We start from the raw sequence: 72,089 nt of genomic DNA on the forward strand, positions 1-72,089 counted from the left end.
ATACTGGATGCACTCTATTTTACATTCATTAACAGTGTACAAAACTTTCAATTTCTCACATCCTTGCCAACACTTGTTATCTTTTTTTTATATATATATAATAACCATCCCAATAGGTGTGAGGTGATATCTTATTGTGGTTTTGATTTCTATTTCCCTGATGATTAGTTATCTTTAACATCTTGTCATATATCTGTTGGCCATTTGTGTATATTCTTTGGAGAAATGTCTGCTCAAGTCCTTTACTCACTTTTAATGAATATTTATTAAACCATTTATTTATTTATATGTTGAATTTAGGTATTCCTTGTATATTCTGAATACTAACCCCTTATCAGATATTGCATTTGCTAATATTTCCTTTCATTCTATAGATTCCTTTTTTACTCCATTGTTTCCTGCTGTGCTGATATTTTTAATTAAATGTAATCTCACTTGTCTATTTTTGCTTTTGTTGCCTCTACTTTTGGTGTCATATCTCAAAATTTGCTACCAAGACCTATAACATGAAGCTCTTTCTTTATGTTTTCATCTAGGATCTTTATAGTTTCCAGTCTTTATTTAAATCTTTAATTCTTTTTTGAGTTAATTTTTTTGTATGCTCTGAGACAAGGATCCAGTTTCATTTTGTGCATGTGGATATCCAGTTTTCCATCACCATTTGTTGAAGAGATTACCCTTTCCCTACTGTGTAATCTTGGGATCTTTGTCAAAGATTAGTTGGCTGTATTTGCTTGGCTTATTTCTAGGATTTCTGTTCTGTTTCATTGGTCTATTTGTCTATCTTTAAGCCAATGCCACACTGTTATAATTACTGAAGACGTGTAATAAAATGTAAAATCAGAAGTGTTGTACTTCCAGCTTTGTACTTCTTTCTTGAGACTACACTGGCTACTCAGGATCTTTCGTACTTCTATATGATTTATTTTTTATTTCTGTGAAAACTATAATTGGGATTTTAATAAAGGATTGAATCAATAGATCACTTTGGGTGGTGTAGACATTTTAACAATACTCTCAGTTGATGAGTACATAATATCTTTCTACTTATTTGTGTCTTCTTTAATTTATCAATGTTTTGTACTTTTCAGTATATAAGCCTTTCACCTCCTTGGTTTAAGTTCTTTTTAATTCCTAAATGTTTTGTTCTTTTTGATGCTATGGGATTGTTTCATTAATTTCCTCTTCAGATCATTTGTTCTTAGTACAGAGAAATTATTTTTGCAGGTTTATTTCCCATCCAGCAATTTTACTGAATTCATTTATTAGGTCTAATAATTTTTGTTTGTAAAGTTTTTAGGGTTTTATACCTCTGAGATCATATCATCTTCAAGCAAAGATTATTTCACTTCTTCCTTTCCCATTTAGATGAGTTTTTTTTTTTTCTTGCCAAATTGCTCTAGCCAGGACTTCTAGTATTATGGTTGCTTTTTTTTTTAAAGTGGTGACAGTGGACACACTTGCCTTATTCCTGATCTTAGAGGAAAAGGTTTCAGCTTTTCATCATTGAGTATGATGTTATTAATGGCAGTGGACTATTCATATGTGGCCATTATTATATTGAGATAAATTCCTTCCACATCTAACTTATTGAAAGTTTTTGTCATAAAAGGGTATTGAATTGAAAGCCCCCCTTGCTAAATTTTCAGTTGATGAAATTAGGACTCAGAAAGCTTTTAATTAGGATGCCACTGCATATACGGTACCTTTGTATGAATTAAGGAAAGACGAGCCTTCCTCTGTGGGGAAAAACAGCTGGGATGCTGATCTGTTGAGTTGAGTGCCCATTCCATCTCAACTAGGTAACCTTATGCAGAGTACACTTTCTAAAATTGTACCAGATACTTTACTTGCATGAACTTTCCCATTGCCTGTTGATACATCGAAGTGAAAGCAAAGACTTAGTGCTCTTTGCCCTACCTGCACTGGTTGGATCAGGGTATACTCACTTGAGTCTTTAAGGAGAAGGAAAGAGAGCAAATTTTCTGATCTATAACCAGAGATAAATAAAAAGCAAAGTAAATAGAGGGAAAACAAGTTTGCATAGTGTATATTTTTGCAACCAGAATACTATAAAGGAAGATGTACCACCCAGTCACTCTATCTTGAAAGTGATTGTGATAGATTACAAAAATACCCACCATACTTTGTAGTTCTTCAATCAAGCAATGAAGTGTATTTCCCCACCCCTTGAATGTGGGCTGGCCTTATGACTTATCATGATTGATAGAATGCGGAGGAAGTTACAACCTAATAGTTTTGCACCTGAGCCTTCACAAACCTAACAGCTTTCAGATTGCTAGATGGTGAGAGGTCTGTGATCAAATCACCTCATTTTTCTCACTAATAGTGAGACAACCACCAGATAGTTAAGTGAGGTCATTTTCACTCACACAGTTCCTAGCCAAGTCACCAGGGGAAAACAGATATTAATGAGCTTAGCTACTCACCTGTCTGCCTCAAATCTGCTGCTGCTGCTGCTAAGTCACTTCAGTCGTGTCTGACTCTGTGTGACCCCACAGACAGCAGCAGAAGCACCCAAATGACTTGTCACTCATGAGTAACAATAAATGGTTGTTGTTTTGAGCCACTAGATTTTAGATGGTTTGTCTATAGCCAAAGCTAAGTGATACAATGAGCAAGCCTAGAAGCAAACGAATTGGACAGATCATGAAGCTAAAGTTCCATTTGCAAATAGCAACAGCTGTTGCAATTAGCAGCAAAACTAAAAAACAAAAAGATTCTGCATGGCATAGAGATTGCCTATCATGTCAGCTTTCCATGTGATAGTCTCAGAGTTGGTAGTTGCCATTAGCGGTATATTTTTAAAAAATAAGATAATGTACATAATAAATTGTATGCATAGTGGCTTGTTTTTGAAAGCCTTAATAGAAAGATCACAAATAGCTACAGAGGCATCAACCACTTGATTTATTGATAACAAAATCCTTGTGATTCACTACCTCTTCCAATGCATTCTTCATAGAGAGCTAAGCTGGTAATGAGAATAATTGAGGCAGTTCGTCCTGTGATGGCTGGATTCAGCTCTTTCAAGTTTGAATATAGCCCTTTACTTATATTCATTTCCCCTTACAATGGAACCTCAAAGTTTTCATAACATGAAATAAGAACTATGCTTTGAAGTCCAAGAGGAAAACACAAAAAATAAAGAAAAAAGGAAGAAAATGTTCTTTCAATGCTCATTCAATATTGAAGACTGGCTTGCTGGAGCATGTGTCTTCCAACCTTTCTTCCAAACCTCAAATCATTTCAAATTCTCTTGCTAAAGGGAGGACAAAAAAATAGGGAAATACATAAAGGACAGAACCCATATCCATACTACATCCCACAATGACTGTTTTAGAAAATAATAATATAATCTGAACATTTCATAAAGAAAGTTACCCAAATTAAATTTGAACACAGATCACTTGTAATACCTAGAAATATCCTGAACCAATGGTTTTTCTGGTAGTCATGTACAGATGTGAGAGTTGGACCATAATGAAGGCTGAGTGCCAAAGAATTGAAGCTTTTGAATTGTCGTCTGGAGAAGACTCTTGAGAGTCCATTGAACTGCAAGGAGATCAAACTAGTCAATCCTAAAGGAAATCAAGCCTATTCAATGGAAGGACTGATGCCGAAGCTCCAATACTTTGGCTAGGTGATGCACAGAGCCAACTCATGGAAAAGAACCTGATGCTGGGAAAAATTGAGGGCAGAAGGGGTGACAGAGGATGAGATGATTGAGTGGCATCACCACTCAATGAACATGAACTTAAGCAAACTCCAAGAGATAGTGATGGGCAGGAAAACCTGGCATGCTGCTGTCCATGGGGTCAGACATGACTAAGTCAGACATCACTAAGTCAGACATGACTTAGTGACCGAACAACAACAACTCCTTGAACAAATCTTGTCCCTCTGGGGGTACGCTGGAGTCCATGGGTTATTTAAGACCAAAGAAACACATCTTCCACTTCCTGTGCTAACAGTTCCATTAAGCCCCTGAAATACACACAAACTCCTAAGCCTGAAACTCAAGATCTTCCACTATCTAGCTCTTGTGTACCTTTCCTATTATCTCTGCAAATGTGCAATACCTTTCCCCCAAACATAGGCAATACACTCCTGCTTCCATACTAGTTGTTCTGCTAAGAACATCTTCCCTACTCTTCTCTACTCATTACAAACAGCACTTAACCTTTGACGTCCATCTCAAATGCCATTTCTTTATTGAGGCATGACTACTTTTCTACAATCTGGGATATTCTCATGTCCTGAGTCTCATCATTAGAGATCACATACCCAGATTCCTTTATAGTTAGGGAGAAGCCATATGACTGAGTCTAACCAATCAAGAATACACACTTGTTGCATTGATTCAAAAAAGAGCAACAGGAGAGGAGACTGTGCTCAGAGGAAGAAATCTTCAGGCAAATGTAGTAGAAGAAGCATGTGGTTCTTCAGCGACAGTGCAATCTGACTGTCCAGTAACCATCTTTCATTGTGTGTTTAGTGTTATCCACTAAAAATGGATCATTATTTCACATGCTTCTAAAGCAATTTTTAATACTACCAATAAAGCTGGGATACAATGTGTTCTTATAACTTACGGCTTTTATTTTATATTTATTTTAAAATGTGTTAGACATGAAGATATATAGATATAGATTTTCATAAAATACATTAGTTAAGCTATTGGAATGTCAGTAACTGAACCAATATATTTTAAGAATGACTTCCTGAATAACTTTCAGACTCACAGTCAACCATGTCCACGTCTTGGCACACAATGTCATCCCTTCTGCCATCTGGACTGTTCGTGATGTAACATTTCTTAAGTGAGTGCTCCACTATTGTCTCTAGGAATTTCTTCTCATTCACTAGAGCCAACTGTAAGGGTGTTGATGTGTGTGAACAGGCAATGACAGGCTGCATCATGACTAACACTTGGTTAACAGCAATTGTGAAATTCAGTATAATTTCAGAGATATAAGTATGCTAGGGGAGAAACATTGTCTTAGAAAAAGTGAAGCATGTTCAGGCTCCACCGGTGATTCCAAGGTTATTTGTCAGTGTCCATTGCTATGCTATGTTATAGTCCATCAAATAAAAAACTGGTTAGTAGTACAAAAAAAAACCCTAAAATAAAGCAAATGCCTCTATCCCTGGCCACCTGTTCTACAGTTTCCACCAGCCTAACACATAAGACTATGACACACATTCAAATTAATTTACTGAGAGGTTGAAATAAGTAGTCTCAGAGAGAGGAAAAAAGATGTAATTTTAGCTGATTTGGACTTTCAAACAAAAAGTATGAAACTGAGGACTTTCTTTCCTAGTGATGCACTAAGGAAGGCACCTTGAAACTTAGATTTTCATATCTCTCATGCCTCTCAAGTTTCCCAGACCAAAAAACTCCTTCAGGAAAGTATCAATATTTCCATAGGATAAAATCTGATATTCGGTTGCTTTCTGAGGTCTCCATGTCAAGGCGTGTACTGGGCTTCCAACTAGATGAACTCTGCTCAGTCTCATGGGTTTCGAGTGTGGACAACGATGAAAATAATTCTTCCAAACTATATTTCTCTCAAACTACTTAGTGAAAGCTCTGATTCCTTTAAATGCTAACTATATTTGTTAGAAATTTCTCAGTTATTTTAACATATATTATCTCTCCTACACAAAGCTCTCCTACACAAAGAAGTCTAGGTGTCATATAAATGATCTTGACTATGCTTCTCAAAGACCCTCCTGGGTCTGTCTTCCTAAGTGAGTTAGCTTCATCCTCAGACTGAAAGTAAAAGGACTGACACAGATCTAGGTACATATCCAGGTGCAACTGTGTCTATAGAAGGTAGAGGCGACTCTCCCTGTTTCTCTTAGAAGCAAAGAAACTTTCCCCAGAATTTCCCAATGTTTTTCTACTCTAGTCTTTATTAAACAGAACTGGATCTCATGCTTATAACTGAACAATTACTGGCAAAGGAATAGACCCACTATGACTGGTTTAGACCCTGCAGGACGTATCCTTAGGGCCCACCCACTCTAAAGAATGTGGTCACACAGAGAGGGTAAAAAGCCTGAACAAAACCAGGGCCCTAATAGGAAAGAGGAAGGGTGTGTGAAAAAAGACATTAGGTAGCCAATGGTATCTACAGAATCACTATTCTCTCCAAGATATTAATTTTTCTTAGAAATGTGGCACTCAGTTCAGTTCAGTTCAGTTCAGTTGCTCAGTCATGTCTGACTCTTTGCGACCCCATGAATCGCAGCACGCCAGGCCTCCCTGTCATCACCAACTCCTGGAGTTCACTCAGACTCACGTCCATTGAGTCAGTGATGCCATCCAGCCATCTCATCCTCGATCGTCCCCTTCTCCTCCTGCCCCCAATCCCTCCCAGCATCAGAGTCTTTTCCAATGAGTCAACTCTTCGCATGAGGTGGCCAAAGTACTGGAGTTTCAGCTTTAGCATCATTCCTTCCAAAGAAATCCCAGGGCTGACCTCCTTCAGAATGGACTGGTTGGATCTCCTTGCAGTCCAAGGGACTCTCAAGAGTCTTCTCCAACACCACAGTTCAAAAGCATCAATTCTTTGGCGCTCAGCCTTCTTCACAGTCCAACTCTCACATCCATACATGACCACTGGAAAAACCATAGCCTTGTCTAGACGGACCTTAGTCGGCAAAGTAATGTCTCTGCTTTTGAATATGCTATCTAGGTTGGTCATAACTTTTCTTCCAAGGAGACCTGCCAGTGCAAGAGACATAAGGGACATGAGTTTGATCCTTGGGTTGGGAAGATCCCTGGAGGAGGGCATGACAATCCACTCCAGTATTCTTGCTTGGACAATCCCATGGACAGAGGAGCCCGGTGGGCTGCAGTCCAGAAGGTCATAAAGAATCTGAGATGACTGAAGTGACTTAGCACATTAGTGTAATCATTATTGATAAAAGAAGACTTGTAATGACAGGATTCTGTGCTCCTTTTAAGCTTTATTGTGTTATAGTACACTGGGCTTTTTTTCTGGTCCATCAGAAGCCTGGCACCCTCAAAAGGAGGTGGAGGTTTCTGTATGTCCTTTCTTTCTTACTGGAGAAATGACACTGCATATGATTGAATTGTTTTTATTCAAGTTATCCCTCTGATAGAAAAGAAGTAAAAATGGAGGGCTTAATGATTTCATGTAGGCCTAATCCCTACAGATACAAGTCTGTAAACTCTCCAGTGGAATAGATGGTGTCTTTTTTAATATTTATATCTCCAATGGAGTTAGCCTTATATAGTAGAAACTCAATTCAGTAAATAAATGATGAATTGAATTGTTAATCTCATTAATTCTTTCCAGGATTAACATAAACCTTTATGAGAGCTTAGAGTTAAGGCTCTAAGATAGGTGTGGTCCACATCCATCCTGTGTGCATTAGCAGAGATAATTTGGCTTTAAGATGCTTTCTTCCCCATGACCACAAATATGACCCAGAAGCAGGGACTTTCAAGCTGGAATTCTAATGCTCTTCATGATTATGGAATGGGCTTAGGTGGGGAAAAAATTTATAGATCCTAAATCAAGCAAAGAACTATCTGGAGAAATTCAGACTTTGATCAGATATTTCCAATTCATTTCCTTTCAGCTTTGTCCATCAGCTAGATCTTCCTTACTAAAACTAGTGGGTTGAAAATCCCTGAGGAGGGAATATCAAAACTTCAACAAATTCAGACAGATTTAAGTTCAAATGAAATTCTCTACACCATTTGAGATTTTTCCCTTTTTCTCCTTACCATCCTGTTCCCTCGTTTAGTCTCCCCAGTTAAAAGGTTTGGGTTTTTCCTCTTTTTCTTGTTCAGTTCAGTTCAGTCACTCAGTCGTATCTGACTCTTTGTGACCCCAGGGACTGCAGCACACCAGGCTTCCTTGTCCATCACCAACTCCCAGAGCCTACTTAAACTCATGTCCATTGAGTTGGTGATGCCATCCAACCATCTCATCCTCTGTCATCCCCTTCTCCTCCCACCTTCAATCTTTCCCAGCATCAGGGTCTTTTCAAATGAGTCAGCTCTTCGCATCAGGTGGCCAAAGTGTTGGGAATTTCAGCTTCAGCATCAGTCCTTCCAATGAATATTCAGGACTGATTTCCTTTAGGATGGACTGGTAGGATCTTCTTGCAGTCCAAGACACTCTCAAGAGTCTTCTCCAACTCCACAGTTCAAAAGCATCAATTCTTTGGAGCTCAGTTTTTTTTTATAGTCCAACTCTCATATCCATACATGACTACTGGAAAAACCATAGCTTTGACTTGGTGACTTTTGTTGGTGCAGTCTTTTTCTTGTAGAACAGTGTATTTGCTGAATATACTGATTTCTGCCCTTTGATTTCTATTCCTTGACTTCCAATTCTTATCTCTCTATTCTGACCCCAACCTCAAGGTTTGTTGTTATGTCTGAGCAGTCTTTAGATACCATGGTTACCCAAAGTGTCCAACTGACTCCCTGAAACTGAACATTGCTGATTCATGGGATGCCATGGGGATTACGCTGCAGCTGAAATAGCTGTCCTAACAAAGATCCTCAGATAACAGCAACTATTGAAAAAGACCAGCTCCTGTTACAAATCAATTAGCTACCCTTTATTTAAAAGATATTCAGTATGGTATTCATGCTGGGAATCAAGGAGAGTGGTATTTCCTGAACTGATTTACACAATGCTAATATTTATCAGGTAAAGAAAGGAAAATATTGAAAGAGTAAAAAGCCAAACAAAAATTCTCAATCTTAAAGTCATTTTCACTGCCTAATTGTCCCAATGTATTATCAAATACTCATCTGAATGCCTGAGGAGGGAATAATTTAGATGAAGATTTATGTATTTCTATGTAGAATAATGGTCAAATGTAATATATGTATTTAATTAAATATCTCAATGAGGATTTAACTTTACCTGCATTATTTCATTTAATCATTATGACAGTTTTATGAAGTATGTGCCAAGGCTATCCACATTTCAGAGGTGAATAAACTAACTCTGAGAGATTCTGTGCCTTTTTTAAGTTTACAAAACTAGCTGGTGAAAGGAAGAGCCAGGGCTAAATTCTAAGGCTTTGAGTCACTTTTTCCACTGCCTACACTGCCAATATACAATCATGACAAAATATATATGAATATAGCCCTCATTGCCTAAACACAAGTAGCAAAAACTGAAAGCCAACAGATTGCAGTTGAGGAGCTCCTTCCTTTAAGCGGAGCCTGTGGCTTTGCCTTCCTGTCTGTTTCCCTTAGATTTAATGTTAGATAGCAATGACATTTCTTTGAGGAGCATTTAGGAGAACCTAATGAATGAGCAATATTCTCAGGGAGACTTGGAAAGTACAACATGCTGAAGGCTGGCTGTGACACCAAGGAACTTTTGCCCCCTGAAATTGCTATAGCACTCAACTTTCCCCCTGACTTTCAAATATTTATATTTCAATGATGTTCAGATTATTTGAGCTTGATCCTTTAAATCAAGAATAGGACACCTTACTAAACATAGGGTGGTCTGATGTCTCTTAAAAGCAACACTTAAGGTCATGCTGCTCTATAATCTCCAGTTGGTAATATGAAAAATAGTTTCCACTACCCTTGGTCCTCTGCCGAAAATGTTGCCAACTGTTACTCTTTCTACAGCTTCTATTAGAGCTTGAGATAGGCCCCATTCAAACACTGCCCCTGCCAAGAACTCTAGCCCAAGACCTATGAAGACTGAGCCAGACAGCAACTATGGTTTTCAAGTCCTAGCCAATGAGGTGTTTTTAACAGGCAACGTTGCTTGCATTTTAGGTTTTAACCTATCGGATTATGCAATAGCCTTTCTTGATGGGGCTGAAAAAGAACTCAACAATAAGGTTTCAGGCATTTACAGATGTCTGAAACTCCAGTGAGAGGTAGGGTTATACAAGATAGGATTTGTAGATATGATTTATTTTAGCTTTTTAACATAATTTTTCATTCTACTGAATTGAAGTAGTAAATATATTAAGCTCAAAACTCCATGGCAAAGTGGAAGGCTATTGCTCAGAGCTATTGTAAGGAAAATGTAGCACTTAAACCATAGCCACAACAGGTTATTCGAGGAGAAAATGTGGTTTTTTAAAACAACTGAAAAATGCATTCATAGACATTATGATACAGTTGGATGCGGCGGCCCTTGAAAGAAGGTATGAAAGGAACTGACTCAGGTATGATTCTATTCTGCCCGGCTCAGCTGCCATGACAATAAAATGTATTTACTTGCTGTAGGAAAAAAAGACAAATTCAACATCCTTAAGGCTTTGGTTGGTTAATGATTCAGCTATGATGGAAGCACCTAAAGGGGAGTAGCCAGTCTTTTCCCATTAGCAGGAATCCTTACTGGGGTGTGGTGAAATAACATTCTCCACTTTGGCTGCATGATCTGATAATAGACTATTCTAATTGTATTATCGTTTGGAGGGTAAAATGAATGTACACAGGAATGAAAATAGGACCACCATTGGTGATAAAACTAATTCATTTCTGGGCAAGTCTAACTTATTATTACACAGGATATTTTAAAAGATGATTGTGTTTAAACTGACATTACTACCATTTATCAGTAATCCTTTAGTTTATTGATGTAAGGTACTAAGAAGTGTGTGGCAATTGTGAAGAAAATTTCCAACTCAGGGTAGAAATCTGTCCTATCAGAGAAATTTGCCTACATGTTGTGTACCAGGATGTGTATTTAAAGGAAAAGTATTTTTACCATTTAATCTCCATTTATCCTTTCATTCTTTGACATATTTATTGACTTCCTACCATGTGCAAGCCCTGGTCTAAGTTCTGGAGGTACAACAGAAACAGACAAAGATCCTGGATTTCACAGAGTTTCAGTTTATTCCAGCGGAAGCAGACAGACAATAAACAATGGGAGTAAAACATTTCCTATGTCAAAATTCAAAGATTTATACTAAAAATATTAAATGTTTAGCAAACAAGAAGTAAGAGATTCACACTTCTGATGAGGTTGCAAATTCCATGTCATCAGTGTAACCCCAGCACCTACAGGTGCCTGACCTAGTAGACATTGAAGAAATATTTGTTGAATGGCTGAATGAACAAGTGAACAGACTTCATGTTCTCTGAAAATAGCCCTGACACTACATCTCAACCTTGTACAGATTACTAGATTTTGTTTTCTACCTACTTTTCCAAAAAAATATATTTAAAGTAACTTTCAACAAAAAGGGAGAATATTTAAGCAATTTTAGCAATAAAGGAAGAAATGTAGTCATAGTGTGTGCCTTCCAAAAAAAATACACAGCTCAGACATAATCAGCGATAAAAAGCTTAAATTAAAGTATATTTGATAGCAATTTCCAAAAAAATACGTACATATTTTTCACATGACTTTAAAATATATGTTTATTATGTCCCTCAACAGAAGTTGAAATGGATAGGTCCCAATATGAGGCTAAAAGAAAAGGGAAAGAAATTATCTTGAATAATGCACTTCTATGGACATCAGAGCAACAATGGTGTGCATGTGGCTTTCTTTAACATTCTAAGAATAGAACTTAGCATAAAGCAGAACCTCAATATATGTTGATATGAGAGCATCAGATAAGACTGATTCTTGAGCTATTTCTATAGTGTATAATAAGATCATGTAATCAGGGGAGAAAGAATGCTCATCTTTTCATTTTGGCCTGTTGAGTTAGAGCATCCTAAAGTTTGCTTTCAAGTGAAGATGCTTAGAGTCTCAAAGCCCTTGCTAGAAAAATGGTCCTTCTCAACCTCTTTAATTAAGTGCATAGCTTTCAGGAACCCACATAAATGGGTGAGAGAAGGTAATAGTTGCCTTAGTCAGTCACATCAGCCAAATCAACCTTTACAGATCAGGGGATATAAGACATGTAAGTCAGATCCAGTGTCATACTAGAGAGGCCCATAGTGTCAGACAAAACCAAATTCAAATCTCAGTTCTAATCATTACTTACCCCAGTCAGGAAAGACAATGCAGCAGCCCGTGGCGAATGAAATGGCGCTGTTTGAAGTCTTCACGGTCCTAGGGTATAGGAGTTCAACAATACTTGTGATTACTGTTATTGAACGTAGATAGCATCTAGAATATTTTGGAGACCTATGTTCTGAGATATCAACAGGAAAGAAACTTAGGATAATCATAGGGTGCGGTGAAAAGAATAGGCTTCATTAAACTTTGGAATATAAACTAGACAAGATTTTTAGATAAAGCAGCCATCTCAAGAAGGAGGTGCTTGTTACTTACACAGAGGAGAAACACTGGGAAGTTTTCGATGGTGAAAAAAGATATTGGATAGGATAGCTTATAAACTGAAGTCAAAGTAGTCTACCCAAGTCCAGATCAGCAGGGAATAAAGTTCCTATGGTATCTTGCTATTCCCGCCCTAAGAGTGTCCAAGAGATTGGACACACTAAGGAGTCCAAGAGATTGTTTTTAACCAGCACACAGTACAGCTCATTCTTTTCTTTGAAAAAGGTCTGAAAGTTAACATGGAAAGAAAGACAAAGGCATTACCATATCTTATGGGCAATGGGAATTTAATGGGCTGGGCATGGGTGTTCTTATTGACAAAGAAGCCTTTCCTTTCCTTTCCTTTCCTTTCCTAACTTCATTCTTTCTCCCCTTTCCTTCCATCTTCTCTTTTCCTTCCTTCTATTTTCTCTTTTCTTTCCTACCTGATTCTGCAAGGATCTAAAAGGGAATGATTTCCTCATTGTTATTTGCCACTGGATTCAGGATAAGTCAGGTGTTAAAAGATGCTGTCCAGATTTTAGTTTGCCTAAATTAGACCTGATACATTTTTCATTCTTCTTTTCCATGTTTCCTAATATAAAGAAGTGTAGCATTCAGATGAAAAATAGATGGGTCATCAAGACAAGTTCTCCCATTGGAGAACAGGAAACTAAACCCGTGATGACTGTGAATGAACTCTCTGAGAACCAAATGAAACTCACAGAAATAGAAACCAGATGTAAGCAATCATGAATCCAGGGCACTACACTGCCTCTAGTTTATTTTTAGCTGAAATGTTATTAAAGTATTTTTCAGTATCATAATTAATTTTCAAGTATTGCCATTAATTAACCTCATAGTACAAACTGAAGCAAGAAAATTTTTGCATATAAGGCTTAGTGGAATATGTTGATTTTTAAAGTAGCTTGCTGTGTGTTTGGCAGTGCTGGTGGGTTGTTCTATGGTTTTTAGTTTTCCCAGTTTGACCTAGCAATAATGAATCTCTAACCAGAATGTAATTCATCTTTAGATAATAGTGACAGTTTATATATTTAGGATATGTCAACCTCCTCAAGGCTAGGAAGTATCATAGCCTAATATAATATTTGGCTTTCGAGTTCTGGGTGTGTAACAAGAGGACCAACAGTCTTGTTAGCTAAAATCAACCCAAAATATTAGAGTCTGGACATGAACTTGGCCTGCTCATGCCAGAGGGAATACAAGTACCTTCTTTCAGGCTCTGAATGAAATCATTAATTATGTCAGCAGCTCCAGCGATAGACCTGGAGACACTTTGCCCTACTTAGCAAACAAGCTACCTTCTCAACTGTTTAAAAGTCTGGGGAAGATCTTAAAGATTCGTACTCACTATACTTACACAGCCCTTTCCCCACAAATCCTCAGAGTATCCTTGATCTGGAATCTCTTTGGTTTCACCACACCGGGGTTGGAATGAGATGAGGAAACTCTGTGGTCGTGATGCCCAGACTGTGTATTATAGACCTAAAAGCACATCCTGGTGTACCTCGACAATGAATCCCTTTTAACATGAAGGTTTTTGGGAATCATATCAACCACACTTGAGTTGCTGCTTCATTTAAGGACATGCTAGGCCTTTTAAAGGGCAATTTTAGCTGCTAAAGACATGTGCATTTTTGCCATTTAAAATACAGCTTTACAAAGAATGTGACCTTTGTTTACAGGACAAAAGAAGAAAAAAATTATCCTTGCCACAAGAACAGCTTCCTTTTTTTAACCATTAAAAGTGCCTTGGCAGTTCTATGTACAATTAACGGCTTAGCAGAATTAGCAGAATAAGAAGTAAAGGAGCAAAATGCAACAAAATTCTGCTAAGGTCAGTAAATTTTCTTAACAAGTACTTCCACACAGTAATTGATCTCAATGTATTTTGGTGCATCATGAATCCACATTTTCCCCCTCATTTACCAGTCTTTGGGAAGTGAAGCACAAATGAAATGAAGAGAAAAATATCTTCAGGAAAGCGATACCATGCACCAAGCATTAAGGAAAGACAGACTTTTAAGACTGACCAACAGACAGGATGGGCTTCCCTGATGGCTCAAACTACAAAGAATTCACCTGTAATGCGGGAGACCTGGGTTCGATCCTTGGGTTGGGAAGATCCCCTGGAGAAGGGCATGGCAACCTACTCTAGTATTCTTGCCTGGAGAATCCCATAGACATGAGAGCCTGGCAGGCTGCAGTCCGTAAGGTTACAAAGAGTTGGACATGACTGGGTGACTAAGCACAGCACAACAGATAGGATGCCCTCATCCCTGATCCACTATGAATTTTAAAAGAATATGCCTTACATAAGGTTTGCAGCTGCTGAGAAATGAGCTTCATATATGAATTTGAGGAAGTAGATCTAAAATAATTAAAAACATACTTTCATTTCTCAAAAGTGCAGGTAGAGAGAAATGCAATCCAATTCAATTCCACAGATACCTTCTGAAGACCTTCTCTGGGCTCACAGCAGTGCTAAGCACATTGGGAAGATAAGCAGAACACAAAAAAGATATTGATAGACTTTATTTTTCTTTTTTAGCTGATAGACAATTATACTAATTAAATGCTTTCCTCTTGGGAGCAGAAAAAATGTCTGGCAGTTTTAACAGAGCTGCTGATGGAAAGGATTTATACCCTCTCTAATAAACAGATAAAAGAATGAGATCTTTAAAATCTAATAAGCTGTTGGAGAAAGCTAATTTTTAAAAAATTAAGGAAACTGAAGGAAATTGGCTGAACTTTAAAGGGGAAACTCTCCATTGGTATCAACACTGGACAAAGGAAAATGCTAAGTTACCAGTGTGTGCTGGGGGCGAGGGGGGGGGGGGGCGCCGCAGGGACTTCCTACATTATAAGAGCAGATAAAGAATAGAATGAAGTCTATTTATATCTATCAATTTTTTTCTCCTTTCATAGAAAGGAGAGTAAAGAGATATATGGAAGAAGACTAGCTAGCGAAGGATTCATAGAACAAAACTGAACTTCTAAATTGCAAAACAACAATAATAAAATATTATTAGGCCAATTTATTTCACACTTTTCAAAGAATAGCATACACATTCAAGCCTTATTTTGTTAATTTTTATAAATAGAAAAAAAGTAAAATGTTAATATCAATTTTATTGATATGTGGAAATATTCCATTTTCCTTCACTAATTATAATATAAATGCAGAAACTGAGAGAAGAAAAGCTATGAAAAATTATTGACTCATAATACTTTCTGTTTTACACAAGGCATTCTCAGATTTATTAATAAGTACACACATTCTTTTTTTTTTTTTAAGCATCACACTACAGTAAGTAAGAAGGGTAAAAGCAGCAAGCAATGATGTGTTCCTACCTGATGTCTTGTTCAGAAACATAAAAGATTCTGTTACATTCTGGTTGTTAGTTAAATGTCCTCTTAAATAAAGGCACAACTCTCAAGTAAGAGTTATAAATGTTTACAATAATATTTTTAGTTTCTTTGGTAGCATTTAAAGAAGTTTGTTACTCAATGGAGATGAGATCGCTAATAGAGATAAATAGTGGGGAAATTGCCAAGAGAAATTAAAAGACAAAAAGGTAAAATGTGGTGATAATTAAAAAGGCAAAACATGCTCTGTCTTAACATGTATAAGAGTTTAATTAACTTCATAAACATTTCTTCTTAAGATCATGTCATAAGAACCAGGCAGAATTGTACTTCACAGAGAAGAGACCTACAATATGGCAAAAAAATTTCTGTTTCCTCCTTCCCTACGAGTGGCCATCAGACGCTGCTCGGCACTGATAAATAATAAAGAAGTCGCTCCTCTGAGCAGCAGTATTTTGCAAAGGACCCCAACCACCCCTCGGAAAGGACCAAAATATCTGAGACGCCTGACAACCCCAGAACTTTCCGTACTCAATAGAAGCGTCGTGCGTCACCCTAGAGATACCACACGGATCCAAAAGCGATGGCCAGTTCCTAGATTTTTTTAACAAATACGAGAAGTATCATTAAGACCGGTGGCTTTACTTCTCGCTCTTTTGAGAATAGAACCTTAGTGTAGGGAAGGGAGGTAAACTGCTGGCTAGACCGACATTTCTTTAAGCCCAGGAAGTGTCGGCTGACGGGGAAAGACATCTTCAGGAAGGAGCTAAAAGGAAACCCACAATTTGGACTCGAGAGTTTATTTTCCGCCTATCTCTGGAATTCTGCCCCGTTTGCTTCCCAGAGCGATGCAAACGAACACGTGCAGCCGGTGCCCGGCTCACACCGGCTGGGTGGCCCGCAGGCTGGGGCCGGAGAAGTGGAGGCCCCCGGCGCGGGGGTCTGCGCCTCGCCGGGACCGCCCAGGACGCACGTCAAGGCGCCTTAACCACCATGGACAGCTCACTGGCTTCCCTCGGCCTGAGCGGAGCCGCTCGCGAACTCCGCGGGAGCCACTGGAGAGGTTGATTTCTACACGCTGGAGAGATGCCATGTGTTTCACGGTCTACACTCCCCGCGATCGCCAACTGCGACCACTGATCAACTATATATATACAGAGTGGGCTTCAAGAATCAATAACCTGTCCCTTTGCCCTCATATCAGGCCTTTTAAGGTGCCACCGGATTCTAAGAATCCGACGGAGAGACTTGGCAGAGAACTTTGTTCCACGTCCCTTCGTTTCCTCCCCGGGGCCCGCGCCGTCCCTCTCCCAGCCTTGGCTTTGCAGATCGTGTTAAATGAAATAAAGCAGACGGGCTCCCGGGTTCCGGACGAGCGGAGCCGGACGGACGCTCGGGAGGCGGGCCCGGGGACAGCGAGTCGCGGGGGCTCCAGAAGGAGGGGTCGAGCCTGCACACCCCTCTGGGGACCGGCCCTGGACGCGGACGGGTCGGGGGTGGGGTACAGCTGCCCCACCCTCTGTCCCCCACCCCCAGTGGGAACTTACTGCCACTGTCCGCCAGGGTCTGATGTCAAGTTTGAGTCATCGATTGCCCAGGAGGGAGGAGGGAGGGGGCCCTGCCAGGGGGCGTTTCGCTGGTGCCTCCGACCCTGTGCTCGGGACACACTGTTCCCGACGCTTTCTCCCCCCCGCCCCGCCCCTCCCCGCAGCGGGAAGCAGGGCCCTTCTGGGAGGAGGGAGCGTCTCTATAACGCGTGCGAGGCCACGCAGTCAACCCAGAGGGATAGGAGCGCGAAGGCCTGGGTGCTACCGCCGCGAACAGAAGGATTCTGTGCGGCCATCGGAGTCCAGATGCTGAGGGAGAGACGCCTGAGAACCCAGCGAACGTAGCTACACCCACCGGGGGGCTCCCAGGCCTCTAAACTTTCCATCAGGTCTACCGTCCCGGGGTACCGTATGTATACGCAAGGGTGACCTAAATCTGCAGTGGCAGGTGAGGGCTGATAGAAATCGTCCTGTCGTGTCACGCTTTTTCCAAGACCCGGGACTCCAACCACAAGGCGACATAGGCTTCCCCTTCCTGCACCCAGAGCACAACAATCAGGCCCGAAGACCCGGGAGAGGGATCGCGCAGGTTTCAAATCTGCTCTCTGACAGGAATCCCAGTAAGAGGAGAGAGTGTCCAAAGACGTAATCACAAGCTCAAGCGAAATAGGCACAGCACCCCCTCGAAGAGTGGGAGGCTAGATACCATTAATGCCCGTGCGGATGGGCTCCCGTTCGGTGCTGCCTTGGGGAGAGCCTGAGAGCTGGCTCAGTATGCAGGGGTGGGGGGTGGCATTAGGAATGTGAACTGCTTGCAAACTGCGGGTGACTCCAAACAACAGGGCTCAGATGGTAAGAAAAGATGACTTTGCTCACAAAGGAGCTGGGTCCGGGCCAGGAAGGCTGTGTGGCAGGCCCAGATCAGTTTCAGATGGAGAGGGTGTCACCTGAGCCAGGTAGGACTCGGAACTCTCCTTGTGCTGTCCAAGTCCAGAGCTGCCTGCTTCTGGGAGCCGGAGCTGGGCCCAGCCAGGGGCATTCAGCGACCATCAGTCCAGGAGAGCAGGACTCTCACACTACACAACCATTTTCTCTCTCCCCATCTCTCTCTGTTTCTCTCTCCCACACCTCTCTCTGTTTCTCTCTCCCACACAGTCTCCATCCCTAGCTGGAAGACTCTTTCTCATTCATGTTTTGATGGTCATGGGTTTGGGAGGTTGCACCAGTACTTGGCCTTGGAGAACTTGTCAGAGAATGCCGTTTTTACAGACCTGCTCATCTCACATTGGCTTGCGCCCTCTGGGTAAACTGCCTTACCCATGAGCTTTCTGGTCCTGTCTGGGGAAAGCTGAACATTGCCCAAAAAGTAGGGAAAGACCAGGAGGGTGTGAGACTCACTTTGCCAATAAAAGAAACCCATCAGCTTGTTGGTGTCTAGACACTTCTCTCTGAGGCAGCCCTCTCCCTGCCAGCAGCCAGTCCTGTTCTTATAAAGACAGCCTAGTTTGAGTCCTATCCTCATCTATAAAGAAATTTAGTAATAAAACACACGCTTTCCTGCCCCTTTTGGGGATTTACAGGCATTACTTTAAACTTTCCTCTAGGTTTTTGCTACCTAGAGGTCAGATCTCAAATCCTAATCCAGGCCATGGTTCAAAGGGATTTGAACCATGTTCCAGTGTAATCAAATGATAATTTTACTTGAGCTAATTATGCAAACTTCTTTATGCAGACAAAGAAAGAGAGAAAAGAAAGGATGCATTGTGTTGTTCAGTTTCATAGGATTTGAGAGATATAACTTGGAAATTGGCAAATGTTAAATTTGCATGTTTATTGGTAATAAGAAGGGAATTTCTGAGCCCAGGTGCACTTTTACAGAGTTTGCTAAGTCGCATCAGTCGTGTCCAACTCTGTGCGACCCCATAGACAGCAGCCCACCAGGCTCCCCGTCCCTGGGATCCTCCAGGCAAGAACACTGGAGTGGGTTGCCATTGCCTTTTCCAATGCCTGAAAGTGAAGTCACTCAGTCATGTCCTACTCTAAGCAACCCCATGGACTGCAGCCTACCAGGCTCCTCCATCATGGGATTTTCCAGGCAAAAGTACTGGAGTGGGGTGCCATTGCCTTCTCCCTTAAAGAGTTTAAGTTACCTTTTTTTCATTTGAATGTTTATTTGTTTGCTTGTTTGAACCTGAGAGGAAAAATGGAAGAAAGATAAGGAAGCTAAACATAAATGCTAGAGGTTTTCCCCCCTGAATTGCAAGAGAAGATATCTCTAGAGATAGACATCAACTGGTTATGTAAACATGAATTTAAGAGTAAACGTGCACTTAGAAATTTAGAACATCTCTTTTTAAAACTGGGATATAATGTTGCCATTGGAGATGGGAAGATGGAAGTCTGGGGCTTGCTCATGGGCTAGGCATTCATGTAGGTGTAGGTCTCACAAGCTAAACTGTCTTCACATGGCAAGGCTTCAGATTAAAGTCTGGCCTTCAAATCCTCCTTTGCTAAGGTGCATTTATATGATAGCAAGGCCTAAGCAAACATTCAGGCTCTGTTGGCACTTCTTCTATTCCTAAGCCTTAAAAAAAAAAAAAAAAAAAAGCCAGTAGTGTGGAGTCATCTCATTTGCAGTCATGTGTCCTCAACATTATCATAAAGGTTATTCAATCATATTTGGAACTAGATTATGATGTCAGAAAAATATTCTTCTCAGAAAGGTATATATTGAGGGTATATTTGAAGAGAATCTCAACTGAGAGTAATACACAAGGCAGCTTTAGAAGACAGACCTGCTTTCTAATAGTTGCCTTGAGTGAGAACAGAAGTCTCCTTACAGGAAATTTTTAATTCATTTAAGACTTAATTTTACTTTTTTGAAGAACAAAACAAAAAAAATTATTTCTGGAAGAGACTGCTGCAAAGATCTCCCTCCTTTGGCCAGAGAAGCAGAGAAGACTGTAAATCAAGGAAAAGGTGAAGTAATAAATTATGAGGAAAGCTTTGGTATTCCAAGTATATAAAGACTATTTATTTTTCCTGTGTCTATATTTTCTTTTTTTGTAGAGGAGAGGAAATTCTAAAAATATTTGATAGATGTTTTGCCATTAACACCAGAAAAGTGTTGGGGGTGGGGGGAGAGGGTGGGAGGTCAATTTTGTTTAATTAGTAGAAAAAGCAACATAAATCAAAGCAGTCTATTGAGGCCAGTCTTTAATTTATAATGTTATGAAAATATAATGAATTTATTTACAGCATAAGTGATTTAATATTTTCAATCTGATTTTTGTTTTAACCTTTTATTGGGAGAGGGTTGACTTTTTAAAGCCTGGATGGTTTGAAACTTGGCTAAGCACCTCTGAGTTTTTTATTGTGGAAGCAAATATTATCATTTTAATGTTAAACAACTTGCAAGTATTAAATAGCTCATTTGTGATTTACTTTTTTACAGATTTCTCCCCCTTCAGATCTAACGATTACATTAAGGCTTCTGCATCCTTTTGGAAAGAATTTATTATAAATCAGAAAGTGTTAGATGTTCAAAGATTAACATTTCTGAGTGCTGATACTTCATCTTTTCATGCCTTGCAAACAGGTCTAACATTTAGAAATTCTTAAACGTTCGAGGGAAGTTGTGGAAATTCCCAGTTTTTTTTTTTTTTAAGCTGGAGGAAGCCAAGTGTTTTGTTTGTTTTTTTTAAGTGTGAAGTTTAAAGCAATCAAATGAAGGAGATAGCAGCTTCTGAGAAGGGGTGACACCCACCCAACTTAAGTAGCAAATGTTTGATAAAGCTAGTTAGCTGGCAGCTGATGGGGAAACGGATCAGAGATGAAAGAGGGTAAGTGAGAGGGCGCTATTTCACCCAACCTTGGTGAAATTTGTGGAGCATCAGCCAGAAAGCCAGGCTTGATAAAGGTCAGGCTCAAATCATCTCACATCTCTAAGACACACTAGCCTTCTACAGAGTATTGAAACCTACCAGTGGGATTGTCTGTCTCGAAGACAAACATCTCTTGAATGGTTCCCAACCACTCGGGTTCATTTCCGAAAGATAGAACTGAGTCCGTTGGGCGGGCGTTCACATCCGCTGCAAGCCCTCCCTAGACGATACTGCCCGGTAATTCAGAGCAGTCCTTCTTCCCCGCCCAACAGTTTGAGGAAGAACCCCCTGCTTTCCCTTCGCTTCTCCGAGGCATAGCGGCTTCGAGCAACAGTCCCGCTGCTTCTGCGGGCTGAAGCGACACGGATAGACATCCTAGAATATGTAACAGGGGACGCGGGAGGGGGGTGAGGGGAACAGTAGGTTATCGGCGGGGAAAGGGTGGGTTCGACTCCTGACGGTCGTGTGCGCTCCGCAGAAGTGTCGGTCCCCCCTCGCAACTCAAAACGGGGTCGGCATCCTGTGAGCGGGCTTTCTTGGACGGGCTCCAGAAGTCCTCAGCTGTACTGAGACACTTAGAAATGCCATCTCGACCTGAAGTCTGGAACCATTTTTACCATTCTAAGCGAAGGATTCCCCCATCCTTAGCCAAGGCTCCCCACTCAGCTTGTTCCAGGAAAGGGCCGGGGAGGAGGGTTCCCACCGCGCTTCCCGAGCCCTCCAGGCGGGCTTAGGGCTCCTGTAAGGCACTGGCCCAAGGCCCGCGACCTCCCCGCCGAGGATGCCGGGCGCCCGGGCTCTCCGCCCCGGCTCCTCGGCCTCTTCCTTGCCGACCGCCCCCGGCGGCCTGGGCGCCCGCGCGTCCCGCGGGACTCGGCTGCAGCTGCGCGCCGGGGGTCGTGGCTGCCCCCGGGCGGTCCGCACGCCCTCAGGACTTGGGCTGGCTGATCCGCCGAGGAGTCCCGGGCCGGAGGGACCCGGCGGGAACGTGCGGGTCCGCCCCCGGTCCCGGGACGGCGCGGCGGGGCCAGCGCTCCGGGGTGGGGCTCGGCCGAGCTCGGGGCAGCGCCGGGGGCGGCGGGGCTGGGGTGGGAGAGGGGCGCCCGGCCGCCGGCGGGACGTTCCCAGCTCTGGGCTCCCCTCGGCTCGCTCGGGCCCAGCTGGGCCCGCTCGGGTCGCCGCCCCCGCCCCCCGCGCGCCCGCGCCCTCTCTCGGCCCGCGCGCGTTCCTAGGGCGCCACCTCTTTGCGACTCGCTCACTTCTCCGGCAGGTTTCCCTGAGAGCGTGTGAACATTGCCCAGCTCGGCTTTCAACTCGCTTCCAACCTGCACCGCCCGGCCAGCATGCCTCCCCGGCCGTGAAGCGGGGCCGCCGCCGCCCCTCCGCGCCGCTGGTAACCCGCCCTCGCCGCCACCTGGCCCTCCTGATCGACGACACACGCACTTAAAACTTGTTCTCAGGGTGTGTGGAGTCAACTTTCCGGAAGCAACCAGCCCACCAGAGGAGGTAGACAGACAGCTAGGTATATATATGCGGGTCTCGCTACAAGTGGCTCTGGAACAAGCCGGCCTAGCTCGCAAAGAAGCTGACTTCGGAGCGGGAAACTTCCTCGTTTTTTAGGAAGGAGTTAGCCCTGCTCCCCGAACCCCGGGTACTGCCGGCCAGATTAATTAGACATTGCTATGGGAGACGTGTAAACACGTTGCTCATCATTGATACGTATATAAAACCATTTCATTTCGGTTATTATTTCTGAGGAGGCGCATCTGATTTTTTCTTTTCTTCCCCTTTTTTCGGTCCCTTTTTTTGCCTGTGTGGTTCGGGAAAAAAAAACACAGTTGGAGTAGCTGATTCCTAAATAAGTAAGTGCCGGGAGACTCCAGTGAAAGTTTTTTGTTTTTTTGCAACTTGGGAGATGCCCTTGAAGTTGAAGAAGCTCTTTGAGAGCAGGCTGAAGGGGGGCAGCGGGGTTGTGCTGGGAGATGGAGGTGCCAGACTGACACTTTGGGCCCCTTTCCTCTCCGTTGCAGGTCCCCAGAGCGAGAGGATACGATGCTGTGGAAGCTAGTTCAGCAATGGAGCGTCGCGGTGTTCCTGCTGAGCTACTCGGTGCCCTCCTGCGGGCGCTCCGTGGAGGAGCTCGGCCGCCGACTGTAAGTGCCCGATCCTCCCCAGGGCGCCGGGTGAGGGCTGGGGAGGCCAAGGGGAGAGGTCACCAGGCTGGGGCGCTGCCGAGGGCCCTCCGCGGTCATGGATGCTCTTCTCCCGGGTTATTATAGAGCGGCGAGATCCGCTACCTGCCCGGAGCTGAGCCCGGGTCCTCAAAGCCGGCGGGAGAACTGGGTAAACCTCAGCGGGAGACAGGCAAGAAACAACTTTCATGGGTTTCCATGAGAGGGAGCGATTTACTGATTCTCCTCTAGCAAAATCTCTTCTACTGAGAGAAAAGGGTTATTTTCAGAACCTGGGAAGATTCTGAAACCCTGAGGATTGTAAAAAGCTTAAGATAACTCGCAGGAAGCTGAGGTATCCAGGCGGCATACGTCTGTGTGTGTGCACTTGTATACGTACCTACTGAATGTGGGTGGCAGGTTTTGTGTGAAAAGCAAAACTTTACATCTAATTTTATTATGAATGACATAATTTTAAGCATATAAAATGAACCACATTACATAATGTAGGCATATTATATAATGAAGTAGTAACAACTTTGCAATGGCACAGCTCCAACATCGGTATTGATACAGTTTAAGAACGCTAGAGTGCTCGATTCCAAAATGAGTATTAGGTGTGGAAACTTCCCCCCCTCCCTTGGAATTATTGCTAACAGCTCTTTAATCTGCAGTCAGATATTTGCACTGTAGACTGAAAATCTGTTATCTTGGCATTTTCATTTGGTGATTCTTTAAGGATAATTTTGACTTTAATCATACATCAAAGCACACCAGAGAAATAGCACCATGTTGTGTGACTGAAAAGTTGGAAAAGTGGGAAAGTAACACTAGCTTCATCATCCGTTGGACCCAGCACTTTACGAATGTATGTAATACCATCTTTGGGTGATCTTTAAGCTGCACTCTCAGTGTCCAGGATGGGAAAACCAGAAAGTGTGAGAACTGAAACGGATTTGCCTCTGGTGAAGGAATTAAGGGGAACTTTTACAATAACAATAAAAATAGCAATATCTAATATTTACAGTCAGGTTCCTGGTGCTTCCTTGTAAATTCCCGAGGGTGTACCAAAAGGCAACTTTTTAATATGTGCCTTTGGTCTATTATTATTAAAGCAGAAAATCCTTAAATGAAATTATCTTAGACATGTCTGAACCTTGGCACCGAAATGAAAATCTATTATGAATCTCCTAAGGCAAATTGTGTAGAACATTGTACTGAAGATAAAGCTGCATTGTATTCTTCAAATCAAGATTTTGCTGATGTATTTCTGGAAATTGTCTTCAGATTATTTGCTCATTTTGAGACTCATATTTAATTCAGTTATGTAAAATCCATATATAAATATAAATGAAGCCTAAAATTTTTAAAGCACACTTAAATACTGTATTTATTTGGCCAAGAAATACTGTCTTGGAACAGAGCCAATTTTTTTTTTCTTTACAGTTGCTTAAGAAATACCTGTTTTCTCTTTTGAGAAACAGTAAATCGACCATGATTAAATCTACAGTTATGGCATTAAAATGGTGCTAAGTTAGTTCTAGAGGCTATTTTTAACTCTTTCATTGTTGCACCTTGCAAAATACACATCAGAAACCACTTAGCAGCCAGAGTCTCTGTTATAGTTTTGTTTGTGGGTGAAATATAATATTGCAGTTAAACACTCACACTCAGCAGATGGTTATAAAACTACCACAAAACATTCTTATAGTTAATGGCTAATAGATCATCACATTACAGCCATGGTTTTTCATGGAGGCTGAAATCATCAGCAGATAAACATGTTTCATCAAATTATTACGGCCAAATGGAGTTTTTTTAAAAAAACAAGTCATTTATTTTCGAATTATTGCCAAGTAACAGTACATTTTTGTGTGCTAGAAAAACATTAGTCTGCTATTACAATAAATCAGCATAGTATCTTACAAGAAATTTTAACATATAATCAAATCGTATTATCCCCCAATTACTTTTCACACCAAGTATTAGGAAAACTGCTTTAGACGTTTGCTAAAAAAGGGCTAACTTTTAAAGGAGAGGAAACTACTACAACAGTAACAGTTCCCGGGCCATGGCAATATAAGTTGTGAATCTTCTGGACCTGTGAGTATAAAAGGACTTTACTCAGTGAGGCTGTGTTAGTCCCTCAGTCGTGTCCGACTCTGCAATCCCATGGACTATAGTCCAGCAGGCTCCTCTGTCCATGGGATTTCCTACGCATAAATACTGGAGTAGGTTGCCAGGTTGAAGATCTCCAGGGGATCTTTCCGACCCAGTGATCAAACCTGGTTCTCCTGGATTGCAGGCGGATGGATTCTTTACTGTCTGAGCCACTAGTTGGATACCTATGGACGTTCTCTTCCAGATGAACAGGGCTTTCGGCAGGTGACAGTCTCTGTGTTTTAGTTAGAGAGAGAACCCCAGCAGATTCAGAAACCTAAAACATCACTGGCTGATGTGCTTAGGAGCCAGACTGGGTCTCTTCCACTTAATGAAAAGCATAATTTCTGACTGAGTCATTTGGGTTGGAAGGGACTTCTGATGAGTCATCTTAACTCTAACACCCTGACCCTGACTCTTCCATGGACCACAGAACTTTTCTTCTCAAACCCAGACTCCTTCCTCTTAGGAGCCTAGCATCAGCATGAGCATGCTGCCTCTTCCTGTGCTGAAAAAAGGAATTCCCATCACTCCAGCTATTCCCTGTGTTCCTTGAGAGCTCCTTAGAAATTTAATCTTCTTCCCCAAAAACTCCCTAGAGAGTGATTTTTAAAGACAGAAAAGCTATATTTTGACTGAATTTAGAGGTTACACATTTCCTTCACATTTTTTCCATTTTTAAAATAATAATCAAAGGAAACTGTGAACATAGGACACTTGTTTTTCCATGTTGGGGATGTAATAAATGCCATGTGGACCATTGTGCTATATAATGTGTACAGATAGATAAAGTAACAGACTATTATTGAGGCCATATTTACAACTTAAGTACTTCAGAATTATCTAAAGTGAAAGCCTCCCTCTTGGAAGGAATTGCCCACCACCTGTGTACATCTAGTTTGTACATGCTAGTCATTTACTCTTGGCTCAGTTAATGTCTTATTTGGAAAATAAATAGAACACTCCATGGACCTGATTCCTTGTTGACAGTATAGATACTATGCTATTCCTGATCCTCTAATGCAGTTGCTCAACCAGAAAGCTATTCTTCACAATATTTTGAATGCAGAAGTCTTTGAACCAGTAAGTCAATTATGCTACAGCATTTCAGATTTGGCATTTAAGAAAATCTGTGTTTTCTACTATATTAATAATTACCCCCCCAAAGGCAGAATGAAGCTTTGTACCTCAGCAAGAGATGTACTATTTGAAACTAGACAAAGTTGTACCATATTGTAGGCTTTTTGTAAAACAGGAGAGAATGCTCACTCCATTTCCCATGAGAAGCGTCCTGGGACAGTGCAGTGCCCGAGCTAGGAAGGCACTGTGACTCACACTTGACAGGCTAGCCAGGATGACAGGCATATATGCCAGTCAGAGGAGGCATGAGCAACGGAGACTTGATTAGAACAGACCAACTATTAAAAGTCTGGCTTCAGGGTAAGCTAGAATGGGCTGTGTTATACATTTGGAGAGCAATACAGATGAGTGGCTATCTGCCAGGAATTGAGAAAGTAATAAAAGCTCCAAATAGTAAAAATGATCATGTGTAAGAACTTCTTTTTAACTTGACATTTTGCTAAGAGATACTTATAAAAGTGTAATACTTAGGAAACATGTAAGTGTATCAGTCCTGTTCTCTAAAACCGTTATTAGACTATATAAATCTATTGTAGCAAAGCCTCCATGTAGGTCACTAAAAGTTTCCAGGATACTATTGCCACAAAGTAAGTGAATTTTAATCTGGTCACATGTGGCACCTTCCAAAAGGAAGAGAGACTCCTTCATGCCTCATTTAAACCAGGCTCCTGTTAAATTCCTTTCCATTAAGTCATGTCTTTTTTGCACAAGCTACACGGCTTAAAGTCAGTGCACACAACTAAAATGCTGAAAGAGAGCTGGTATTCTGGCCATAAGGTCTGAGAAATAATGACAGTTTCCGTGGTTTCCTCTTCTTGGAGTCACAATATAACTAGACAATCTGTCGTTCCCTCAGTGATAATCCAGACCCTAGGAATCCTGGTTCTTTATTTTGGTGATGAAAATGTACTTGGGACAACAAGCTCAGTCTTCTAGGAAGTGGATAAATTGCTGTCCATTTGCCCATTGCCATGGTTCCCAACACAGACTCTTTATTCTATGCCCGTCCCTTCTAGTTTCCTCAACATACACTTCAGTAAGAGAAAGGGTTGGGGAAGTTGGAAAACAATCTTGGTTTTAGAATCAGAAGACATCATCTTTGGAGTGCCCTGGTTCTGCCTGTTATCATGTGAAGTGAAGTTGCTCACTCCTGTGTGACTCTTTGCAACCCCATGGACACCAGGCTTCTCTGTCCATGGGATTTTCTAGGCAAGAGTACTGGAGTGGGTTGTCATTTCCCTTCTCCAGGGAATCTTCCTGACCCAGGGATCGAACCCAGGTCTCCCGAATTGTAGACAAATGCTTTACCGTCTGAGCCACCAGGGAAGTAGCAAGTGTGAAGTCTTTAATCTCTGAACCTCACTTTCCCCATCTGTAAAATGAAGAGTTTTGTTTATTCTCATATTTCTCTGAAGAGTTAAATAAGTTGTAACAATGAAAGTAATAAGAGAACAGATAAATTTATCATTGTGTTGGGGAGGGAAAATACACAGGATCCAGCCCTGTGAAATGCCTTCAGAAACATTTGAAAATGAGCCACTTTGGAGGGTTATTTCAATGGTAGAAATTCAAGTTATGTGAAGTGTGGTTGTAGCAGATATAATATGACTGCTTCATGTATGTAATCCTTAAATTTGGTTAATACATACAGAATAATAAAAGAATACATGAATGGACATTTAAGCAAGAGTCAGGGTGTCATCTAAAAAGATTGATAGAAAACTATTTTTTTCACTCTATTTTCATTAGAGTGTTGTTTAATAGAAAAACCACTTCATATTTTTGCCCAGAGATATTTCTAAGACAAAGAACAAATAGAAAAGGGAATTTCTTAATTAAGCCCTAAGGATAATACGTTTGAAATTCTAAATTAAAAAGAAAAATGATGCACAGAGGAAATAAAATGATCTCACTTAAACACACAAAGACAGCCATTTAAAAGAGACCACCCACTGCTTTACGGAAAAATATGTGTGCTCTGACAGTTGGCCTTCATATATAGGTTCTTGGTAGCCTATAGTCTAATATCAATCATGTCCAAATTCAGTGTGGTAGTCAGGTGGTCTCCTAGACAGACTTCACAGCTCACTTCATCCTTCAGACTTTGTTTGCTTTTACTAGTAGAGCTTGCTGTTCTTTGAGATTCAATATTATTATTATTTTCTTTTAAGTGGGGATCAGTGTGTGTGCATGTATGCCCGCTCGTGCACATGTATGCACGCTCGCTCATGCACATGTATGTATGCCTGGAGTGAGTACTTAGGGGGAAATCAGCCACCTTTTTGTTTCCCAGACTAGGACGCTTTATTTCCCCAAAACCATGAAAAGCAGCTCAGTGGTTTCTGTCCATATTTTTGAAACAATGACGCTTAATATTTTAAATTGAGAAGAGAGCATAGACATTGTAGAATCTGATCTTTTTAAAAAGATGAGGCCCCAAGGGCCCAAGAATGTTCATGTTCTCAACAAGGTCACAGACCTGGGGAGCAGCACAGCTCGGACTTAGGCTGGAGCCTCCTAAAGGCCGGCTCTCCCCTTCCCATCTCTGCCTTCCCTGCTCAGCCAGCTTGTAGCCCTCTAGCTTAGCTTGTGGGACCAATTAGACCATTCAAAGGCTTTCCCCGCGTCTTTGTGGTCTCGGTCAGATATTAAACTGTCACTGTCTTCTTCCTCTCCTGCTCTTCCCTCTTTACAGCAAAAGGGCTGTGTCTGAGCACCAGCTCCTCCATGACAAGGGGAAGTCCATCCAAGACTTACGGCGTCGGTTCTTCCTCCACCATCTGATCGCGGAAATCCACACAGCCGAAATCAGAGCTACCTCGGAGGTGTCCCCCAACTCCAAGCCTGCTCCCAACACCAAGAACCACCCCGTCCGATTTGGGGCTGATGATGAGGGCAAATACCTGACTCAGGAAACTAACAAGGTGGAGACATACAAAGAGCAGCCACTGAAGACGCCCGGCAAGAAAAAGAAAAGCAAGCCTGGAAAACGCAAGGAGCAGGAGAAGAAGAAACGGCGAACTCGGTCGGCCTGGCTGACCTCGGGCGTGCCTGGGACTGGGCTGGAAGAGGACTACCTATCTGACATCTCCGCAGCATCGCTGGAGCTCAACTCACGGTAACCGGCTTCCCGGCCCCTAGCCCCTCCTTGGTGCCCCAAGTACAGTGTGGAGACTCCATTCTACCCTGGCTTGCACAGACCTGGAATCTCCTGTCTGTGCCTCGGTCCATCGCGCCACGCTTTAAAAAGCTTACAAAACCAAGATGTCTCAGAATATTGCCTGCCTGAAGGCAATGCCCTAGCCCCTCAACATACAAGGTGTTTAATCACTCGCTTCTTTCTCCACCAGCAAACCCCAATACCAATCCTTTAATACTCTATTAACAACTTTTATCTTCTTCCTCAAGCTTTAGAAGCTTGTGCACTTTAACCATTTGTTAGAGAACTGTATTTATCTCCCCCACTCTAATACCAAGTCGAACTTCATGATTATTTTTCTTTTTTCTTCTTTTTTCTTCTTCTTTTTTTTCCCCTTCAAGGGGGAAAAAAAAGAAGGCTTTGATATGATCTACAAACACTACAGAAAATATCCTACCATGAAAAATTAAACTTATTTAATTAAAAATTAAATTTATTTTCATGATTAAATTTAAAATTTTACACACAGACTTTGAATTTACTTAATTGAATTTAACTCTGTTTTCTACCAGTTCATGAAACAAAAATCATGATTTCTGAAAATTTCTAAGTAAAGATTGGGAAGGACATAAGTTTTTCTCAGGTATCTATTTGTCCACTGACAAGTTGAGGTACTTTCTATAGGGTTTTGCAGTAGGAATAATAAAACCACATCTATGTGGCTTGTTTATCCTTAGCTTGCAGCTGTTCACATTCACAGACTTTGGAGCCAGAAACCCTTAAGTTCAAGTCTTGGGTCTGAATTTATTGACATTCACAACCTTAGTCTTTCTAAGACAGATTTCCTCTTCTGTAAAATGAAGATGGTACTTGTGCCAACCTCACTGGGTCAGGTGAAGATTAAATGAGATTACATGGGTTAAATGCCTGTCATAGAGTAAATACTCAGTAAATTGCAGCTCATTATTGTTTAGGTGCTTTGAGAATTCATTCTGGCTCTATCATCCATTCATCCATCTCTCTATCTGTGTGTTTCTGTGAGGCAAAAAGAGGGTAAGTATTCATCTCATTTTAGAATACAATTTGAAAACCAAAGGCTTCCACAGGTAAAGCAGCTGAGCAGACCCGGCAATGGGGAGTGGTGGTCCTCAGAACTGGCTTTATTCCTTTCTTGACACTTAGGCAAGCACTGTGCTGGTGCTGCTCTTTACCTCTGCATTTCCACTGATGGGATCTTTTCATTTTTTACTTTCTAGTACAGCCCTTCTGTGGGGTTTAAAAGGAAGGGGGAAATAACACAGGATGCATTCTATGCAGCTAATGATCTTGCTATTAAAGGAGTCCCCTGTCACTTCTCCAGTCCTTTCCTCTGACTGGTAAAGACTGGATAACAGAGTGATGTTTCAAAGGGGATATTTGAGTTAAATTGACAAAACCCATCATTCAAAAGCATATAAAATGACAATGACATTGGCTAAGTAGTGCAGCTTAAGTAGTAATCAACGGACAGTGGCACTAGAAGAGTCTTTAGCCCAATGAGTGATCTATTCTGCAAATATCTAATGGATATATAAAGGATAACAAACAATAAATCTTGGTTTAATGCATTGGTTTAATCACATTCAGTGTATTTTTAGATATGATCCTAATTGTACACATTTATAACTAATTCAAGGGCTTTATTGCCAAAATCTACTTTTATCTATTTTGTATATATACATAAACAGAAGTAGAAATATGTTTCAGTGAATTCTATTCATTTAAATTTGCAATGCGCTTAAGTATCTGGAGAATTGAAAGTCAGCTCTTGTCAGTTCATCCCCAAACTGTCTCTAAGTTAAAGTAAATTTACTAAAAACTAGGCAGTGCCCAATCAAATCCAGACCTATGACTGAAAGAAATAGAATGCTTCTGCCTCTCCTTTCTGTTCCCTGGTTCTGAGAGATGTTCATGGAAAGCACTTTATGTTTGGCAGCCAAATGTTGGCATTCTCTCAATACAATCCAACAGAGGTGTAGGCAAGAGTGGGGAAATTCAGCAATGTACTGATGAGAACATATGGGACCATGCAAATTTTGTCATCCAAATAGAATCTTTTCAGAATAACCATTTTAAAGTTTTATAAGCAACTCACCTTTTATTAGCATCCTCTCTTTAATCTCCTTGCATTAATTCGATGAGCTCAGAGATCTAATGATATGGCAAGCATGAACTTTATTACAATATGTAATAGTGGTGGTATTTAAGAGAAACTATTGAGCCTACACTGTATGGATCCTCTTACATGAACCATTCAGTGGGAAATATACAGCTTTAAATTTTGGAAATTATATTTTAGAATTTTTGATGTTGCACGTGAGATGTCCAGATACAGTGGGACTCATATAATTTACCTTGGTAAACACTGATGTAAAAAAAAAAAGAAAGCTTTTCAGCACTCAGAAGAGCTCTAAAGTGTTGTCATACTCATATGTGTAATGTGCTTATACATGTACTTTTAGGTCATGGTATATATTTTACCTCACTATCCCACTACATCCCTTTGTCAAAGGGAAATCAGAAGGAAGGATAACAAACGAACTGGCTGGGCAGGGTGAAATATAATTAAAAGAGCTTTTCCTTGGTCCTTTAATGTATTTCCTTTTTCTTTCCTTCTGAGGAATAAATTGTTCAAGAGGCTATTCATTCCCTCCTTGCTTGTGTTACTCTTAAATACAATTCACTAGATACCATTTAGTAACAAAACATTTTGCAATCAGTACAATACCCAAATGATTGAGTTTGACAGTTGCCTTTTGGACTTTGTTCATAACATCCATCCATATCTGCCCACCATTTAAAAAGTTTAATAGTAAACTATTTTTCTCCTCTGTTACTAGGAGCTGTTTTCTCATCCAAACAAAATTCTTGAAGAGTTCGATTCCTTAAGAAGTTAACACACTCTAAATGCTAAACTTGCTTTTCATTCTTCAAGCTGCACATAAAATTCCTAAATTGTCAAGGGTTTGCTTTTGGGTAGGTCACACAATCATGCAGGTCTGACATGTAAAATTCTGGCTGTTAATGCAGTGATGCAGCCAACTGCTTCCATTCCGTAGCTGTTGCTCCTAGTTGTTCCATAGTTGGTTTCTTTGACACTAGTAGGTATTCCCCAAAATAGACCACACACAGAGAAGAAAAAAGCAGAGAGAGAAGCAGAGAAAAAGTCGCTAGTCTTAAAATGGGCTTCCTTGGTGCCTTAGACGGTAAAGAATCTGCCAGCAATGTAGGAGACCCGGGTTCAATCCCTGGGTCAGGAAGATCCCCTGGAGAAGGAGATGGCTTCTCCACTCCAGTGTTCTTTCCTGGAGAATTCCATGGACAGAGGAGCCTGGCAAGCTACAGTCCATGGGGTCACAAAGAAGTGGACACAACTGAACAACTAAACACACACGTCTGAAAATACTGTCATTATAGTGCTTAGAAGGGTTAGAAACCATGTCAGTCCCAAGTGGAAACTTATTCTGGGTAATAAGACAAACACAGTGATGTGAAATATTGCTATTTTGTACTTTTGAATTAATAGATTCCTATTCTCTAATTTAAAATAAGCTTTCCCAATTTGTAACATAAGATCCAGTCAAAAAACTAGCAGCAATTCTATCGTAGTTTTGGCTTCAAAAACAAAAATCCAAAATCATTTTATTCACTAGTATTTAAGAACAGCTAAAGAAGGACAGATAACCTCATCCTCATCCTCAAATCATCAGCCAAACATACTTTAATTACTCATCCTTCTAACATTTACCCCAAATCACAGACTCAACCCTCACAACAGCCCATTAATCTGAGTGAGAGATTGGCCAAATGAGAACCTGAAAAGGATAAGCAACCTTTGCATCACCTCTGTTGGGCATCCCTGGGGAATAAACTTCTAAGCAAGGTGTATTTAATGATGGATAACACAACCTGGCCTTATTCTGAATTCTCAGATGTGTCCCTCCTCTTCCCAGATTTGCCAGTTAGCAGCTTTGGAAAATTCTCAAAGGGTTTCCTTTTCCTGACAGAGTATAATTAGAAATGCAGACTCATTTTCCTTTCTGTATTACATTGATCATTAGATCAGATTAAAGACCCTGCCTGTAGCAGAGGGTTCTGGAGAGTTGGGTAGACCCCACAGGCACCTTTTGGAAAAGATATTTATAAGAAGTCCCCTGAATCAGTTTTCATTGTGTTTCTATGTTCCTTAATTTACATCTTTATTTTATGTCTCGTCATTTGCAAAGAAAATTAACCTGTTTTCTCCTCTTTTTTTTTTTTATTTTTTTGCTTCTTTCTCTTTGCAGGAGGCATTGAATTTTTCAGCAGAGACCTTCAGAAGACGTATTGCAGGATTCTGTAATAATGAACATGTGGAAAGTATTAGAAATATTTATTGTCTGTAAATATTGTAAATGCATTGGAATAAAACTGTCTCCCCCATTGCTCTATGAAACTGCACATTGGTTATTGTGAATATTTTTTTTTTTTGCCAAGGCTAATCCAATTATTATTATCACATTTACCATAATTTATTTTGTCAACTGATGTATTTATTTTGTAAATGTATCTTGGTGCTGCTGAATTTCTATATTTTTTGTAACATAATGCACTTTAGATATACATATCAAGTATGTTGATAAATGACACAATAAAGTGTCTTTATTTTGTGGTTGATCTTAATGAATGCCTAAATATAATTATCCAAACTGATTTTCCTCTGTGCATGTAAAAATAGCAGTATTTTAAATTTGTAAAGAATGTCTAATAAAATATAATCTAAATTACATCATGACTCAGAAGGTGAATTTTATGTATATATATCCTTTAAGATTTCTAGTAGAAGGAACATGATGTAATTTTTAACTGTATTTGAATATGGTCTTAAGTTTAATATGTTTATATTGGTACACATTCCAACATTTTCACATTAGCTTTTAGTTTAAAACCACTTAAAATGTGGTTTTAATTATTTTATCCAGTATTTAAGTTCAATTCAGTGGAATGGCTGAGTTATCTAGACATCATTTTATACAGTACATCCAATTCAAAGTGAAGAGTGGAGAGGGCAGAGAAAAGTCAGGAGAAAAAAATTAAAGAAACTTAGTCCAGAGAGTTAGCCAGAGCTGAAAAACAGGGAGAGAGGAAGTCAGGAACTTTAAGGCCAGGGGTAATTTTACCCAATGTAAGGTTTAATTTGAGAGAGCTTGCCCTTATTGGTCAATAGTAAGAGCTGCTTGAGAATTCTACCTGGGTTAACCTTTCTACCAGTGAATGAAGAGAGACTCAGGTTTGGGAGATAGATATGTGGCAATTCAAAGAGCCTTCACTGGTGAAGATGTCTTTCCTGGGACATCCCACTTCCAGGGACCATGGTTGCAAACAGCACATATGTAATACCGCATGCAATCCCCTTTCCATTTTGCATATCATCTTGGTTGTTCCTAATTCTATTTTCGAATGAAAACACAAATACATTCTTTCCATAGAATCTTTTTCTTTGCATCTGAGAACTCATCAGTGAAGAAACAACACAGCAAAACAAAAGGCCTATAGGAAGTCATTTGTTTAGGCTCAGTATCACATTAAGAATCTTTTAGATGTTTGGGGGATACCCAGAAAGTTCTAAATGCCCCAAAGACACTCTCTCCAGTGGGTAGAGAATACATACATGTACATGAAACAACTAAAATGCTGTATTCAAGAAACTGAGATAATCCAAAATTCTAAGAACTTTTAAAAATAGGGGAAAACCACATGGGGAGAGATTATTCTGAGCTGGATATGAGTAGGATAATGTTTCTGGGAGGAATATTCTAACACTGAACTTATTCATAATTTCACTTGAGGCTCACAGCCTTCCAGACAGGACCCATCTTACTATTTTGGGTAAGAATGTTGAACCAAGTACTTCCCTGGTGGTCCAGTGGTTAAGACTTTGCCTTCCAATGCAAGCGGTGCATGTTCGATACCTGACTGGCGAGCTAAAGTCCCACATCCCTCGTGGCCAAAATACCAAAACATAAAACAGAAGCAGTATTGTAACAAATTCAACAAAGATTTAAAAATGGTCCACATCCAAAGTAAATCTTTAAAATTTTTTGAAAATTAAAAAAAAAAAATGTTGAACACACGTTAGTAAGCAAACAAAAGAATTTGTGCTTGTCTTCAATTATGAATTTGTTGGATATTTGTAAGGAATATGCAGATGTTAAGACCAATACGCTAAAGTTGTATAAAGCAACTAGCTTGGAAAGTCTTAAAACCAGATATAATCAAACTTTTCCAAAATTCTGTCTGAAACTCTAAATCTTAAGACTACACCAAATCCTTATGTTATTCACATGAAAGGTGTTTTTTAAACACTAATTTGGTAAATACCTGGACATTATGGCAGGGAAACATCAGATTCAAGTCATCTTCAAGCTTGTCTTCACAAATAGTCTATTCCTGAAAAATACAGGCAGAATCGATAGTTATCAGTTCTGACCAAAATATTATTAATGCATTTATTACCTTCAGTCATATCTTCGGTTTTCAGGCAGTGATAAGGAGTAAAATCACAGCATAAAGGATGGAATGGGATGATGAAAGAAGCAAAAAAATTCCTTTGGTGGAAAAAAAGTCTATTTTTGATATTGTTATTTCCTACAAAAGAAAAACTGAAATATATAATTTAGGCTAATAAGTGTTTGAATGTAAATAAAGTCTTAGCAAATTATAGTCTAAGTGAACATGGTTCACGCTTGACCTAAGTAATGTTTAAAATAAAGGCAAGTTGGACTAAGTATTCAGAAATTAAAAAACGAAACCTAATTTACTAACTTGCTACTGCCTTCCTCAAATTTTATTCAGACAGAAATTTGATATTTAATTAGACTCCTAGTACACATTTATGGACATTGGGGAGTCCAATTACAAAAGACAAGAGTGGAGCTTGTGTGTGAAGACCTTATTCCTTTCCTCTCTGTTTTCTTAGTCATTGTTATAAAACAGGTGCAGGACTACATTAAGGGATGAACCCAAATCAGTGTGGACATTAGTGGTTCTGAAAATATTATAAAATCATTATTGGTATCTCCCTTTCTTGTTACAAAAATTAGTTGGGAATGGAGGCAGCATCAATCTGTGATATATAGAGAAATTGAAGCTTTTCTTAGGAGAAAGCATAATCACATACCTTGATGGTTAAGAGTTTAATTTTAACTTCCCATTACCTAACCTTAGTACCTATTGAGCAAAGTAGCTATTTAACTTTCTATAACTACCATACAAGGACAAAGGGAAGGAATCTTTTTAAAATTCAAAAAGTTCTTTCATATACCATGTATAGTGGACCCAGCCAGAAGCACAAAGTTAACTATTACTTTAGTTTTATCTCATGGTCAAGTCATTTAAGAAAGTTCTGAAATATGGTTTTAAAAGATGCCTAAAGTGCTTAAAGAACAAAGCGAATGCCTTTTGTATGAAATTCTGAAATACTTAGACCATCACAGGGCATTACCTTTAGGATAATTTAGAGCTTGATTCTAGAGTACTTTACAGTTTAACTGCTATTTTTCCCATTGGCCACAAAGTCCATGGGAAAACAGAACCAGCTGTGGACAGAGAAATATGTCGAAATTCGGAGGGTTCATCTTCTGTGGCATGCACTTTTATTGAGAGATCTAAGTGTTCCCAGGAAGTATTCCCAGTAGAGCCATTATTTCTTCCTTAAACAAAGGTTAAAAGACATTCCAAGCACAAATGTTGGCCACTTCCTTTTATTTAATAACCCAGAAGGTGTTAAGAGTAAGGCTACTATCAAAGATTCTATTATACAGTTAGCAAAACATGACCACATGCTAAATTCCTCGTAAGGACTCAACTGAACAACTCAGAGGAGGTATTAAACTTCAGTAGCTATGAAGATTCCAAAGGCTGAAAATATTACTTCAGTGAATTATATTATTATGTGTCCTGAGTCAATCCTTTAAGAGAAGCACTATTTCTTCCAAGTTGCCAGTGTTACTTCACTAATTAGTTTGTGAACTTCTTGAGGACAGGAACCTTGTCTTAGTCAATATACACTGATGTACTACATTAATACACTGCCTTAGTACATAGCAGGTGCTCAAGAAATATTTCTTGAACAGAGTTTAAAAGTTCTTTCAGTTTCAGGATGAATAGACTAAAAAGCAGAGTTAAGAAAAGAGGCAGGAGATAAATCAAAGTTTTGAGTATTTCAGGTTCCTGTGCCATGCCATTCTCTTATTTCAATAGCAAGAAGCTCAGAGAATGACTAACTGCTCCAAGTTATCAACTGTTCACCAGGATGTGCTTTGTGTTTCAGCTTCTACCTAATAGGAAAAATTTCCAGCCTTGAAAGTACAAGAAGCAAGGGTTTGTGTTGAGTATGCAGCAACCTCCCAGAGGAAGGGAGGAGAATTTAAAATATCAGGTATTTGTCCCATGAATACACTGCACAGAAGTTACCCACAGAGCCCAGTCATCCACAAAGAGGCCCACTGCTGCGTTGTCAGAAGATTAATGGACACAGTTCCCAACTAGAGCTACACAGCATCAGGATGAGAACATTCACATCTCTGTGTAAGTTCCTGATACACGCACATTTACCAGGGCAAAGCACAAGGGACATGTTTTCAAACGGCTTTTTAATTAAACTTCAAAACATCTTCCAGAGAATTTATTTACATTCTCCTCCAAACTGAAAGACATTAACAAATGACACAATGCATCATCTCTGAAAAAATGGATTGTTTTAATGGTGACTCCTACTCTTTGCCAAGTCTACGTTGCTTTGGGGTCTGAAAAGCAAACTAACCCATCCATCTTCCATTTGAGCTCACTGGCTTGTCACCAAACACCTGCGAAACACCTCTGTTGAACCGCCCCGTGTTCTATAAAATAAAAGCAAAATAATAACAAACTACACCATGTTGGATTTAGTAATTCTGTATTCACATTATTCTTTTATTCACTATGAGCTTTAGTATAACTCTTGAGTCAATGTAGAATACAAACAATACATTGAAGTGTTGTATCATGGCTGTCTATAAGTGAAAGAAACTAGAAAACAGGCATATTGTCTTAAGGAGAACTTTTTCCTTCGGATGAGAGTGAGATATTCTTAATTCCTCAAGAATTAGAAATCCTATTCATAGCATTATTTTATGACATTATAACAACTGCTGCTGCTGCTGCTGCTGCTGCTGCTAAGTCACTTCAGTCGTGTCCGACTCTGTGCGACCCCATAGACGGCAGCCCACCAGGCTCCCGCGTCCCTGGGATTCTCCAAGCAAGAACACTGGAGTGGGTTGCCATTTCCTTCTCCAGTGCATGAAAGTGAAAAGTGAAAGTGAAACCACTCAGTCGTGTCTGACCCTCAGCGACCCCATGGACTGCAGCCTTCCAGGCTCCTCTAACAACTGGTATGCTATAAAGAAAAAGTCAACCTACCACATTACCTAATGTGAGAGCTAATGCTTGTTGTCAACGAGCTCACTAAACCTAGGTTGCAATCCTAATTTACACTCTAATCTTTCCAAGAATCTCATGAGGTAGAAATCCGGTGTCTCCATGTCATAGATGATGCAGTTTTCCCTCAGACTGATTAGACAATTTACCCAAGAGCACACAGAGGTCACAGGGCAGAGAAGGGACTCAAAGCCAGGGGCATCTGACTCCTGGGTCTGGGTTCTGTGTGCCGTTGCTACAGTGTTGCAGTAAAACTTGAGGATCTTCCAGACAAACATATTTTAGTCTTGCTTTCAGTGAGTTCAGTGAAATCATGGGTTTGAGACAATCTTTTTTGCTCCACTCCCTACTGCCGAGAAAGCACTATTGACCAGGTTCTCTCTTCCTTTCCTCCTGGCATCTTCTAAGGCTGACTAAAACCCTCTATTCCACAAAGCTCATAAACTGCTCTCTCTTCCTCTCTCTCTCTCTCTCTCTCTCTCTCTCTCTCTCTCTCTCACACACACACACACACACACACACACACACACACACACACAAGCAGAGCCAAGGAGCCCAGGTGTTTGCATAGTCCCATGAATGAGCAGCTGTTGCTTTAAAAGGAGGGTGGCAGAGGAGGCCAGGGAGCCCTGGCTGGCAGGCGGGTGTGTAAACGTATACAGAGAGCCACTTTCTGTAAGAAGGCTAAAACATATTTAAAATGGGACCACCTCAGAGATGAAATCTTCCCCCTCCTGTTACCTCTCAACCTGCTCCAAAAACTCCAATATTCAATTTTTCCAAGTCTCCCTCCCCCTCCCCGGCTCCCTGGAGTTTGCTGATTTTCTATGTGAACACTTGGCACACTGCAGAGCAGTTGTATTTAGGAGTCAAAAACATCACCACAGTTAATTCTTTCCCCACTTAACAGATGCGTGGGCCCAGGTTGCAGCATCCGTCCATCTACTGCCCACACAGGGCGACAATGAATGAGCCAGCATCCTTTATTTCCAAAAGGTTTTCCTCTCTGGGTTGGCTTTTGGCTACTTATTTATTTCTTTTTAAACTACTTGGAAAAGAGGAAAGCAAGGTTTCCATTGAGGTCACCTTGGTTTAGGGAAGAAGAATGCTCTTGGTCACAGGAGGGCGCTGTGGAGGGACAGAGCAAGGCGTGATCTGGGTTTCAGCTTCTTTCCGCACCAGCCTTTGAAATCTCCCTGTATTTCCCTTGAAGAAAGAAATGGCAACTCACTCCAGTATTGTTGCCGGAAGAATTTCATGGACAGAGGAACCTGGCAGGCTTGGTGTGACCAAGAGTCAGACACGACTGAGCAATTCTCACTAACTCACTCCCATTTCCTTCTGAGAGTCTGAAATTTCCTAACTTTTTTTGGTCATGTTTATCCTTCCTTCTACTTTTATAGCTCTGCATCTAACTGTGAAGAACCCTACCTTAATCAGAGCTGTCTTTTTATTTTATACTAAGTGAATCTCCTAAAGAGATACAACTAAATACATATGTTATCCCCAGAAGGACATGAAAGTGTTTAGGGTAATAACTACACATACTTTATTAATTCACTGGTTGAGAGAAATAACATTGTTTTACTTTTGACTGTGCTAGGCTATTAGACCATGTCCCTCCAACTGGCTATAGCTCTCATGACAGAGCTCCTGATCCCACTTTTTCTGAGAGTCACATTGATTCATACACCTGAGTGATGAGAATGAAGCTACTCTGTGAACCTAAAGGCAGAGTCAATTCTATCCTCTCTATGGATAACTAGTATACTGGTTGACTGTCTTAAAATCCCTTGTTCCTATGGGGCCACAATCAAGAGGTGATTAGCTTGAAAAGTCAATGTCAAAACAAACTATCTGAAACTGATTTGACTGTTGGACCTGCAGTTCATATACTACTTGTCTTTCAGCTGCCATGCTGACTCTGCAATTGTTTATCTTCCCTTGTACCGAATGTGTTTTTAGCTATTATCTCCTATTAGGTTTATGCTTTTCTTTGAGGGTGAGCCTAGCAGCAGCTTAATTGCCTAGTGAATACATATCTTATTAGTTGGGAGGGGATGGGATCCCCTGGAAACATCTTCTTCATCAGGCTTGGAAGTTACATTTCCTTGTATTCAACACAGTGTTAATACAAATCCCAAACAGTTGCAATCATCTTCTAATGTAGTTATTAATATTAATATATTATTAATATAATGGCACAATAATAGTAATCCAAAGGCGACGACAGAGGATGAGAAGTTTGCATGGCATCACTGATTCAGTGGACATGAGTTTGAGCAAACTCTGGGAGAATTGTGATAGACAGGCAAGCCCAGCCTGCTTCAGTTCATGGGGTCGCAAAGAGCGACTGAAGAACAATGATTGTTCTACATCTCTGTAGGCAACCATCACCATACATGATCTATTTTATAGTAGAACAGTTACAAGGCTTTTCTGATAGCTGAAAAGTAAGAGCTCTAGGATGGCTCTAGGGGGCTTTTCTATTGTTCCAGAGGAAGTCCACACAGCAGGTGCCCTTTTCAATATTCATTCCACCCACTTAATAGACATTTCTCTTGAGTTAGGTCCAGAGGACAGAGACAACTGAGGCACAGCTGTGTTTCAAGGACCCAATAGATCACCTACTACAACTGAGCTCTGGTAAGCTCTCTGCTGGCACCACCTGGAATTAAGAGGAGAAATATTCCTGCCTCAGATACTGCATCCCTTGTTTAGTGAACTCATGCTGTTTGTCTTTCCAGTGAAGGAAAAACATTTGTGCTTCCATTTGAAAACTATGCAAATAGATTCTAGACAAAACTCTGGGTTATCAGATTCTGATTCTGTGGGAGTTATTTTATAATTCTGTGAATTGTAGATAACTTGTAGTAAGACAAAGTAATTCTTGTCTCTAATATTGTCCTGTAGAGACTCAATTAACTTCTTCCCAGCTCTCCCAACCTTGCGGGGGAAAAAGAGTTTTAACTCCATATGCACATTCATTTCCATCTTTTTTGAATGTGTTATAACTTCTATCTTAGCTCATCACTGATTAGTGTGTTGTTCAGTTGCTAAGTCGTGTCTGACTCTTTTGCAATCCCATGGACTGTAGCCTACCAAGCTCCTTTGCCCATGGGATTTTCCAGCCAAGAATATTGGAATGGGTTGCCATTTCCTTCTCTAGAAGATCTTTCCAACCGAGGGATTGAACCTGGGTGCCCTGCATTGGGAGGAGGGTTCTTTACCACTGAACCACCAGGGAAGCCCTGATTAGTGTGTAGAATAAATCTTTACACATAACTATTTACATATCTACACCAGACTTTTAACTTTTTAAAACTATATTGTAACACCAGTATCTTCCACTTGAGGAATCCACCCTGTCTCCATTCCATGTGTTCTGGGGAATTGGAGGTTTAACACAACCTCCTAGTTCAGAGAGTGGGCAAAGGACCCAAACTTGGTCAGAGGACTCCATCATCCCTGATTGACTTAGGGATGGGAAAATGATCAAAAATAGCCAATCAGAGTTTTCCTTGGACTTCTCTGCTGATCACTATGGGAATTATGTTCTTGCTTCCCTTGCATTCTTGGGTTAAAAGAAAAATATCTACATTTTTATTGTGTTCGTTACCTTCCCCCAGATGCATAATGGAAACTGTCCAGTACAGAAGGTAAAGAAGCCAAATTATAAAGAAAATCAGAGACATGAAGTGAAAAAAGGTAATGCTGACTCCATGGCTTGTGCCTTGAATCCATCCATTCCTAAAGATTTTAATTGTATGTCAAGGGCCAGGGGGAGGAGAAGAAATCTCTTTTTACTTAAACTGGCTAGGTTCTGTCACTTAGATACAAAGGATTCTGAAAAACAAGCCTGACTTCTGACTTTTCCTGATTTTTCTCTCTTTTCCAACAGCCTCCTGTCTACTGCAGAGAATGTCTTTGAGTATTCAAAGACAGTACAGTAACAGATCAGCTACAGTAACAGATCACTGTAGGACCATAGCGATAACTGGGATAAAGAAAGAGTAGCATACCACTCACTATATACATTAAGGCAGGTTTAGAGCAATAGGCAGTCTTTTCTGGAGTTTCTTATTGCCAAACACCTTTCAAGGCTACAGTAACTTCCTCTGGTACCTGACCCCTGAGTTCATAGTTCTTTTTTATCATTCCAGACTACCTATGTCTTTAAGCACTGACCACCACTTTCCCCAACAATATGGGGTACCTGTAATAGTCTGGTTTCTCCAGAGAAATAGAACCAATAGGAGAGAGGGAGAGAGGCAGAGATTGATTTACTATAAGGAGCAGGTTCATTAAATTATGGAGGCTAAGTCCAAGATCTGCCAATCAGCTGTCTAGGGATCCAAGTTAACTGATGGTATAGTTCCAGTCTGAGATCAAAGACTTAAGAAGCAGAAGAGCCAATGGTATAAGTTCCAGTCCAAAAGAAGGGGAAGACCAATATCCCAGGTGGAAGATAGCTAGGCAGAGAGAAAGAATTCTTATTAGTCTTTTTATTCCATTCAGTCCTTCAACAGGTTGAATAATGCCTACCCAAATAAGGAGAGTAGTAATCTGCTTTACCCAGTCTACTGATTTAAATGTTTATCTCATCTATACCTTCACAGACATACTCAGAAATCATGTTCAACCCTGGACATCCCAGAGCCCAGTCATGTTGATACAGAAAATTAACCAGCACAGTGGCCCACTCTCCTGCTCCTCTAGCGCACTGCAGAATAGAATAAATACTGAGAAAATGAGCCAACAGGGGGTATCTCTTCAAATTAATAAATACTTAAAGTATTTCTATGAAGAAGCCATATGCTACATGAAGCAAGAGTAGGGAGGGGAAAACTCTTCAGGCAGCCATCAATTTGCCTTTCTTATGTTGCCTGTGAACAGCTCCCCTGTACCATCAGATTTGTAATTTACAGTTTAGGAAAATGAACGCCCTGAAGACAAGCAGCCTCAACCTTCTTAGAAAACAGTTTAGTGATTCTTTATTGTTATTTAAGCATACTCCTTGGTTGTATCACTGACCCCAATACAAGAAGCTTATCACAATAGTCCTTCAGTCACAATCATGGTCTCCCAAGTTTTGAAAACACAGCTTGTTCCATTCTGAACACATTCGGTGATGTTGTAACACCCTGCACAGCTATCTACCCCTTCAGTCGAGCTCTGCTTTCCTGTATTTTTCCAGCAGACATTCTTTTTACCCTGTATTTTAATTGCCTGGCTACTTCTCTACATCCTGGTAGACTGTAAATTCCATGATGACTATATCTCTTGTTCCATAACTAGCATATAACATAGCTTGACCAATATTAGGTATTTAGTGTTGAATGAGTATGAATGTGTTACCTCTAGAGTTTAAGCTCCCAAGAGGTGAGAATCATATCTACCTCACCTCTTTTATTGCGCATTTGTCACAGCAGTGCCTGAAACACAGAAATACATGTGTGTGTTATATTTTATTATATTATAATTATTGTTACTGTTATTACTATTCCTCTTGACTTTCTCGCAGGAATTCTGTGACAACCCACCCTCCTGATTATGAGCATTTATCTTATTGCTTGGGTTCTGTAAACTGAATTGCCCACCCACATCAGCATAATCATTTGTTTAATCACCATTCAACAAATATGGTTGCTTTCAAATAGAGTGTATAATAAATATTTACTGGTACATAAATTATGTTTATAAGGCAGCAATTTCTAAAGTCATTTCTCTTCTCTTTATGTTTCCCTTATTCATCATTTGATCACATCCTCTAATGAACTGCAGTCTTACATTGATTTCCTATTACCCTTTAAGTCAAACACAAATTTCCGAGTATTTCTTTCAAAGGCTTCTCCTGGCTTGACCCACCCTCTGACTGTTTTCATCTCCTGCTCTAACCTCGTCTTCACCTTCCAGACTAACTAAATTTATTGTCATGTGGTTCCTTCCACTGGTTCTTCCTCTCCTGGCTGTGAGCCTTTGTTCAACTTTTTCCATATCTATGGAACAACAACCAAACCACAAATTTCTCCTCTTGAAATCACAGCTCAAGGACCAGCTGCTCCAAGGAGTTTTTTCCCACCCATCTTCCAATCCATCAGCTCATCACTGACCCTGACTTCCACCACAGCTTAACCTTGAAGTAACTGAATTTATAAGTATGGTGTGGCTGTAGTCCAACTTCTGGCTTACGTCAATACTAATGGCTTAATCTCAGGATTAATCAATGTTAAATTTGGAAAGAACCAAAAGAAATGTTCAATAGTCATTAAATCAATTTTGTAAAATTTAGCATTATGTGGTGAAGACAATTAAATGTTTCATTTGAGTTTAATAAATCTGTTCCCTACCTTGCTCTAAAGGATTTGAGGATACAACAACACATGTCAAACAATGACAGTTAAAATTAAATAAACATTAAGATCAGGGAAACGTGGATAGAATAAAATAGCAAGATTACAGAGAAAACTGTACATAAATCATCAGGCTGTAGAGTTCTCCATGGTTATTAAAGCTGAACTCCCATTCAGCTCTGATCTTGGCATTCTGATTATTCATCATTAAGTTCTAGTTTTTTATTTAATATTTAAAATTAATCTATCTTCTGAATGATGTGAAAATGATCCAGTTACTAGTGCTTTTTGGAGTTGATGCTATAGTGTTTTCAAAAATATTTCTTGTGAAACATAGTCCCCAAAGGCATGGCATAAAATGGGGGGAAGGTCTGTGTTCAATTTGGGAAGCTTTGAGAAATCTTACAGAAAATAACCCTATTTAATTTTGTAAAAACCCACTGCTTCCCAAACAAATTAGAACCTGATCTTTCAACTTTCTCCCCACATCACGCTCTACCAAAACAGCCTGCAAGTGGCTCCCTTGGGAAAAGCTAGTGTAACAATAAGAAAGAAATCAGGACTAAATCGCCTAAGATACTTCAATTCTATTTCTAACATTATAGTCGTTAAGCTGGGTGGTAGGTATACAGGTATCTGTGGTACAATTCTATGTACTTTTTGATGTGCTTGATACATTTCCTAATTACAAAAGGAAAAATAAAAAATTACCCCTCATGGAAATCTAGCTTCCAGCAGCTTTACCAAAGCAGTGAGCAGAGTGCAAGAGGTTCTCAGATGCTCAGTCGTGTCCTATTCTTTACAATCCCATGGACTGTAGCCTGCCAGGCTTCTCTGTCCTTGGGGCTTCTCCAGGCAGGAATACTGGAATAGGTTGCCATTTCCTCCTCCAGGGGATCTTCCCCATCCAGGTATCAAACCATCATCTCCTGCATTGGCAAGCAAGTATTTACCACTAGCACCAGGGTACTGACTTTAACTGTGGAATGCCCTCTACTGTAAATCTCAATTATTACTTGGAACAATAATTATGACAGTAACAATAACAGCAGCATATCCTTAGAGAGTACTTATTGTGTGTCAGCTATAAAGAAAGCTGAGCACCGAAGAATTGATGCTTTTGAACTGAGGTGTTGGAGAAGACTCTTGAGAGTCCCTTGGACTGCAAGGAGATCAAATCAGTCCATCCTAAAGGAAATCAGTCCTGATTATTCATTGGAAGGACTGATGCTGAAGCTGAAACTCCAATACTTTGGCCACCTGATGTGAAGAACTGACTCATTTTAAAAGACCCTGATACTGGGAAAATTGAAGACAGGAGGAGAAGGGGACAACAGAGGATGAGATGGTTGGATGGCATCACCGACTCAATGGACATGAGTTTGAATAGGTTCCGGGAGTTGGCGTTGGACAGAGAGACCTGGTGTGCTGCATTCCATGGGGTCACAAAGAGTGGGACATGACTGAGCAACTGAACTGAACTGACTGATTGTGTGTCCATCATTCTTTTCAGGGTTCTACTTCTATCAGCCCTCTGCATCAGAACTATTATTATTCACATCTTATAGGTGAGGAAATGGAAGAATGCTTGAGGGAAGAGACAGAGCTGGGATGCTGATTACAGAACCTACTCCTGAATCCATGTGTTTTCACCATTGCCCTGTGCATAAGCCCCAGTTTACCCATGATAGTCAAGGAAGACCTCCTCACTATGGAGATGTTTGAGGAAAGGCCTAAAGGAAGTAAGAGAAAGAGACATGATGGTGTCTAGAAGAACAGCACCCCAGTCAGTTCAGTTCAGTAGCTCAGTCATGTCTGACTCTTTGCAACCCCATGGACTGCAGCACACCAGGCCTCCCTGTCCATCACCAACTTCTAGAGCCTACTCAAACTCATATCCAATGAGTCAGTGATGCCTTCCAACCATCTCATCCTCTGTCGTCCCCTTCTCCTCCTGCCCTCAATCTTTCCCAGCATCACGGTCTTTTCAAATGAGTCAGTTCTTCATATCAGGTGCCCAAAGTATTGAAGTTTCAGCTTCAACAGGTTGAATCCTCAGGACTGATCTCCTTTAGGATAGACTGGTTGGATCTCCTTGCAGTCCAAGGGACTCTCAAGAGTCTTCTCCAACACCTCAGTTCAAAAGCATCAATTCTTCAGCATTCAGCTTTCTTTATAGTCCAACTTTCACATCCATACACGACTACTGGAAAAACCATAGCCTTGACTAGATGGACCTTTTTGGGCAAAGTAATGTCTCTGCTTTTCAATATGCTAGCTAGGTTGGTCATAACTTTCCTTCCAAGGAGTAAGAGTCTTCTAATTTCATAGCTGCAGTCACCATCTGCAGTGATTTTGAAGCCCAAAAATTAAAGTCAGCCACTATTTCCACTGTTTCCTCATCTATTTGCCATGAAGTGATGGGACCAGATGCCATGATCTTAGTTTTCTCAATGTTGAGCTTTAAGCCAACTTTTTCACTCTCCTCTTTCACTTTCATCAAGAGGCTCTTTAGTTCTTCTTTACTTTCTGCCATAGAGTGGTGTCATCTGCATTATCTCAGGTTATTGATATTTCTCCCAGCAATCTTGATTCCAGCTTGTGTTTCCTCCAGCCCAGCATTTCTCATGATGCACTCTGTATATAAGTTAAACAAGCAGGGTGACAATATACAGCCTTGACATACTCCTTTTCCTATTTAGAACAAGTCTGTTGTTTCATGACCAGTTCTAAATATTGCTTCCTGACCTGCATACAGATTTCTCAAGAGGCAGGTCAGGTGGTCTGGTATTCCCATCTCTTTCAGAATTTTCCAGTTTGCTGTGGTCCACACAGTCAAAGGCTTGGCATAGTCAATAAAGCAGAAATAGATATTTTTCTGGAAATGTCTTGCTTTTTTGATAATCCAGTGGATGTTGGCAATTTGATCTCTGATTCCTCTGCCTTTTCTAAAAACCAGTTTGAACATCTGGACGTTCACGGTTCATATACTGTTGAAGCCTGGCTTGGAGAATTTCGATCATTACTTTGTCAGTGTGAGATAAGTGCAACTGTGCGACAGTTTGAGCATTCTTTGGCATTGCCTTTCTTTGGGACTGGAATAAAATTCACCTTTTCCAGTTCTGTGGCCACTGCTGAATTTTCCAGATTAGCTGGCATACTGAGTGCAGCATTTTCACAGCATCATATTTTAGGATTTGAAATAGCTCAAATGGTATTCTATCACCTCTTCCTAGTGATCCTTCCTAAGGCCCACTTGACTTCACATTCCAGGTCTGGCTCTAGGTGAATGATCACACCATCGTGATTATCTGGGTCATGAAGATCTTTTTTGTATAGATCGTCTGTATATTATTGCCACCTCTTCTTAATATCTTGTACTTCTGTTAGGTCCCTACCATTTCTGTCCTTTATTGATCCCATCTTTGCATGAAATGTTCCCTTGGTATCTCTAATTTTCTTGAAGAGAGCTCTAGTCTTTCTGATTCTATTGTTTTCCTTTTTCTTTGCACTGATCACTGAGGAAGGCTTTCTTATCTCTCCTTGCTATTCTTTGGAACTCTGCATTCATCTTTTCTTTTCTCCTTTGCTTTTTACATCGCTTCTTTTGACAGCTATTTGTAAGGCTTCCTCAGACAGCCATTTTGCTTTTTTGCATTTCTTTTTCTTGGGGATGGTCTTGATCCCTGTCTCCTGTACAATGTCACAAACCTCCATCCATAGTTCATCAGGTACACTATCAGATCTAATCTATTGAATCTATTTGCCACTTCCACTGTATAATCGTAAGGGATTTGATTTAGGTCATATCTGAATGATCTAATGGTTTTCCCTAGTTTCTTCAATTTCAGTCTGAATTTGGCAATAAGGAGTTCATGATCTGAGCCACAGTCAGCTCCCAGTCTTGTTTCTGCTGACTGTATAGAGCCAAAGAATATAGTCAATCTGATTTTGCTATTTACCATCTGGTGATGTCCATTCGTAGAGTCTTTTCTTATGTTTTTGGAAGAGGGTGTTTCCTATGACCAGTGCATTCTCTTGGCAAAATTCTGTTAGCCTTTGCTCTGGTTCATTTTGTACTCTAAAGCCAATGCCTGTTACTCCAGGTATCTCTTGACTTCCTCCTTTTACATTCCAGTTCCCTATAATGAAAAGGACATCTCTTTTGGGTGTTAGTCCTAGAGGTCTGTAGGTCTCCATAGAACTGCTCCACTTCTTCCACATTACTGGTGAATAGCATCCCAGCCAGAAGGAATGGCACTGTCAGGTCATTGCCCCTGAGGCAGGTATGCTTGGTGAGTTTGGAGAACTGACCCCACACAATCAAAGCCCTGCCATCTCCCCAGACTCCACTTTACCTTCATTTATCCATTATTTTTAGTTCCCTCAGCATGCCTTTCATTCTCTCAGCTCTAGAGCTCTTCTCTAGAATTCCTCTTTCTCTACGTATCCCAAGTCCTAGTCTTTATCTGACTAACTTCTTTGCGTCTTGCCTTATGTTGCCTCTTTTATTACTTCTTTGGTTTCTCATAACTATTGGTTCCATAAACATGGGACTGTTTTCTATACATCCCATACCTCTGTGTCTTTTCTCTCAAGAGCTCACATTTACTCTCCATGGGTCATGTTATGCTAAGATCTCGGCCTGCATCATATCATGTAAACCCGTTAACAACCGAAGTGCTGTGGTTGTGGTCATGCTTCCATTCTATGGATGATGAACCCAAGGCTTAGAAAGATCAAGGAACTCACCTGAGGTTACACAGCAGGAACCTGGGTCCAGGTAATGCCTTGCTCTACGTCTTCTGCTACACTGCCAATCTAGCACTTACTACACTGTGATGTAATTGCAAGTTCCCATAGCTGTCATGCACCAAGCAAGGACTATGTCATGTTCCTTAGTGTGTGGAATGATTTCTGCTACAGAAAAGCTACATAACATGGGTAGACTCAATGAGTGGAACACAGGAGCCTTCTCCATGTGTAAGACATTCCTGACTTCAGGAGCACTGAGGTTAGGTCAGAGCACTTGGATGAGACAGTTTTGATGTTTAGCAGAGTCACCATCCAGGTACTCTTTCTTCAGCCAAACCACACTGTGTATATTTCAGGGTCTACATTTCTGCCCACTCCATCTCCCCTGCATTGACCTCCCTTCTCTCTTTTTCAGGGTCCAGCATAAACAACTTTTCTTTCCATCAAGTCTACACTGGCCAGCCTGGAGCTTGGTCACAGTCTCACCCAGTTCCTGACAGTCTGTAACTGTCTTTCCAACAATGGAGAACTTCACCAACATACTGCCTTCCAGAATATTCCATAGAGGACTTCCTCACTCAACTTGACTCTGAGCTATTGTCTGCATCCCTCTGGCTTTTGTACTTAATTGGTACCATACATATTTTGACTTCTGGTACATCATACACAAAGATTCTTCAATTGTTCTGTTTCCCCAGTTAAACCACAGGGTGAGCAATAATCAATGGTTTAAGAAACCTTAAATGGCATTTAAAGACTTGTTTATTAAAATAACTTTTACATTTTAACCAAAAATGCTTAATTCAAGTGTTACTAAAACTTTACTTAACAAATTCTAATGTACAAGTAGTTTCAAATATTTTGGAGTAGGAATAAATTTAGGTAGTATTTGAATTACTCATATCTTTTAAATTAAATTTTAGAATGTCTTACTCTGGGTCAAGTTCATTTTCTCGTTTCTATCCTGAATGCTTTGTATTCAGAGTACTGTGTATTCAGATCACTATCTAAGGAAGAGCAGACTCTGATGCCTACACATGATCACTCTTTCTTCAAAATAATGATTCCTAAATGCAAGTAACTGGAGGCAGGTGTCAGTCAGTCAATACACACACACAAATATACACACACAAAATTTTTGTTTTAAATCACACCACTTAATTTCTTTTTCTACTTTCTCATTATTAGTGTATAGGAATGCAAGGGATTTCTGTGTGTTGATTTGATATCCTGCAACTTTACTATATTCATTGATTAGCTCTAGTAATTTTCTGGTGGAGTCTTTAGGGTTTTCTATGTAGAGGATCATGTCATCTGCAAACGGTGAGAGTTTTACTTCTTCTTTTCCAATTTGGATTCCTTTTATTTCTTTTTCTGCTCTGATTGCTATGGCCAAAACTTCCAAAACTATGTTGAATAGTAGTGGTAAAAGTGGGCACCCTTGTCTTGTTCCTGACTTTAGGGGAAATGCTTTCAATTTTTCACCATTGAGGATAATGTTTGCTGTGGGTTTGTCATATATAGCTTTTATTATGTTGAGGTATGTTCCTTCTATTCCTGCTTTCTGGAGAGTTTTTATCATGAATGGATGTTGAATTTTGTCAAAGGCTTTCTCTGCATCTATTGAGATAATCATATGGCTTTTATTTTTCAATTTGTTAATGTAATGTATTACATTGATTGATTTGCGGATATTGAAGAATCCTTGCATCCCTGGGATAAAGCCCACTTGGTCATGGTGTATGATCTTTTTAATGTGTTGTTGGATTCTGATTGCTAGAATTTTGTTGAGGATTTTTGCATCTATGTTCATCAGTGATATTGGCCTCTAGTTTTCTTTTTTTGTGGCATCTTTGTCAGATTTTGGTATTAGGGTGATGGTGGCCTCATAGAATGAGTTTGGAAGTTTACCTTCCTCTGCAGTTTTCTGGAAGAGTTTGAGTAGGATAGGTGTTAGCTCTTCTCTAAATTTTTGGTAGAATTCAGCTGTGAAGCCATCTGGACCCAGGCTTTTGTTTGCTGGAAGATTTCTGATTACAGTTTCAATTTCTGTGCTTGTGATGGATCTGTTAAGATTTTCTATTTCTTCCTGGTTCAGTTTTGGAAAGTTGTACTTTTCTAAGAATTTGTCCATTTCTTCCACATTGTCCATTTTATTGGCATATAATTGCTGATAGTAGTCTCTTATGATCCTTTGTATTTCTGTGTTGTCTGTTGTGATCTCTCCATTTTCATTTCTAATTTTATTGATTTCATTTTTCTCCCTTTGTTTCTTGTTGAGTCTGGCTAATGGCTTGTCAGTTTTATATATCCTTTCAAAGAACCAGCTTTTGGCTTTGTTGATTTTTGCTATGGTCTCTTTTGTTTCTTTTGCATTTATTTCTGCCCTAATTTTTATGATTTATTTCCTCCTACTAACCCTGGGGTTTTCCATTTCTTCCTTTTCTAGTTGCTTTAGGTGTAGAGTTAGATTATTTATTCCTATACACTAATAATGAGAAAGTAGAAAAAGAAATTAAGGAAACAATTCCATTCACCATTGCAATGAAAAGAATAAAATACTTAGGAATATATCTACCTAAAGAAACTAAAGACCTATATATAGAAAACTATAAAACACTGGTGAAAGAAATCAAAGAGGACACTAATAGATGGAGAAATATACCATGTTCATGGATTGAAAGAATCAATATAGTGAAAATGAGTATACTACCCAAAGCAATCTACAGATTCAATGCAATCCCTATCAAGCTACCGGCAGTATTTTTCACAGAGCTAGAACAAATAATTTCACAATTTGTATGGAAATACAAAAAACCTCGAATAGCCAAAGCAATCTTGAGAAAGAAGAATGGAACTGGAGGAATCAACCTGCCTGACTTCAGGCTCTACTACAAAGCCACAGTCATCAAGACAGTATAGTACTGGCACAAAGACAGAAATATAGATCAATGGAACAAACTAGAAAGCCCAGAGATAAATCCACACACATATGGACACCTTATCTTCGACAAAGGAGGCAAGAATATAAAATGGATTAAAGACAATCTCTTTAACAAGTGGTGCTGGGAAAACCGGTCAACCACTTGTAAAAGAATGAAACTAGAACACTTTCTAACACCATACACAAAAATAAACTCAAAATGGATTAAATATCTAAACGTAAGACCAGAAACTATAAAACTCCTAGAGGAGAACATAGGCAAAACACTCTCCGACATAAATCACAGCAGGATCCTCTATGACCCACCTCCCAGAATTCTGGAAATAAAAACAAAAATTGAAAAATGGGATCTAACTAAAATTAAAAGCTTCTGCACAACAAAGGAAACTATAAGCAAGGTGAAAAAACTGCCTTCGGAATGGGAGAAAATAATAGCAAATGAAGCAACTGACAAACAACTAATCTCAAAAATATACAAGTAACCCCTGCAGCTCAATTCCACAAAAATAAACGACCCAATCAAAAAATGGGCCAAAGAACTAAAGACATTTCTCCAAAGAAGACATACAGATGGCTAACAAACACATGAAAAGATGCTCAACATCACTCATTATCAGAGAAATGCAAATCAAAACCACAATGAAGTACCATTTCACACCAGTCAGAATGGCTGCAATCCAAAAGTCTACAAGCAATAAGTCCTGGAGAGAGTGTGGAGAAAAGGGAATCCTCTTACACTGTTAGTGGGAATGCAAACTAGCACAGCCACTATGGAGAACAGTGTGGAGATTCCTTAAAAAAACTGGAAATAGAACTGCCTTAAGACCTAGCAATCCCACTGCTGGGCATACACATCAAGGAAACCAGAATTGAAAGAGACACACGTACCCCATTGTTCATCGCAGCACTGTTTATAATAGCCAGGACATGGAAGCTACCTAGATGTCCATCAGCAGATGAATGGATAAGAAAGCTGTGGTACATATACACAATGGAGTATTACTCAGCCATTAAAAAGAATAGATTTGAATCAATTCTAATGAGGTGGATGACACTGGAGCCTATTATACAGAGTGAAGTAAGCCAGAAAGAAGAACACCAATACAGTATACTAACACATATATATGGAATTTAGAAAGATGGCAACGATAATCCTGTATGTGAGACAGCAAAAGAGACACAGATGTATAGAACAGATTTTTGGACTCTGTGGGAGAGGGAGAGGGTGGGATGATTTGAGAGAATGGCATTGAAACATGTATAATATCATATAAGAAATGAATCGCCAGTCTAGGTTCGATGCAGGATACAGGATGCTTGGGGCTGTTGCACTGGGATGACCCAGAGAGATGGTATGAGGAGGGAGGTGGGAGGGGGGTTCAGGATTGGGAACACGTGTACACCCATGGCTGATTCATGTTGATGTATGGCAAAACCAATACAATATTGTAAAGTAAACAAATAAAAAATAAAAATCACACCACTGATCTGGTGGGAGATATTTGAGTAACGATGTTTTGATAGTCATAGACTTGTTTCATTAGCATAGATTATTTTCATTTGTAATAATGGTAGTTAAGATCTTTGAGCATTTCTTATGAACTATAGGTGTCTGCACTGTAAGGACCTTGTATGCATTATTTCCTTTAATCCTTCAAAACCTCTATGAGTTGGTAGGGGTTTTTAATCTCATTCTTCAGATGAGGATTGTTAGAGTCATTGGTCCAAGAAACACGTGCCTAGAAAAGTCATTGAATTGGGAGCAGGCAATCTAAATCCAAAGCCCCTTTCTGTTTTTCACAAAAATATGGATCCATTCATGAGTTGAGACACCAACTTAAATAGCAGAGAAGTTATTTACCTAGTCTTTACAATTGATAAACAGAAATAAGAAAGAAGAAAAACCCAGAAACATAAGGTAAGATTTTAAAATAGCTTACATTGATTTGCTATTAATATTGTTTTCTTCTGAAGAAATTAATATTTCCCATTAATTTAAAAAAAGCTTTAAATTATGGGTTGCAATACTTTTTACCATTTTTATTTAAAGTTTATAAATTAAGAAATACCATGCATTTTCTTACATTAAAATATTATGTTTTCTGAATCTCAGTGTATACCATTTTTGGTGTCTGAGAATTATCTGATCATCTTCTTTAGGAAGTTTCTTATTGCAAAATAACAAACTGGCAAAGAAAATATTAAATTTGCCAACTTAAAAATACCTATATCTAAGAGATCATCTCTCATTTATAAAACCTCTAGTGTCATCTTTATTAAATATTGACATTTTTAAAAACCCAGATCAACAGAATTTTTCATCATGAATTTTTCTGTGTTAATATAAAATTTCAAACATGCCCCCCCCAATTAAACCAGCTGAAAGAGATCTAGAAGAGATTTAAAGAGGTCATAAAAATGTCCACTCTCTAACCACTTGCAATAAAGACTAGTATCAAGGAGACATATTTTAAGATTACTAGAATACTTTCAACTCTGTTCTTAGATTGTGCTGTGATTATTTGACATGAAACAAAATGTTATTGGTGTAATCTTGAATTCTGTTGTTAGCCTGGGAGTTACCACTAGGTGGCAGCACAGGAGACACGCAGCCTTTGAACTGAACTTCAGTAGGCATAACCTGAGAGGTGGGCCAGGCACGAAAAGGAGATTAAACAAGCCTCTCCCTCTGTTATACATTTCAAAATTGTGTGGCTTTTTTGTTCACCAACTTTAAGAATTATGGAATACAAGAATTTTCTTTTATTGGAAGAAAAACAGCCATTAGCTTATTCCCTTTAGTTTTTACCTTCATTTGCATGTTTTTGCATACAGTTTTATATTCATCTAATCCATTTTCCACACTGCAGTCAGATCAATATTTTCAAAATGTAAACGGAATAGATGTATGTGCTCATGCTCACTAGCTCAGTCATGTCTGACTCTGTGCTACCCCATGGACTATAACCCCACCAGGCTTCTCTGTCCATGGGATTCTCCAGGCAAGAATACTGGAGCGGGTTGCCGTTTCCCTCTCCAGGGGATCTTCCTGACCCAGGAACTGAACCCACGTCTCCTGTGTCTCCTGCATTGCACGTGGTTTCTTTACTGCTGAGCTGTCCAGGAAGCCCAAAGGGTGTTTTGTCTCCCTGCTGGGGAATCAAACTCTGGTCTCCTGTGTGACAGGCAGAGATACTTACCAATATGCTGATAAGGACCGCAGTAGATCTATATCTTTGCTTTAAAATTTTCGACAATGACCCTTTCAGGTGGCCCTGGAGGGTCCATCTGGCCTTTACTTCTTTGAGTCTTCTCCCCTTAGACTGCAGCACCAGCACAGTGAAAAGCTCCCTATTCGTATTTATTATTCACAAAAGTGATCTTTTAAAATTGTGGTAAAAATCATATAGCATAAAATTCACCATCTCAACTAATTTTTAGTGTACAGCTCAGTATAGTCACTTTGTTGTGCCACAGAGCTCCAAAGCTTTGTAATCTTGCAAAACTGAAAATTGTACCCACTAAACAGGCTTCCCAGGTGGCTCAGGGGTGCAGGAGATGCAAGAGAAGTGGGTTGGATCCATGGGTCTGGAAGATCCCCTGGAGGAGGAAAAGGTAACCCACTCCAGTATTCTTGCCTGGAAAATTCCATGGACGGAGGAGGTTGGAGGGCTACAGTCCATGGAGTCACAAACAATGGAACACAACTGAACACACACACATCACCAATGGGTGACCATTAAACAAGGCTCCATTTATCCCTTCCCTCAGCTCCTGTGACCATTTCCCTCTCTGTGTCTATGAATTTGACTACTTTAGATACTCTATATAAGTAGAACCATACAGTATTTGCCTTTTTGTGACTGGCTTTTTTTCACTTACCATAATGTCCTTACATGTCACCCATGTTATAGAATGTGACAGGATTTTCTTCCTTTTTAAAGCCGAGTAATATTTCACTCTGTGTGTGTGTGTTTGTGTGTGTGTGTACAATATTTTCTTTATCCATTCATTCACTGACGAACTTTTAGTTGTTTCCATGTCTTGGTTATTGTGAATAATGCTGCAACAAATGTGGGGGGGACAAATATCTCTTCAAGATCCTGCTTCTTGTACTTTTGGATATACACCCAGAAGTAGAATTGCTGAATCACATGTTAATTCTTTTTTTAATTTTCTGAGGAAGCTTCATACTGTTTTCCATAGCAGCTGTACCATTTTACATTTCCTGTATGCAATAGTACGTAAAGTTTCCAATTTCTCCACATTCTTGCCAACACTTTTTATCTCTTGTCTTTTTGATGGTAGTCATTCTGACAGGTATAAACAGATACATCATTGTGGCTTTTATTTGCATTTTCCTCATGATTAGTAATGTAGAGCATCTTTTCACATGTTTGTTGACCATCTGGAGAAATGGCTTTTCCATTTCTCCTTTGGAGAAATGGCTATTCCAGTCTTTGCTCATTTTTTAAATCAGGTTATTTGTCTTTCTGTTGTAGGAGCTCTTGATATATTCTGGATATTAATCCTTTATCATATATATGATTTTAAATATTTTTCCCACTTCATAGGTTGCTTTTTCATTGTTGATTGTGTCCTTTTATGCACAGAAGTATCATTTTTTCAAAACAAAGAAAGCTATGTAATGTATCATTCTTCATGACAGCCACATCACCCTTTCACCCAGTGACTGGTAGCACCATAATTGACTTAGTCTTCTATTATGGAACATCATTTCCTGTTCTAGATAATGCCATAAAAATAGTTTTGTGCATATTATTTCCCCCCTTCTTAGTATTTATTTCCCTAGAATTTATGCTGTCAGAAGTATAATTAATGGATAAATTAATATAAACATGTTACGAATCTTGATACTTGTTGCTAAATTTCCTTCTTATTAATTTACATGATTAACAATGGTTAGTGTTATTATATGCCAAGCACTAAGCTAGATTTTTTGCATGTATCTTTAGTCTGCATATCGATGCTACAAGGTGAAGATTATCACCATTTTATAGTTGAAATATAGATTCACAGATCGTATTAGTTAGTCAAGATCATGCAGCTTTTAGGTTAATTCTGCCTTACTCCAAAACCAGAAGCAATATTTTTCATGACACTGTATTGTCCATGCTTGAGAATATACGACTTTTACTTTTCCTTCATACCATCTTTAAAATTTTTAATATTTGCTAATTTGATAGAAGGGGAAAGGGTAATTATTAATTTAAAGTACACATCTTTGATTACATGCATGAATGAGTATTCTTCCAAATTTTAATCCTTTGTCCATGGGATTCTCTAGGCAAGAACACTGGAGTGGGTTGCCAGGCCCTTCTCAGGGATCAGACCTGCATCTCTCCCATCTCCTGCATTGGCAGGTGAATTCTTTACCAGTAGTGCCACCTGGGAAGCCCTTTAATTACATTCAGTTTCACTTCAGTTCTGTGCGACCCCAGAGATGGCAGCCCATCACGCTCCCCCGTCCCTGGTCGCTCAGTCGTGTCTGACTCTTTGCAACCCCATGGACTGCAGCACACCAAGCCTCCCTGTCCATCACCAACTCCCGGAGTTTACTTAAACTCATGTCCATTGATTCGGTGATGCCATCCAACCAGCTCATCCTCTGTCGTCCGCTTCTCCTCCTGCTCTCCATCTTTCCCAGCATCAGGGTCTTTTCAAATGAGTCAGTTCTTCACATCAGGTGGCCAAATATTGGAGTTTCAGCTTCAACATCAGTCATTCCAATGAACCCCTTACTATTTTTCTCCTCCAAACTGAATGGATATTTCCTTTCTCTGCAGATGCAAAATATTTTTACAACAAACATTATTCCATAACTTTTATCCTGCCTTAAATTGAATGACTTTTTCTTTTGTGAGTTATCTGTTTCCTCAGCCCTATTTTTATTTTTATCTTATAAAACCATTTAATTTTTTCTAGAATAAAAGTATTAACCTCTGTCAGTCATATCTTTGCAGTATGTTCTTTGCTAATTCATTTTCTTTTATTAGTGTTTTTAAATTTTATATTATATAGTTCTTAATTTTTACTTATTTATTTTTAATATGGGCACTTGTGTTGAGCATTTGATTTGTTGTTTCTTCTGAAAAACAACTAATTTGGTTTCTTCTGTTGTTCTGTTGTTCTTCTAAGTGTAGAAATGTATTTTACCTCCATATATAATATCTAATAATTATTTAGTTCTACCTTCTTGTTTTGTCTTCCCTATGATTGTCTTAATATTTAAATCCTTAATTCCTCTAAAATTCACTTTGAAGCACAGGATAGATGTAAATTCAGTACTTTTTCAAAATTGTAAATAGCCTCAATCAGTTCAGTTCAGTTCAGTTGCTCAGTCGTGTCTGACTCTTTGCAACCCCATGAATCGCAGCACGCCAGCCTTGCCTGTCCATCACACTATTTATTAAATCATCTTTCCTTTCTTTACTGTTCTATAATGTCTCAATTATATGGTAGTCATTTATATAAACTAGTTAATTTTTAATAATGAGTTTGTTGAAACATAATTCACACTAAAATTCACAATTCAGTAGTTTTCTTGTATTCCCAAAGCTGTGCAATTATCACCACCTAATTTCAGAATATTTTCATCACCCAAAAAGAAGCACCTACTTGTTAGCAAGACTGCTCATCCTCCCTCCCCTAGCCTTGGGTAGCCACCAATCTACTTTTTGTCTCTATGAGTTTTCTTATTCTGGACATTTCATATAAATAGACTTTAATATGTGGCCTTTTATGATTGATTTCTTCCATTTGTTTTCAATGGTCATTTATGTTGTCACATGCACTAGTATTACATTCTATTTTATGGTCAAATAATTTTCTGATATATGGACATACCACATTTTCATTAACCATTTATTACTTTATGAATATTTGGGTTTGGGGCTACTTTTGGGCTACTGTGAATAATTCAGCTATGAACATTAATGTACAAGTTTTTGTGTGGACATTTTTTTTTCTCTTGGATATATATCTAGGAGTGGAATGTCTGGGTCATGTGGTAACTCTATGTTTAACTCTTCAAGGAACTGCCAAACTGCAAACCAAAGCAACTGCACCATTTTGCATTTCCACCAGCGATGTATAACAGTTCCAGTTTCTCCACAGCTTCCTCAACATTTGTTATTGTCTGTCTTTTTTATTATATCCACACAAGTGGGTATGAAGTAGTATTTCATTGTGCTTTTGATTTGTACTTCTGTAATGACTAATGATGTAAGCATCTTTTCATATGCTTATTGGCTATTTGTATATCTTCTTTGAGGAAATGTCTGTGCAAATCTTCTACTTATTTTTCAGTTCAGTTATTATTTGTATTTAAGTCAGAAGATTTACTCATATATTCTGGCTACAAGTCCTTATTAGAGAAATGCTTTGCCGGTTCACCTTCTTAATGGTGTCCTTTGAAGCACAAAAGTTGTTTTGCTTTGTTTTGTTTTAATGAAGACTGATTTATCTATCTTTCCTTTGTTTATGCTTTTGGTGTCATTTTAAAGAACCTATTGCCTAATCCAAGGTAACAAAAATTATGTCTAGTTTTCTTCCAAGAGTTCTATAGTTTTCATTCTTTCATTTAAGTTTTATTTTGAGTTAATTTTTATATATGGTGTGTGGTACAGGTACTGCTTCATTCTTTTGCATGTTGATATCCATGTGGTAGAACCATTGGCTAAAAAGACTATTTTTTCCTTACTGAACTGTTTGCCTAATTTCTGGGCCATTTATTTGTTCCAGGGACTTCTATATTCTTGAAGGTCCACAATGTCTTAATTGTGAAGTGAAGTCACTCAGTCGTGTCCAATTCTTTGCGACCCCATAGACTGCAGCCTGCCAGGCTCCTCTGTCCATGGGATTTTCTAGGCAATAGTACTGGAGTGGATTGCCATTTCCTTTTCCAGGGGATCTTCCCAACCCAGGGCTTGAACCCGGGTCTCCCGCATTGTAGACAGAGGCTTTACCATCTGAGCCACCAGGGAAGTCCAATGTCTTAATTAGTATGTTTTAAAATCTGTTTAACACCTGTATGCTTAGTTGCTCAGTCATGTCCAACTCTTGCGACCCTAATAGACTGTAGCCTGCCAGGCTCCTTTGTCCGTGGGATTCTCCAGGCAAGAATACTGGAGTGAGTTGCCATTTCCTTCTCCAGGGGATCTTTCTGACCCAGAAATTGAACCCAGGTCTCCTGCATTGCAGACAGACTCTTTACCGACTGAGCTACAAGGGAAACCCGTCTTCCCTTATTAACCACCTCATCAACTTTTCTCCCCCTCCAATATATACACTGAGAATATTTCTTTTGATTCTCACTCACTTATTATTCGAGATCAGTAGTTTGCACACTTGCTTCTCAGACAACAAATTCAAAAGTTATGGTTCATAGCTTGCATTTATACCTAGCGACCATTTCCTTCCTCCTTGAATTGCTGTTATTAATGGTTTGCTTATTTTGCTCAATCCATTGTTCTTTCTGAATTAAATAGATATTACCTCCAGTTAAAGAAGTAAATGAAGTTTTAAAGCAGATAATAAGACATAAAGGAGTTAAATTCTGTGATGACATAGTTCACCCAACTAGGTGGTAGCAAAGATATTTGAAAACCTCAGTCTCCATGAAGTTTATTTATGAGAATCTTTCCCTTTAAATCTTAACAGTTTTGATAAAGCAATCTGGATTTTTAAGAAAAATTGAAACTTGTGTCAACCAATTTAATTGTACTTTTTTCTCCATACTAGCTTATCACCCCACAGATTTAAACTTTGATACTCTTTGACCTGTCAAAGTAGCTGCAGCTTACAAAAGGCTGTAAGCTGTTGACTGCGTCTGGTCGCTGTTTTAGTTTCACCTCAGGAGCAGTATTCCCAAAGAATGGACAACATGGTGACTCAAGGTGGTGAGAAGACATACACTGTTTCAGATAAGTAGTATTTTTACTGTTCTCCTAATACATGACACAGTTAGCAAAGATCAGCAAAACCTTCAGCAAGGGAGAACACATCAAAGATAGAATAGAAAGAACATTCATTTTTTGAATGTAGACATATATTTACCCACTCTCAGAAAATAATAGTGAAGGCCACATTTTAATGAATAATGTTGAATCTTTTTCAGGTCTATGTCTATATAAGCCAAAAACAAAATGTTATGTAAATCTATGACATTTGCCAGTGGCTGGGCAACACAACACAACCTTTTGCCTTCTAAGTATGTAGATCTTTCTCCTAGTGCCAAAAAAAGACTACTTATACACAGTCTAAATCAGCACTTTGTAATAGAAATTAAATGTTAGACCTATATAGAAATTTTTTAAACAGGAAGCATGCTAAGTTGCTTCAGTCGTGTCTGACTCTTTGCAACCCCATGTACTGTATGTAGCCTGTCAGGCTCCTCCATCCATGGGATTCTCCAGGCAAAAATACTGGAATGGGTTTCTGTGCCCTCCTGCAGGGGATCTTCCCAACCCAGGGATCGAACCCACCTCGCTTATGTCTCCTGAACTGGCAGGTAAGTTCTTTACCACTAGCGTCAACTGGGAAGCCCAAACAGTAAGCAGAAATAGACAAAATTAATTTTAATATGTTATTTAATCTAACATATCTCAAATATTATCATTTCAATGCATAATCAATATAAAAACTATTAGTGAGGTAGGTTACCACTCCTTTCCCACTAAATCTTTGAAATCTAGTGCACATTTCACACTGACAGCTTATCTCAAAGTGAACTCACCGTGTGTCCACTGCTTGTAGTTACATGGTGCCTGTGGCTGCCATTCTGAACAGCTCAGGTCTATATAGAAGGAATTTCTTCAAGCCAAAGAGACACCAGAGGAAGGAGGAGCATGGGAAAGAAAGGAGAAAAGATGAAAACTTGTGCAAATGAAAATAACAATAATATAATTGTTATTATAAACCATATATCTTTTCTAGGTAGCATAAGAAATAAAATAAAAACAGAAATGGAAGACACGAAAGAGGGGGTCAACATTTTTTTGAACACTTGCATGGTGCCCTCCATTGAGTATGACAAAAAGTGGTAAGTGCTCAGAAGCTAGTTGGCAACGATCTTCAGCATCTCTGTGTCCTGAAGTAAGAACATCACATGAAATTACCAATGATGACTCAATATGTTACAAAAGTACTTCAACACTCAGTCGTGGGAAGATGTTATTCTGGTTCACATGCTCATACCTGGAGAGGAATCTGCCTTTGGTGTGGAAAGTAAACCACAAGAGGGCTACATTTGAGAGAAGCTGTTTCTCATATTTTTTTTTCCTACTTCTCAAAACCAAGACACAATACCAGACATCTCCTCAGAGGGGATACAGGCTAATAAAATTGCAATGCAATGAGAATAAAAAGGGGAGATGATGGACAAGAAAGAACTCTGATTTCAGGGAGTAAGGGAATTCTTGCACTACCACCCCCCCCCCCAAATTTGTAGGCGAAAAAGATGAAAACTGGGCAAATATCAGCACACAGAAGTTTCATACAAACTGCCTATTTTAAGCAATGTGTAATGATGCAGTGTCTTCCCCTGTTTGAGTGGCCAAGTTTCTGCTTTAAATCTGGATCTGTGAGATTTTGACTGATCTTAGGACAAAACTGACCTTTGGCTGCGAGGAGCAGAGAAAATGGTAACTGAAATGTTTTCTCTAAGTGAAGATGGTGCTGAAGGCAAGAGAAAATCCATTACATCAACACCAAGGTGGAGAGTAAGACAAGGATCTGAAACAGGTTGGCAAAAGCACTATGCAGGTGAGAAGGAGCAGATTCATACAGTGGAGCCTGGAGGCCTTTGTACACATATGCAGAGACCTCTGGCTGAGCCTTTAAGGGGAGAAAGCTTATAAAGGCTATAATACCATGTCTCCACTCCAGTTTAGTGGATGATATGTGAATTACTGGCAAAAATATTAAGTTTAGTATTTTATAAATAAATTTTATATATTTACTAAATAACTTAATAACAGTCCCAACACATCTGCCAGACATATATTTTAAATGCCCCACACAGATGAGTTGCAGTGAACAGAGCAGACCAAAAATTTCCATCCTAATTTAATTCAGGCATGGCATCTGGGCAGGGCCTATATGTAGGATTAGCGCATTGTAAATCCATGTTGTTTTTGCTTGTTCCCTAAACTGGAGCCATGCTCCTTACACCCCCATCCAGCTTTGAAATGTAGAGGCCCTTCCCTTTCTTGGACCACCCCAATCCCAATGCAACAAGCTGAAGCACTCCAACCAAATGGAACCGCTGCTTTAAAAAAATACTATTCATAATCATTGCAGAGGGTTTTCTCTAGGGTACTTTATTCCTTTCTTTCAGAGTTATTTGTATTTGTCCCTTTTATTTTTGTAAACCTTTCTAGAAGTATCACTCACCTCCTTGTTTTCTACTTCATTTAATCAAGTTTGAATTTTTTTTCATGGAAGTCCTCAGATTCTTGCTGCTTTCTTTCCTGGGGGCAAAGGGAACCCTGTCACACTGATTGCCACAGACCACTGATAGCCTGTAGCTCTCTCAGTGCTGTTCTTGGAAAGGGCAAAGCCTTTAAAGGCCAGTCCTCTAACAAAATGCAAGTTCTCTGTCATGACCAAAATCTGCTTTGAAGATGCCCAAGAAATGCTATCATGTAGACCACCCTAAGACTTGGCACAGACTACCTGAAGGCAAAGACTGTCTCTGCTCCCAAGCCATCATGAAGCCAGCATGTGTTTCCAAGGAAGAACAAGATGGCACAGGAGTAGGTGGATGTGGAATACATCTCTCTCCATGGATACATCAAGGATACACCTTCAGACACAGAAGTGAGTGCAGAACACCAGCTGAGAGTGGACAGGAGTACCTGACCAGCAGAAAAGAATATAAAGACCCACACAAAACTCGCTAGGATGAAGGAACTAGGGGGGAAAACAGGAGTGTTAGTAAGACTGGACCTGCCCTGGGGAGGAGGGGAACTGTAGCAGGGGTCCCATCTCCACACTGGGGCGATTATCTGAGTCAGAGGAGAAATGGCTGAGAGGGAAACAGTTGATCTGTGGCAGCCTAGGTGGGATGAGAATCAGACAGTCCTTGCCACAACCATGCACACCCTAGACCATGCAGTGGCAGGGAGCTAGAGTTTAAGGATTGTGGAGCAACCCCAGGGCAAGGGCTGCTGTTGACTGTAGAGAGACAAATCAAGGAGATGTGAGGGAGGAGATTGTGGTGGGAAATGCCTGTGGAGGAAAGCCAGGCAGCCATGGAAGCAAGGTGATAGTGCTGAGTCACGCATAGTGGGTGGAGCCATCACCATAGCCTCTCTCCCCCCACATGCCATGATTGGCAGCTGAACAACAGAGAGGCTGGCCCATCAAAAGCCTGATGCACTGAACTGCAGAGTAGGACCCCACCCAGGGTGCCCCTTTAAGTGCCTGACAAGCAGGCAGAGGGCCTGTTTATGTGCCTGATGCACTGAAAACAGAGAAGGACCCCAGGCAAGGAAACCCTCTAAGTGCCTGAACAAGTGGAGCTACAGTGAAAGACTGGCTGAAGAGGCCTTCTGATCGCCAGCTACAAGTGGCTGAAAAAAAGACTAATAGGGCCATAACTCCTGTGGCGGAGGCAGTCTATGTCCCTGCACACTTGGCGCTGCCAGGGTCTCCTGAAGCCAAGCAGCTGTGCTACCTTCATGCTCAACTCTCAGTGGAGCAGCGCTGCCTCAGGCAAAAAATGTCTTGCGCCTATGCGCACAGGGTCCCTTCGATAGTGTCCGACTTGTTGAGACTCTGTGGACTGTGGCCTGCGAGACTTCTCTGTCAGGGAGGGGGTGGTTCTCCAGGCAAGAATACTGGAGCATATTGGCCAATACTGGTTGCTATACCCTTCTAGAGCACTACAGTTCCTGCTGCCCTAGCTGCCAACTCCCCTGAGTATCTGGTGCTACCAGTACCCCTGTGACTCAAGCAACTGCACCACCTCCACTCCTGGCCCTCACAGGGGCAAACCCAAGTCCTCCAGGGCAGCCTCAGGAGCCCCAGTACACAACCCATATCCAGAGGTGGAAATAAACCACAATTGAAACCCAGGGGCAGTGTAACCAAGGAAGAAGACCCAAAACCCTCCCACCAGCTGTATAAGCTGCAGATTAAATCCACATAATCAACTAGGCAGACTCTGTGGAATATATAAATGGTCATTGAGAGCTTCCACAAAAGAAAATGCACTAGTTCTGATAGCTGTGGACATTGGAGGCAAGAACACAGAGGAATAGGAGCAGATTAGCACTTGAACTGCCTTCACAGTAGGTCCAGAGATCAGCACAGTGTTAGAGGGCATCCTAGGAAGGTGACGTGGACTGTGAATCCCACCTAGGAAAAGGACTCTGACAGCAGTGATTCAGGAGAAACATTTATTATTCTAATGTTTTGACATGTTCTGTAGATGCTTTTGGATTTTTTCTTTTTTTTTCCTTTTTCTCCCCATCTGTTGTAGTTGTTGATTTTATTGGCACTATGAAATCTAACTAAACTTTTGAGTTTTTTTTCTTTTTTTTCTGTCACATTTTTTATTTTTGTTAAAAAAAACTCTGCCTCTATATCAAGCTTTTGCAGTTCTGGAGAGGGTGGGGTTTTTTTTCCCCCCTCTTTTTTTAATTTTAATTTTTTAAACATATTATTATTGTTTCTACATTTATTCTTTTGTTTGCTTTTCCTACTGTTCTTTTCCCCTTGCAGTTAACCTTTTATATATATATACATATATATATATAAATCTTTGTCTACTTCTATTTAATTTTGCATATCTGTTCTTTCTTTCTTTTCTTTCTTTCCTTTCCTCTCAACATATTGCTAGTTTTATTTTCATTGCTTTATACCCCAATTTGGCACCTTGCTTTAGTTTTGTTTTCCAGTTTGTGCTTTAGTTAGTTTTGTTCTGGTAGACATAATTTTGGTTTTGATTTTGCTTATGGGTATATATGTGTATATTCAGTCACACTTTTTATTGTTGTTATAATGGCAACCCACTCCAGTATTCTTGCCTGGAGAATCCCATGGACAGAGGAGCTTGGTAGGCTACAGTCCACAGGGTCACAAAGAGTCGGACACGACTGAGTGACTTCACTTTCACTTATAAACCTCTGCCTCTATGTTGGGCCTTTGCAGTTCTGTGGAGTTTTTCTTTTTTTCCTTTTCTTTCTTCTTCCATTTTTCTTTTCTCTATCTTATAACTTTAATTTTTGATTTTAATTGTTTTATTCCCCACTTGGCACCTTGCTTTAGTTTTGTTTTCTGGTTTTTGCTTTAGTTAATTTTGTTCTGGTAGGTATAATTTTAGGTTTCCTTTGTTCAGCAGGTCAAGGTATTGTATTTTATTTTTGTTGGACTGTTTTGATTTTGATTTTGCTTATATGCAGTCACACTTTTTATTGCTGTTATAAACCTCTGCATCTATGTTGGGCTTTTGCAGTTCTCTGGAGTTTTTCTTTTTTCCTTCTTTTTTTTTTGTTCTTCCTTTTTTAAAATCTTTTCTCTTTTTTGTAATTTTAACTTTTAATTTTTTTAATCCTATTATATTTTTTCTACATGTATTCCTTTGTTTGCCTTTCCTACTGTTCTTTTCCCCTTGCAGTTAATCTTTAATATATATAAATCTTCTTCATCTACCTTTATATAACTTTGTATATCTATACTTTCTTTCTTTCCTCTCCTCAACATATTTGTTAGCTTGTTTTCATTGCTTTATTCCTCATTTGGAACTTTGATTTAGTTTTGTTTTCCAGTTTGTGCTTTAGTTAGTTTTGTTCTTAACTGGTAAATATAATTTTTTATTTCCTTTGTTCACCAGGTCAGTCTATTATACTTTATTTTTATTGGACTGTTTTGACTTTGCTAATGGGTGTATATGTACATGTGTATATTCCATTATTTTAATTATTATTTGCCTGATTTTGTAGATGCCCTTTGTCTGAGGTTCACCTTTGGTTTCTGGTTTTTGGATATTTGTTTTAATTTCACTTAATGCCATAACAAACCACTTGTGGAATCTTCATTCCTGACCAGAGATCAAGCCCTGAGCCTTTGGAGTGGAAGCACTGACTCCAGGACCCTAGACTACCAGAGAATTAACCCTAGGGGGTATCAAATAGTGAGAACTCACACAAAGGAAACCACTGTAATACAAGACCCAGCATCATCCAACCGTCAATAGCACCCTGTGCAGGATGCCTCATCTAAACAACAAGTGAAAGTGAAGTCGCTCAGTCGTGTCCGACTCTTTGCGACCCCATGAACGGTAGCCTACCAGGCTCTGCCATCCATGGGATTTTCCAGGCAAGAATACTGGAGTGGGCTGCCATTTCTTTCTCCAGGAGATCTTCCCAAACCAGGGATCGAACCTGGGTCTCCTGCACTGCAGACAGACGCTTTACTGTCTGAGCCGCCAGGAAAGCCCCTCTAAACAACAAACAAAACAAAAATACAAACCGAATCATCAGCAGACAGGATTACCACCTCACTCAGCCTTGCCCATCAGAGGAAAAACAAACAACAAACAAAAATTGAGCACAAATCTCACCCTATATGAAGCTTACACAAACCACTGGACCAACCTTAGTAGGGCAGAAACCAAAATGAAGAAAGAACTCAATCTTGAAGCCTGGGAAAAGGAGTCCTCAAACACAATAAGTCAAAAAAAAAAAAAGAAAAGGCAGATAAATACTACACAAATGAAGGGAACAACTAGAAACACAGAAGTCCAAATAATGAAGAGGAAACAGGCAAACTACCTGAAAAAGCATTCAGAATAATGATAGTAAAGATGATCAAAAATCTTGAAAGCAAAATGGAGAAAATGCAAAAATCAATTAACAAAGACCTAGAAGAATTAAAAAATAAACACTCAGAGACCAACAACACAATCACTGAAATTAAAAATACTCTAGAAGGAATCAATAGCAGAATATCTGAAGCAGAAGAATGAATCAGTAAGCTGGAAGATAAAATGGTGGAAATAACTTTGAAGAGCAGAATAAAGTAAAAGGAATGAAAAGAACTGAGGATAATCTCAGAGACATCTGGGACAATATCAAATGCACCAATGTTTGAATAATAGGGGTCCCAGGAGAAGAAGAGAAAAAGAAAGGGTATGAGAAAATGTTTGAAGAGATTATAGTTGAAAATTTCCCCAACATGGAAAAGGAAATTAGCCAATGAAGTCCAAGAGGCACAAAGAGTCCCATACAGGATAAACCCAAGGAGAAACATGCCAAGACACATACGAATCAAACTAACAAAGACTAAACACAAAGAAAGAATATTAAAGGCAGCAAGGGAGAGGCAACAAGAAACATACAAGGGAAACCCCATAAGCTTAACAGCTGATCTTTCAGCAGAAACTCTGGAGGCCAGAAGGGAATGGCAGGATAAAGTACTGAAAGGGAAAAATCTACAACCAAGATTACTGTACCCAGGAAGGATCTCATTCAAAATTGATGGAGAAATCAAAAGCTTTTCAGGCAAGCAAAAGTAAAGAGAATTCAGTACCACCAAACCAGCTTTACAACAAATGTTAAATGGACTTACATGGTCCAGAAATACAAGAGAAGGAAAAAGATCTACAAAACCAATCCCAAACAATCAGGAAAATGGCAATAGGAACATATATATCAATAATTACTTTAAACATAAATGGGTTAAATGCTCCAAACAGGCTGGTTGAATGGATACAAAAACAAGACCCATATATATGCTGTCTACAAGAAATCCACTTTAGACCTCAAGACACATAGACTGAAAGTGAGAGGATGGAAAAATATATCCCAAGCAAATGGGAAGCAAAAGAAAGCTGGACTAGCAATCCTCATATCAGACAAAATAGACCTTAAAATAAAGAAGATTATAAGAAATAAGGAAGGACACTACATAATGATCAAAGGATCAATCCAAGAGGAAAACATAACAAATATCTATGCACCCAACATAGGAGCACCTCAATACATAAGACAAACACAGACATAAAAAGAGAAATTGACAGTAACACAATAATAGTAGGAGACTTTAAAACCCCACTCACACCAATGAACAGATCATCAAAACAGAAAATTAACAAGGAAACCTGCACATGTTTCCAAAGACAGAATAATGAGGAGAAATAGTAATGTTCTGTGTTTGTTTGTAAGTAATGTTCTTGGAGTTTACTCTTTCTTTAGTTGTTGTTTTAAAATGTTACTGTTTTGTTTCTTTAATTACCTATTGAGCGTGAAGGATGGAAGGTGGGGAATGGGGAAGAAGGGGAAAAAATGATGAGTCATGGGAAGCCAGGAAAGAGGTTAAAGAGAAAGCCTAAGGCAAGGCAGAATGCTGAGGGATTGAAACATGGAATGAAGTCATGATTTCAAATCCTGGCTTTCAGTGCATTCTAGCTGGGTGACTTGGGCAAGCTACTCAATTCTTTGGGCTTGTTCCCTCAGTTGTAAAACAGCACTAATAATCAAATCTAGCTCATGGGGTTGTTGGGTGAACTAATTAAAATAACATGTGTTAAGTATGTACACAGTGATCACTAAATGGTACAAGCTATTATCACAATTAGTAGCAGTGATGCAGATGGAATGAAATATAATCAGTGCTCACATCATTCTATTCATTCCATTTCTACAGTTTTACATGTTGATTTTCTCTTTGGAGTCCAGGGAGAGATGTGGTAGTGGAAATGAGATGGGTAGAAAAGTACTTTCAGAGAGAAGACTTACAAGGTCATGCAACAAGTATTGCACCACGGAGCCACACCACAACTCCCAGGAACAGAACAGATAAAAATGCTAATTATTATTATAAGACCATTATCTCTTGGCAATCACCTCTCTAAGATTTTGAACCAGGACTTTCATCTTCCTTTTCATAAAATAAAAGTAGTAATAATTTACAGACCTGTTTTCCATTCACTAAATCTCCAACCCTGGCACTCTCATCTCTCCCATTCTCAGACTCATCACTCCCAACAGCTGGGACCAGTTAGGGTCTAGGGTGATTAATCTGGAGATAGATGAACTTTTATGACCCCTGACCTTGGCTACCTCTACCCTGTGATAAACTATCTGAGCAAAACTGAGCTAAGAAAGGATGGGAGGCAAAAAGGCTGAAAAAGAATCTTGATCCTTTCCCAGAAACTCTGCTATTTTAAGCAAGGGTAAATCTGAGTTCCATTTAATCAGATATTAACAACTGTAGCAATGGTTTTCTGGCCTTTGAGGAAGGTGTAGTATTATTCCAGCCAAAGAGAAGTTGTCCACAGCGTCCCACTCTGAGTCTGAGAGTAGTGAGTCTAGGTGGGTGTGAATGTTCTGTCCAAACTGACTGAAGCAGTTAGTATCTTTGCTTGGGTCACTTGCTGAAGTCCCTGCTCTATTTTTAAGGTGTTCTTCTTCTGGCAGCACAAGTTACGTATTGGAAAACCTAAATGAATGGAGATAAAGTAGATGCAGCCAACTGTCAGGGAGAAGACAAGCCAGTCATCCACAAATGTGCTCAATTAAATTTTTAATTCACACATCTACACACAAACATATGTAGCATGTGATCCACCAGAAGCTGCTCTTATGAACTTCTACCACATATGAAAGTAACACAATAACTGTCTCTAAAAAATAAAGTAAATATGTTTCTGCATATTATAATATATACAGAATGGTGTGTGTATGTGTGTATGTATACGCATATTTCACGTATTACAGTATATGCGGTTTAATCACTAGGTCATGTCCAACTCTTTGTGACCCCATGGACTGTAGCCTGCCAGGCTCCTCTGTCTGTGGGATTTTCTAGGC

The 72,089-nt window shown here is 39.8% G+C and overlaps 1 protein-coding gene across 1 annotated transcript; it reads left to right on the forward strand.

The window, feature by feature from the left end:
* Positions 1–19,984: 19,984 nt before the first annotated feature.
* PTHLH (parathyroid hormone like hormone) lies at positions 19,985–34,514 on the forward strand. The gene is made up of 6 exons (XM_052640243.1): positions 19,985–20,188; positions 22,364–22,615; positions 22,932–22,955; positions 23,124–23,246; positions 29,260–29,682; positions 34,029–34,514. Exons 4-6 carry the CDS (start codon positions 23,146–23,148, stop codon positions 34,036–34,038), a joined length of 534 nt encoding a protein of 177 aa, XP_052496203.1. The 5' UTR covers positions 19,985–20,188; positions 22,364–22,615; positions 22,932–22,955; positions 23,124–23,145; the 3' UTR covers positions 34,039–34,514.
* The last annotated feature ends 37,575 nt before the right edge of the window (positions 34,515–72,089 follow it).

Source organism: Budorcas taxicolor, chromosome 5 (genome assembly GCF_023091745.1).
Source record: "Budorcas taxicolor isolate Tak-1 chromosome 5, Takin1.1, whole genome shotgun sequence".
NCBI lineage: Eukaryota > Metazoa > Chordata > Mammalia > Artiodactyla > Bovidae > Budorcas > Budorcas taxicolor.

What these genes read in the sequence shown, in the direction of transcription:
- PTHLH (XM_052640243.1), top strand. Translation starts at nt 23,146, where the DNA reads ATGCTGTGGAAGCTAGTTCAGCAATGGAGCGTCGCGGTGTTCCTGCTG. An exon ending in GAGGAGCTCGGCCGCCGACT is followed by an intron (nt 23,247 to 29,259) that starts GTAAGTGCCCGA and finishes CCCTCTTTACAG; the next exon opens with CAAAAGGGCTGTGTCTGAGC.